The sequence below is a fragment of the Bidens hawaiensis genome, unplaced genomic scaffold (genome assembly GCF_021521415.1).
Source record: "Bidens hawaiensis isolate Kalapana, Puna unplaced genomic scaffold, B.hawaiensis_p1.1 tig00031775_1, whole genome shotgun sequence".
In the NCBI taxonomy this organism is placed as follows: domain Eukaryota; kingdom Viridiplantae; phylum Streptophyta; class Magnoliopsida; order Asterales; family Asteraceae; genus Bidens; species Bidens hawaiensis.
Genome location: NW_027495370.1, coordinates 101,007 through 173,095, shown reverse-complemented (window position 1 = coordinate 173,095; position 72,089 = coordinate 101,007). Strand labels below are relative to the sequence as shown.

General features: G+C 36.6%; 5 protein-coding genes across 5 annotated transcripts; 4 read left to right on the top strand and 1 right to left on the bottom strand.

Moving 5' to 3' along the window:
- Positions 1 to 4,910: 4,910 nt before the first annotated feature.
- On the bottom strand, positions 4,911 to 5,694 carry LOC143582540 (uncharacterized). The gene is made up of 3 exons (XM_077065074.1): positions 5,599 to 5,694; positions 5,330 to 5,523; positions 4,911 to 5,220 (listed from the first exon to the last, which is right to left on the bottom strand). The coding sequence occupies exons 1-3, from the start codon at positions 5,692 to 5,694 to the stop codon at positions 4,911 to 4,913; spliced, it is 600 nt and encodes a 199-aa protein (XP_076921189.1).
- Positions 5,695 to 30,014: 24,320 nt separating this feature from the next.
- On the top strand, positions 30,015 to 31,009 carry LOC143582539 (protein MODIFYING WALL LIGNIN-1-like). Its single transcript, XM_077065073.1, has 3 exons — positions 30,015 to 30,115; positions 30,412 to 30,602; positions 30,694 to 31,009. The coding sequence occupies exons 1-3, from the start codon at positions 30,020 to 30,022 to the stop codon at positions 31,007 to 31,009; spliced, it is 603 nt and encodes a 200-aa protein (XP_076921188.1). The 5' UTR covers positions 30,015 to 30,019.
- Positions 31,010 to 39,423: 8,414 nt separating this feature from the next.
- LOC143582530 (putative sugar phosphate/phosphate translocator At1g12500) lies at positions 39,424 to 40,692 on the top strand. Its single transcript, XM_077065068.1, has 2 exons — positions 39,424 to 39,934; positions 40,043 to 40,692. Exons 1-2 carry the CDS (start codon positions 39,519 to 39,521, stop codon positions 40,683 to 40,685), a joined length of 1,059 nt encoding a protein of 352 aa, XP_076921183.1. The 5' UTR covers positions 39,424 to 39,518; the 3' UTR covers positions 40,686 to 40,692.
- Positions 40,693 to 46,766: 6,074 nt separating this feature from the next.
- Positions 46,767 to 59,380, top strand: LOC143582531 (homeobox protein knotted-1-like 7). Its single transcript, XM_077065069.1, has 5 exons — positions 46,767 to 47,376; positions 47,705 to 47,825; positions 58,413 to 58,588; positions 58,879 to 59,010; positions 59,110 to 59,380. Exons 1-5 carry the CDS (start codon positions 47,074 to 47,076, stop codon positions 59,248 to 59,250), a joined length of 873 nt encoding a protein of 290 aa, XP_076921184.1. The 5' UTR covers positions 46,767 to 47,073; the 3' UTR covers positions 59,251 to 59,380.
- Positions 59,381 to 66,496: 7,116 nt separating this feature from the next.
- Positions 66,497 to 68,782, top strand: LOC143582529 (bifunctional dTDP-4-dehydrorhamnose 3,5-epimerase/dTDP-4-dehydrorhamnose reductase-like). Its single transcript, XM_077065067.1, has 2 exons — positions 66,497 to 67,009; positions 68,001 to 68,782. Exons 1-2 carry the CDS (start codon positions 66,557 to 66,559, stop codon positions 68,454 to 68,456), a joined length of 909 nt encoding a protein of 302 aa, XP_076921182.1. The 5' UTR covers positions 66,497 to 66,556; the 3' UTR covers positions 68,457 to 68,782.
- The last annotated feature ends 3,307 nt before the right edge of the window (positions 68,783 to 72,089 follow it).

Here is a 72,089-nt window from a genome sequence, read left to right as displayed (position 1 = left end):
CAGAGTTCATTAAAACTTTCGCGGAATATGAAAACTTTCATGAAACGTTACAGCAATCCAAAACTTGCCTTAATTAAACATTCTTGTCTTTCAAAATAAACGTCAATTACATTAAAACATCTTGAGTCTTCAGATGCCAGTCTCCTATTCGCCCACCATGTGCCCGCTCAAGCTAGCTGTCTCATTCTACTCACCTGCGTGCATACTAAAAGTCAGCTACGCTGAGTGAGTTCTAGTTAATCAAGCAACTTATCATACAACCACTACATACAATATATACGTATCCGAAGACACATAGTCCACAGTCTAACATGCCACTGCTTAACCACTTAATTATCCCTATAGCTTAGCCTCTTAATTACCCCTACAGCTTAGCCACTTATGCCACTTTATGCCACTTGATGCTACTTTAATAACGAATATCGTTATGCCACTTTGCCACTTTAATAACGAAGTCACGTATAGGCTTACCCTACCACGTACTATCGTCATGCCACTAACACTCTTACTAGACTCTGCCACTTCTATCACAATCTACCCCTACTTGTCTAAAGCACACTTTATATCAATACAATATTTACATAATAAGCAAGTCACATCATAGAATACATACACACTAACAACCACTTGACAATCACTATCCTTGGCGATACGTGCAATATCCGAAGATCGTTCACGTACCGACAAGCATTACATAATAGCTACTTGTATAACATCTATACACTTACCACTTAAGGTAAGTGTATTCACACTTTCACATCTAACCTGCTTACCTTACCACTTAGCCTCTTATTTTCACCTACCACCTTGCCACTTTAATAACGTATAACGTTATGCCACTTTAATAACGTATAACGTTATGCCACTTTGCCACTTTAATAACGTAAAACGTTATGCCACTTTGCCACTTTAATAACGTATAACGTTATGCCACTTTGCCACTTTAATAACGTATAACGTTATGCCACTTTGCCACTTTAATGACGTAGTCACGTATAGGCTTACCCTACCACGTACTATCGTCATGCCACTAACACTCTTACTACACTCTTGCCACTTCTAACACGCTCTACCTCTGCCTGCCTATATCACACTTCATATCATTTACATAATAAGCAAGTCACATCATAGCATTCATACCCACGTAATAACGATGGCACGTACAGGCTTTCCCTATCACGCGCTCACGTTATGCCACTAACACCCTTAGACTCTTGCCACTTCTAACACACTCTTCATATCAGTTCAGTATTTACGTAATGAACAAGTCACATCATAACATTCATACACGCTATCAACCACTTGGAATTTACTATCCTTGGCGATACGTGCAATATCCGAAGATCGTTCACGTACCGACAAGCATTATAAAATATATACCTCGTATAACATCTATAGCATACACTTACCACTTAAGGTAAGTGTATTCACACTTCACATCGAGTATGCACACAGCCCCAAAAACATAACAAGGAAATGGGGCTAGAAACTCACCTGAACTCTGCTTCTTCCTCCGATAGTTGTAAATCCCTTCTTTAACTGAGCTCGGCTGACTGTATAAGTTACACGTATCAATACTCGCCTGATTTAATCGGGTGGCCTAGTATTAGCTTACTTTTACTTATCGTTTTTAATCTATTTTCTAATCGAACTTGACTTTAGGCGAAGTTAAACCTTAGGCGAACTTGGCTTTAGGCGAAGTTGTCATCAGGCGAACTTAGCTTTAGGCGAAGTTGTCATCAGGCGAACTTAGCTTTAGGCGAAGTTGTCATCAGGCGAACTTAGCTTTAGGCGAAGTTGTCATCAGGCGAACTTAGCTTTAGGCGAAGTTGTCATCAGGCGAACTTAGCTTTAGGCGAAGTTATCAGTTAGGCGAACTTGGCCGTATGCGAAGTTATCAATTAGGCGAACTTGGCCTCAGGCGAAGTTACCAGTTAGGCGAACTTGGCCGTAAGCGAAGTTATCAATTAGGCGAACTTGGCCTCAGGCGGAGTTATCGCTTTGAAGGCGAAGTTATCGCTTTGAAGGCGAAGTTGCCCAGTTCGCGGCGAAGTTGCCCAGTCCAGCCGCTGTTTGGTTTCTATCAAGCATTTTGGCGATTTTAACACCCTTGTTATGGTTCAACATCACCCACTACGTTCCCCAACCGTTTTCGGTCGTTTATACACTATAAAGCTTGGATCTTTAAACTTCAAAGATCAAGAATCATACCTTTTTGAGCTTGTTTGGATCTCGTTTAACTCGTTTAATCACAACTAATCGCTCACCCTCTCTCGGATCTTATTCGTTCCTCTCCTCGGCCGCTGGCGGTGTATGTGGTGTGTGTGTTTTGGGTGTGTGTAGAGATATGGATAAATGGATGGAATGGAAAGGATTGGGGTTTAAGGGGGTATTTATACTCCTTCAAGCCCATGGACCGAAGGCCCATATTTCCTTTTGGTCCATATCCAAACCCATCTAATTATCCTACTAAGTCTTCATATTTTGCTATTATTATTATCGTTCCACTAACTCGTTTATTTCACCCGACAAAATAATATATTAAATATTACTTAGAAATTTCGGGATGTTACAATGAAGACGAGTCTGAATTAGTGATGGCACTCACTACGGAAGTTTGGTTGGAGGTCCGATTTACCTAACACATACTAGGCCTGTTTTGGCCTATGTTGTTGGGTTAATCTCAAGGTTCATGCAAAAGCCAACAAAGATTCATTTGGGTGCTGCTAAAAGGGTGTTAAGGTATGTTGCAGGAACGGTTAAGTATGGAATATGGTATGCTTATTCAGATAATCAAAGGAAAGTGGTGCTGCATGGGTACACTGATAGTGATTGGGGAGTTCTAAAAAGCAGCACGTTGTTGCCTTGTCCAGTACAGAGGCAAAATATGTAGCAGCCACAGACGCCACATGTCAAGCTGTGTGGCTAAGGAGAGTCTTAGAAGATTTGGATATGTCTCAAGAAGATGCAACTGTGATCTATTGTGACAACTGCTCAGCAATCTGCTTATCTATGAATCCTACTCTACACAACAAGTCTAAGCACATAGAATTAAAGTTTCATTTCATACGAGATATGGTTGCTAAAGGGCTGGTCAAGTTAGAGTTTTGTCACACTGAAAGTCAGTCAGCAATTGTGTTAACCAAAGCCTTGGGTCATGACAAATTTGTGCAGTTTATGGAGTTTGAGTTATGGAAGGGTGTTGAAAGTGTAACTCAAACATAATGATATAATATCGTTGGAAGATATGCACGTGCAATTTGTTAGTTGAATTTGAAGTTTGAATAATCAACCGTTGCTTGTCAGTCATAGGTTGTCCTGGTTTTGTGCACAAGACTAGGTAGTCAGTTATTATTATTTTATATTTAAGCATGTTTGTGTTTCAGTTGACGTACACACCTTTTTTATTCAATAAACATTCAGTTAAACCCTAATTTCTATTCTCTTATTTCTGCTTACTAAATCAATTTATTTCAATTGTTCTTTTACCTTAATCCATTATCTAGTTTGAAATACCAACAAATGTAACGGAGACCGACCGAACGTCAATTTTTTTTCGGTTCCGGTATTATAACGAACGTGTTGAAAACCGACCAATTCCCGTAGACTCACCGTTTTAACGCCCGAGATCGACAAAGGTTGGGTTTTACCAGCGCTCGAGTTTTACCGACGGACGCCACCCCATTGATCCACCTCAATTTTTATAGTTTTTTTTGTTTTGTATTTGGTTTTAATTCCAGTACAACAACGTACGTCACAAATCGAACTCGCGTCGACTTACCGGCCTGTACTTGGGTTTTACTACCATCGTCTGAGTCTTATCGACCTTCCCGGCGGGTTAAAAACTAGTTCTATACAATAGTGGATTGCATTTCAATTACTGATCAACTTAAACGGTAAGAATTATTTTCACCGGGGCATAAAATGAAGGTACTACTTCAAAAAGGGCATGAAGAATCTGGCTATCTTGGTATTGGTTTTAGTTTCCGATTAGCCTTAATTTAATTTCTTTTTTTAACGACCAACTTTGTAACGCCCACTCCGTACGCGGACCCCATTGTGGGATTCCCCGGATAAAACCCGACCCCACGCTCGCCAAACGGCATGACAGCGAGGAGCCGATAAAACCGGGTGAGATCAGGACTCGAACCCTGGCAAGCCAGGGTCATCCCTCATATCTCCCGTATAAATTGATGATAGTGAGGTTTGAACTCCCTAACTCTCACTAGTCACTAGTAAAATGAGTGCTCTACCATTAATTTGTTAATTTAATTTCTTGTTAATTACATCTTTTATGGGTCTATATAAATCCTTGCAATGTTCTTAATTTGTTTTTCATTAAGTTAATCATATACAAAAAGAGTGGATCAAGCGTTGATCAAAACTAGAACATGTTCTTGGTTTTCATGTGCTTCCAGTTTAACACATATAATATACAAATAAATTTAATACTACCTATATAATGTGACACATTAAATACATAATAATAATATGAATATGAATGTTGATCGATCATTTGAAAGCCAAATGTTCAGAGGCTAACATTAGATATTGTGCATAAGGTTTTATATTAACGTTTTGCCAATGTCTCTATTTATACTAATTTCCATGCATTGAGCAGAAACAATATAAGATATAGTCCTCAGATTTCACAAACCCAAAAACTGTTCATAAAAGTTACATCAAAACCCTCAGGAAACCCGAGTATACAAGCTGTGAGATAATACAATATCAAAACTAGAAATGCAAAACACACCAATAAAAATTTAAAAAACCATCAAAACGTACAACACCCAACTTTCCGATTTCAAGCACTCAGAAACAAGCGTGAAAAATATGTACTCGAATCTTCATTCCGCCTGGTACCGATCAATATATTCATTTGATGACTTGACCAATTAACAATCTTTTTAAGCGTATTGCCGATTAGGGTATTGCTGAGGAAGAAAAGGTACAGGACTCTTTTCGGGATCAGCATTTGCACCAACCGGCAATGCAACTGCAGGGCTTGTGGTGGTCTGTGTAGCTGGTGGAGCTAATGTAACATAAGCAACAATGCCAAAAACTGCACTTAAAAGAGCTAAAACTGCTCCTGCTGCAAAGATGCCAGGCTTCACAACATAACATGTAAAATAACCATATGAATCAACTTGTCCACCTTCGTTATTATTTAGCGCGGCAGCTGCCAACAGTAGAATCACACCTATAACAGTAGCTGCCCTGAATATTTAACACTATATCAGTTCTATATATTAACTAGCATTATAAGATAATATTCATGATAAATATTAATAAACATAGAACATCAAGATTGGCGCACGTCTAGTACCGTGACAGTCCAGAAAAGAGTTTCGAAACTGGGTTCAAATTAGAGTCATTTGTGCAACAATATCTACAACCTCCAATTGTAACGCTTATGTAAATTTGAGTTATAATTGTGAAGACCGCTGATACGATTTCCAGAGCGAGAGCTGGACTACTTGGATAAACACACGAATCGTCTTCAACAGATAAATCAGAAGCCTGCATGCATATATGCAGTTATGTTCAAACATAATATTATTAATATTATAGCTTAATCATACTGATTAAGATTACCTTAACCCTTGTGAACTCCCCTGCAAAACTGGTGGCTGCAGATATTATTCCGAGCACTGCGACAACAGCGCAAAAACCGACTCCTTTGCTCTCCATTTATGAGCTGTGTATGAGAATATGGAGTACGTGTTATATTAAGAAGACTTTGGGTGAAGAAACTTGGGACTGGAAATATAAGTATATATAGATGGATGATACCATAAAATAGCTGGAGAATATTCTTTAAAATATGTAATTGTTTCTGTTGTCAACCTAGGATTTGGAATTGCTATAACAAGATAGTTTATTTTTCTTAATTTTAGATACTTTAATAGGATTTGTGAAGCCAATTCTGGCTTTGGGTTATCTGATTCACATGAAGATGCTTTTAACGTCGGGTTTATTCAGGTCCATATTTATAATTTTTAGTGGATGAGTTAGAATCTTTAAATCCTAGTCTATATATCCATTGATATTATATATAGTTGTAATCTTGTACGGAGTTAATAAAAGAATACCCTGTTTAATTACAACCCGTATACATGTCATTTTGATCAAACCATGTAAAATCTCAAGTCTGGCTTATTGCTTTCGTTTACGTGTATATGATAATAATATTATTTTGTTATTCAAAACTTCAAAACAAGTTTAAGGTTCAAATTAACTAACTTTTATTAGATATATCATAACCAATCGTGCGAGCATGACATATGACATGCTATTTGTTATTATCCACAATTTAAATAAATCAATGTTACCAATGTCATTCGGTAAGGATTCTCATGACTTGCATAACTATAGTTTAATTTATCGAATATACCAAGAGAGAATTTGCTTACGTACACTAATTTTACTCTATATGAAACTTAGTTTCACAGGTTATAAGTTAAACAAGTGGCATTGCCATGCATTGCGGCAGGCATTCAGCTGGTGATAGTTCTGTTTATTACCTTTCATGCACGTTACCAGCACTTGATATAACAACAAAAAGAGATATGATCAAAATTATATCGGCGTGTGTTTTATATTGATCAAATTACACTCCTCCGTCACCATCAACAGCGTCAACAACGAGCATCCAGTAGAATTGTGAGAGGAGGGGGGGGGGGGTGTTAGGTACCTTAGATTCAAGCATAAAGGCCGGAGTTATTTCCAACAGAAGGCGGTTTTTCTGTTCGGATACGTCATTCTGTTCAGAATGGTTTGGGCAAGTGGTTTGACAAATCATTCCCTTGGAATCAAGGAACTATTTCATTGAGGCGTTAGAGAATTCTCCATTATTAGACCATAGGGGTTTGAATATTGGTCTTAAATTGGGCTTGGATCATTTTATAAAACATAATGAACTTATAGGAAACTTCTGATTTGTGTTTCAAAAGATACACCCATGTCATACGAACATAGTCATCTACAAATAATAGGAAACAACAAAAGCCTTGTCCTCCTTTAATTTTGGCTAAGACCCAAAACATCGGAATGAATTAACGAAAAAAGGTAAATCGACCATGGTGTTAGTTGGTTTAAATGTTTTCTATGGCTTTTAGCTAGAATACAAGTTTCACAATATAACATACCGTTGGAAGGGAAGAGTTTAGGGAACAAAAGATGCAAATAACTAGTGGGCGGATGTCCTAGTCTTCTATGCCAAAGCCATGCTTCCCTATAAGTTGTCCTATGAGCAAGCATCACATTACCATGTTGGGAATCGAGAATTTTGAATTGTATTGAATCTTTTTGTTATATTACTTTGAGCAATTGTACCAAATTATATAGACACTAGTTGTGCTTAAACAAGGAAAAAATTTGTTAAAAGAAAGCTCGAGATTTGCTTGTCTTATTCTGTCTTGATTGTGTTTGTACCATCTGTTTATATCATGACAAATACAATAAATAAATAATCAATCAATCAATCATACCCAATGGAGTCCCACCAATAGCAAAGCTATAAGTAGGGTCTGGGGAGGGTGGGATGTAGGCACACCGTACCTCTATCCAACGGGATAGAGAGGTGGCCTTCGGAGAGACCATCAGCTCTTGAGTACATATGTATGCGACAATATACAAGGAAATCAAAGTTCAACTATAGTATAATTGATAGTAGCGCGTGGTAAAAATTATAATACTATATATATATACTATATATAGTAGCATGTAGTAAGAAAATATCATAATGGTGTGTGACCAAAAATAAGGTAAATAGAGGCCCCTATGGTATTCATTTCACCCTAAAAATCCTTAACTTTAATTCTACTTCTCCAAGAATTCCTATCCCTAACCATGTCCTCTGCGAGATTTAGGTCTATCAAATCATGCCTAATCCTCTCATCCCACGTCATCTTAGGTCGTCCTCTACCCCTCATCCCTTCTATAGTAATGTTTTCTACGGATCTAACCGGGTCCGTCGCCTGTCTTCTCTTCACGTGTTCAAACCATCTCAATCTCCACTCTCTTATCTTGTCTGATATGTTAGCTACCCCTAATCTCTCTCGAAACACAAAGTTTCTTATTTGGTCTAACCTTGTGTGCCCACACATCCAGCGTAACATTCTCATCTCTGCTACCTCCATCTTCCACACTTGTGCCTTCTTGATGGCCCAACAATCTGTTCCATATAGCATTGCAAGTCTAACTGCTACCCTATAAAATTTTCCCTTTAGTTTAGTTGGGAAACTCTTGTCGCATAATATGTCTGTGGCTGCTTTCCATCTACTCCATCCTACCTGAACTCGATGGGTCACATCACTGTCTAATTCCCCATCGCTCTGAACAAATGATCCTAGATACTTAAATTTCGCTACCCGCGGAACCGGTTGCCCTTCAATGGTGATCTGGGTGTCCTCATTGTCATTTACTCCACCAAAATCACAGTGTAGGTACTCCGTCTTAGAGCGGCTAATCCGTAAACCTTTTGTCTCTAAGGTTGTTCGCCACTCCTCTAGCCTCCTGTTTAGGTCTTGTTTTGTCTCAGCAAGTAACACAATATCGTCTGCGGACATCATGCACCACGGGAGCATCCCCTGAATCGACTTTGACAACTCATCCAAGACTACTGCAAACAGGAAAGGACTCAACGCAGACCCCTGGTGAAGACCTACCTATACAGGGAAGAAGTCCGTATCCCCCACGGGCGCCCGGAAACTTGTTGCACTCCTGGTATACATATCCATAATTATCTCTATATATTTTCTCGGGACTCCTCTACCCTCCAAGCACTCCCAGAGCACTTGTCGTGGCACGCTGTCGTAGGCCTTTTCTAGGTCAATAAACACCATATGTAGGTCACGCTTCTTCTCCCTATACTTTTCCATCAACCTTCTTAAAAGGTGTATTGCCTCTGTGGAGGAACGCCCCGACATGAATCCAAATTGGTTTACCCTAACCTAAGTTTCTCGTCTAAGTCTAACCTCAATCACTCTTTCCCATAGCTTCATAGTATGGCTTAGTAGTTTGATTCCTCGGTAGTTACCACAACATTGGGTGTCGCCTTTGTTCTTATAGATAGGAACTACAACGCTACTCCTACACTGGTCTGGCATCTTACCATATTTGAGGATAATATTGAACAAAGTAGTTAACCAAATGACTCCTTCCTCTCCCAGACACTTCCACACCTCGATGGGTATGTTTTCTGGGCCAACCACCTTAGCCCTTCCCATCCTCCTAAGTGCAGTCTGCACCTCTTCCCGTGTGATTCGTCGGCAGTAGCAGTTATTCGGTTGTTTTCGTTGGGAGGTTGTGTCGTCATATTCTTCTTGGAAATCTCTCCCATTGTTAAAAAGATTGTGGAAGTAGGTTTGCCATCGTAGCTTGATATCATGCTCTTTGACCAGTACATGCCCATCTGTATCCTTTATGAACTTCACAGGCCCTAAATCTTGGCTTCTACGTCCCTAGCTTTGGCAATCTTAAACATAGCATGTTCCACCTCTTTTGTTTCTAAACGTTCATACATTCGTTTATAGGCCGTGTTTTTTGCTTCCACCACTGCCTTCTTCACCTCTCTCTTTGCCGTTTTGTAGGTCCCCCTCAATTCAACTCGCTTCTCCTCATCCGTGCACCTCATAAGCTCCTTAAAGCATCGTTGTTTGTCCCTTATCTTGACTTGTACGGCCTCATTCCACCACCAAGACTCCTTATGGCCACCTTTATTTCCTGTTGTGACCCCGAGAGTCTCCTTTGCTACTTGAGTGATCTTTGTCGCCATAGCTTCCCATATATGAGTTGAGTCCCCATTTATTCGATCCAACGTCTGCAGTATGAGTTTATCCTTAAACAGTGGGAGATTTTCGTCCTTCAAATTTCCCCATCGAATTCTAGGTGTACATTTCCTCTCTCGAACAGTCAGCTTATTTCTGAAGCCTATATCTGCCACAAGCAGTCGATGTTGGGCTACAACCGTCTCCCCGGGTATGACTTTGTAGTCCTTCCACCAACGTCGGTATCCTTGCCTCATCAAAAGGTAGTCAATTTGCGTGTCGCGTCCGACACTGCTAAAAGTGATCAAATGAGAATCTTTTTCTTAAAAACCGAATTTATAATACCTAGGTCATGTGCTACCGCAAACTCTGGAATATCTGTTCCGTTCTCATTCCTATCCCCAAAACCGAAACCCCCATGTACAGCTTGAAAACTATCGTTAACCCTACCGATGTGTCCATTAAAATCCCCTCCTATACAAATCCTCTCCCCCTAGGTACGCCTCCTACCACTGCGTCTAGGCAATCCCAAAATTCTCTCTTTTCCTACTCCCCTAGACCTACATGAGGCGTGTAGGCACAGACTACTGCCACTACTTCCTCTCCTAGTACTAATCTCAACACCATTATCCTGTCATTATGTCTTATCACCTCCACCACACTAGTGTGCAGTTCCTAAGCCACTAAAAACCCCACTCCATTCCTAGCTCCATCAGACCCCGTGTACCACAAATTATACCCATTACACTCCGCCCCTCTATACCCTTTCCACTTAGTCTCCTGGAGACAAGCTATCTGTACCTTACGTCTTTTAAGCACATCTACCAATTCTAGCAACTTACTATTAAGTGTTCCTAAATTCCAAGAAGCCAAACGCAATATATACTCCCCATCTTTACCCTTACCTACACCCCTCGTTTCAGGACATGGTCTCAAGTAGTAAGCATGGTTCCTACGCTCTATGATTACAACTAATAACACAAAGGCAAATAATAGGGCACCCAATAATAATAATAATAATAATTATTATTATTATTATTATTAATATTATAGTGCTGCTAATAATAATAACTATAATAATACTAGTAATAAAAGGTGGGTAATAGTTGCCGTTTGTGGTGGAAATCACCAAATTCCAATCGGGTCAGAAATTGAAGCAAACCTAGCTAGAGCACAACCCAGATCCAGATGCGAACAACCTTGAAAAGCGTATGAATGTGTGATTGTGTCGATGAGATGTTGAGCTTTGATTAATGTGAAGTCCTCCGCCGCTGATCGGAGATGCTGGATTTTCCGGCCAAGTTCCTTGGTTCCCTGCTTCCGCCTTGTTTTTCAAATGGTGATGGTGACGTGATGGTGGCTTGTGAAGAACCTGCGATGAAGACAAGAAAGGAGTAGAAGAGAGTACTTACCCGGTGCCGAGAACTCTCCAGGAGACACCGCCAGAGACACTTGCGGGTGTGGAACGTTGGAAATGTACGGCGAGAAACGTTGGAAACGTACGGAGAGGTTTCAAATAAATAATGGTGGCAAATATTTCAAATACATTTAAATTCAAATGTTGAAAACCTAGTCAAGGTTATTGTAAAGTCGTATGGAAACTCCTAATTTATCTCATGTAATTGAGTTGTACTTTCCTATATATTATGTATGTAAATCTGAAGATAATTATTCAAAGCTTACATTCAAACCTATTATAGTAATCAGAGCCCTTCCAAACTCTAACGAGTAAACTCACGATCCCATTTATTATTTCTCCTTATCGCCTTTTTTTCTTATCTTTATCCCTACCTTCCCTATGGCAACCCAAAAACTGTAATTCATCTTACAGTCGCAACCCACTTCCCAACTAAGCTTTCAACCATGAACTTCCGGGTATGGCGTACGCTAGTTCAGTCCACTCTCACTGGACTCGAACTCGACTATTTCATTTAGGGGTGTTCATCGGATCGGATAACGGATTATTCGGGTTATTCGGTTCGGGTTATTCGGATTTGTAAGTTTTTGGACCCTATCCGAAATTCGATCCGATCAGAATTAAAAATATTCCTATCCGATCTGAATCTATCCGAATTCAATTCGGATCGGATTTGGATATATCCGAATAATCCGAAATTATCCGAATAATCCGAAATAAACCTAAAAAAATTTCCTATTTTTATTGTTTCTAACATTTAATAGTTTAGAATCACAATAAACATATAAACCGGAAAATACGAATTACTCTTAACACAAATTTTAAGTTTAAACTTCAAATAATAGTCTAAATAAATATACCAAACCGGAAAATAGCACTAAAAACATGTTTTTTATTCGGATTAAACGGATATCCAAATTATCCGAACAATCCGAATTCTTTAAATTTCCATATCCGAATCCGATTCGAATCCGAATTAGTTATTCGGATAATCGGATTGATCAGATCCGAATATCCGAATAAGAATTCAGATCGGTTTATTTGGGATTCGATTTCGGTTCAGATTTCGGTCTTTTTCGGATTTCGGATTTCTTGAACACCCCTAATTTCATCACCGGAAATACTGCCCCACCACCAAAAACCCTAACCAACGAAGATATCACCAAACCAAACCCAGATTATGCAGTCTGGTATCGCCAAGATCAAATCGTGTTTATCACTATTCTTGGTTCTTGCATCGACACCAGTCAGCTCGACATTCGCCGCAAAGGAGGCATGGTACCGTCTCATGTCTAGCAATGCTACTAAGTCCCGATCAAGAATCATTGTAAGGCCCTTTTTGGTAATTAGTCTTTCGTATTTTTTTCATGTTCGTATTTTTTTCATGTGTTACGTTTATGTTTATGTATGTTTGTTAAACAATTTGTTTTGTATGCTTAGGCCCTAGGCCATTGTTCTTGGAGCCCATTGGGTCATTTATATGAAATAGCTAGTGTGCATGAGAACTCACACTATATATTGTGTGAGTCTCTCATACATATTGCAATTTTTGGCAAAACCTATCTACAAACTCTCTGTTTCTCTCCCTTTGTTCACGTCAATAACAACCAACAAACAAGATCCGAGATCTCGGTCCTAACTAGTTGTTTCTGCCAACTAGTGTAGAGGTTGATCCAAGATAACTAGTAATAGTTAGTGTGTTGTTAGATCCGGTCAAGGGACCTACAATTGATATCAGAGCTTTCGGGCTCTACTATTTGTAGATCTTGGGTCACAACCTTGGATTTTGGTCTTGTTTGTATTCAAAGACGGATTTTCAAGAGTTCTTGTGGGTTCGGGTTCATAAAGTTCAAGAAAAGTCTTCAAAAAGTTCAAGAAAAGTGTGTTCAAGATCCAAAATCTTCAAAGTTTGTGTTTAAAGTGCAAGAGTTTTGGGTTAAAGTGGTGTTTAATCTTCATATTTTGGTTTTTTTAAATATGATAATGTTGGGTTGTGTGTAGATCTATAAAAGGTCAACTTGAAAGAAGTGACATTCACCAAAAAGGATCTTCTTGAAAAGGTGACAGGAAAGTACCTTCTGTACTTTCCAAAAGTACACTCTCCATTCGAATCGAATGTTGATTCAAATCATCATTTGATTCGAATCACCATTCTATTCGAATTCAAGATTGTAATCTAAGCGAACCAAGTTTGATCGAAGCGAAACAAGTAAACCATTCGAATCAAGTCCATTCGAATCGAATCTTCATTCGATTCGAACATAAGTTACAATCCAATCAATTCCAAATTATATTCGAATCGAATCTCATTCCAATTGAATACCCATTCGATTCGAATAAGTCCATTCGAATACAATCTTACTTGGTTGAAATCCTTGATTCGAATATCAATTCATTCGAATACATTTTACTTAGAAATTTTTCTGAAACCACTTGTTCAATTCGAATAACCCTGTGTTCAGTTATTTTGCATTCGAATACACATTCGAATACCTGTTCGAATATCCATTTGATAAGTTTGTACTTTCTTTTGAGCAGAATCTGTGTAAGTGTGTTTGATCTTGAAGTTGTTTGAGATATGGCCAATCCAAGTTCAGAATTTGGCAACGAAGTTGTAAGGAATTGTATGATGTTTGAAAATGAAGTCGGGACTACAACTAAGCCACCAAAACTAATGACATGGGAAAGTGACTTTGATGAATTTAAATGGAGATTTCAAAACTACCTTAAGATCATTGACTATAATCTTCTAAGACCATTTGAGCAAGGTCCTCATCATCCCAAAACATCCACTACTGATGGTGATGTTCCAAAATCGCTAGCTGACTATGATGATACTGACAGAAGGTTGCTAAATGAAGACAACAGAGCCTTTGCTGTCCTGAGTGTATGTCTCTCACGTGAAATTGCACTAACCTTGAGAGACTACACACAACCAAGACTCTCTAGGATGCCTTAGTTTGAAGGTTACTTGGAAATGATAAACAACAAGAAAGGGATGTTGAAGGGAGAGCTCAACATGTTTAACTATGTTCAAGGAGAAACTATAGCTAGTCTTATCTCAAGATTTGAAACCTTGATCACTAAAATCAACAGTGCTGGCATTGAATATGATCAAATTGAGATCAATGACAAGCTACTCAACTCCCTTCCTTACTCCTGGAACAATAGTGTGATAACAATCAAGATAACCACTAATCTTCATATTACCACCCTTGCTGACTTGACCTCAATTATCAAGTCATTTGAAATGGATGAAAAGTTAAGGATGAGAAATCACATTAGTTCTCTTTCTAAAGATGGTGGGACTACTAGATTAGGTGTAAGAACGACATTCATAAGTCAAGCTCACCTTGCTGCTCAACATGCTGGAACACCCTTAAAAGACCCCTGCCTTACCTCAATCATCATCAAGCTCTAGCTCCAGTTCATTTCAAAGTGCAGTTGACAAAGCTGTTTCACAAGCCTTAAGAGCTCATGGAATCAAAGCACCTGATAGCAACCAAGTCAAGTCTGTCTCTCAAACCATCTCTGCCCTTGACTCCAATGTGGCATTATTTCATGCCTTTATGGCAAGCAATGAGGAGTTATTGCAAGGAGAGTTACTTCCTCCTTCTTTTGAGCAAGGAGATCTTCCCGAGATCAACAAGAAAGATCTCAAGAAAATGGACATCAAGTACCAGATGGCCATGGCTGTTCACAGAGCTACTAACTTTATGAAGAAGTATGGGAAGAACAGTTTGAAGGATGCTGATGGGAAGAACATTGGGTTTGAGAAAGACAAACTGCATTGTTATAGCTGTGGGGAACCTGGTCACTTTGCTAGAGAATGCACCAATCCATCGATGGTCGTGGGTGATATCAAGATCACGGAGATGTCGGACAATGAAGGTGTCAAGAAACATGACAAGAGGCCTATCCTAAGTTACTCCTCGAAGCAAAGAGTCCCAAGAATTGGTCAAGGAAGCGGATCCAAGGGAAACTTCTAGTCAAGCTCAAAGGCCATGATAACAAGAACTACCGAGTCTTCTCAACCAGATTGGGAGGACGATCAATTTGAGGAATTAAAGAATCCTCTGACCATGCTGGGATGGCCTTCACTGATCAAGCAAGCACCTCGTTAAGCACTGCTGATGGAATTCCAACACCTGCCTCTCTCATTCCCGAGGTACATAAACTTTGCGCACAAGCTTGTATTGATAAGGTCCTACATTACAGAAATCATAATGTTAAAATTTTAGATCAAATTCATAGCATTAAATGTCAAAATGATGAACTTAAAAAGGCTGAGAAGATTTATGCTACTAGGATTAAACTCATGGTAATGATATGGCTAAACTTAGGGAAAAGGTTTTTATTGCTGAAAAATTAGCTGAGTATCATGAAAGACATGTAATTGAGTTAAATGCTAAGATTGTTGAGTTAGAACTAGATTTAGCCCAAAGAAAAATTACCATTGAAAACTTTGAGTTAGCCTCTGAGAAGCTGAATAAAATAATTGGGGCACAGATGGGGTTAAGAATAAAGACATGAATAGGCTATGATAGTAGTGCAGTTCACCCCCTTTTAATGATAACTATACTAGCCTTCCTCACTTTAGTTTTAACTCCTCACCTGAGGATGAAACGTTCTATTGTATTGGTCATGTGCCAAAGCCAAAGACATTTGTTCCTGCTGTTCCCAAGACAATTGACCCAATTGTTCCTTCAGTAAGTCCTAATAGTAGTTCATCTTCTTCAGCAGGTTGTGTAGAAGAATGTGATTGTGTGGAAACAAACAAGGGTCGTGGAGATCAAAAGATTTTAACTTTTTAATTCGCATGTGAATCTAAAAACATCTGTTGTTAACCCGGCCTGTAATAATAATTCTCCTGAAAACATTTTGAACAATCATGTAACTTGTGAGAATGTTGATGTTGGCACCTCTCTTAATGTTGAAAATAAAAATGATGTTTCCACTTCTGATAGTGACTGTGAAACTATTTTTAATAAGATTGTTTTTAATAGAAATGTGCAAGAAAATGTATCTATGAATACAAATCTACCTAGCTGTTCATCAAGTGATTATAAGGTTGAGGAAATTAAAGTTAATAAAAATTGTTTTGAAAAGGAAAAAGAAAGTACATCAAGTAAATATGTTCCACCTCATAGAAATAATTTTTATCAATCAGCAAATCAATCTTATCAACCTCAGCTATACAATCAGTTTGACAATAGTTACTATGTTTATTATCCACAAGATTATATCAACTCTTTCTATTCAAATGTTTTTGATGATCGGGGTTATAGACCTAACAACTTGTTTGTTCCGTTCCAAGCATCACCTTATTCACCACAACCCATGCATTATAATTCTGACAAATCCTATAGTGATGACAAGAGAAGACTTTGTTATGTGTGTGGTAACCCGTCTCACCTTGCAAGACATGTCAAGAACTGGCATAGAATGCAAAGAGAAACGAACAGTCAGTTTAATCAATTCTGTTCTATAGCTAAACCAAGCTCAAGAACAAGAAGTGATCAATCTAATAGTTCTGCCAGTGAAATGGATGCGAGATCCAGATATAAGAAAAACAGTAAACCTCCTTTCTGGACAACCAAAAAGGAGAGAGCAAAAAGGAATTCAAAGACTGAAATTCTTCAAAAAGAAATAAGAAAAGGAACCCAAAGATTGAAAAATCTAAGGATTTTATTTTAAAACAAAGAAGAAGATAGTCTAGAAAATCTTTCAAAAATAGGAAACCTACACGTGCATGGACTACTAAACACTGTTCTTTTGATTCTGGCATGTCCCAAAACTTCAGATGTGAAAAGGAAATTTGACAACCTTGTGGTTGACCCTCCCGAGACAACTAAGTCTCGGGAAACCGTATCTGATTAAGCTGTTAATGTGTGTAGGGTCAGCCAAGACGCCTGTAAATAGTATTTGGTATTTGGATTTTGGATAGTGGTTGTACCCGACACATGACAGGAGACGAATCCTTGTTGTTTGACGTTAAACCTTTCGATGGTGGATACGTTTCTTTTGCTGGAGATATGGGAGGGAACATTACAAAACAGGGAAGAGTATCAAATGGGATCCCGACATTTGACGACGTCAATTTGGTGGAGCAACTCAATCATAATCTACTCAGTGTTTCTCAAATCTGTGACCGATAGTACTCCACACTATTCACTGAAAATGAATGCTTGATTCTCAAACCAGGTTTCAAAGTCCCAGAAGAATGGATCTTGATGCGTATTCTGAGACATAACGATGCTTATATAATAAATATTAATAGCTTTTATTCACGTAAAACTGCTTCATGTTTATTGTTAGGGCATAGAAATTATGCTGAGGATCCTCTATCCTTGAATACTTTATGGATCAATTATCCTTGTGATATGTTCCAGGTTTTAAAGGGTCAAGGATCCTTGGTATTATATGTTTGCTAATAATTGTGTTTGAGTGGTGTTGTGTTTAATAGGTATAACGGCTGGACGACTTGGTCATCCTATTTTTATGCTAGTGGACGACTCCCGCACGTGGTCAAAAGATATGGAACGGCTAGTGGAGAAGATGGCGTAATTATAGGAAAGATAGTTAGTTGTGATTTGTATATAAACGAGGTATGATCAACTAGGTGAACACACACTGATTAGCCTACACTCGCATACATTAGCTCATAATTCTTTGTAACCACACACACTTAGCTTCATTGTATTCGTTGATCATAAACCCTATTTTGACATTAATAAAGTGGTTATAGACGATTTGTCATCACTCGGGGTTTTTTTTCCTTTGATCTAATCAAGATCAAGGGGTTTTTCCTCGCAACAAATCACGGTGTTAATCCTTATTTCGTTCATATAATCATTATTATTATTATCATAGCACTAAACCTCACAATTACGGATTTGGTTACTGAATCCTTAGTTGATTTTGACCAAAACAATTTGGCGCCCACCGTGGGGCAATTGGTGCTATAATCCAGATTACTTCCTATCAGTTTTCAACCTTTCATACCATATCACCATCAATGGCCTCTCAATCAACCTCTGCTTCATCAACCATGCCATATTCGGTTCCTCTCTCATCAAGAACTTTGCCGCCGATGCCTCCTCCAACACGGGAGCACCACGAGCTGCTGCTACTGGAAACAAGACGCAATTACCAGTCTTCCAGATCTCGAAACCACTGCTGCCACTTCGGTGGTTAATACTAACAATGATGTTTCTGCTATGTTTTCACAAGTTAAAGCAAACATGGAGCAACAAAACAAGACTAATTAGAGGATCCTTCGGGAGATAGAAGACCTCAAGAGGACAAAGAGGCCAGCGGAGGATCAGACTCCCTTGGTGCCTAGGATGCTGGATTTCACCACTCTAGGATCCTTGGCTCAGTTCACGCAAGGATCATCTATCCTTCAGCAGGGATCTATGGGTCAACAAACACAAGTATCCTCGATCTTTCACTTAGGGTCGTCCATCATGTCACCCCCCCGTCTAAGGCCTAGGAGCGTGACCCAACAGTTGGTATCGTGATTGTAAATAAATCAGAGTTGCGTTTAATTGCAGAAGACTTATAAACTTTAAGGATCGAAAATGTAATATTTACATATATCAAAAGTCGGGATTAAAACACCCAACGGTTAACAAAATATTTATGTGTTTATAATTTACAAACCACCATATGTTTAAGTTTACAAAAGAAAATCCGAGCCATCGGATTTATATAAGTAGCACTTCGATACTCCAAGCGCTAAACTTGTTCACCTACAAAATGTAAGAAAATACGTCAGCAACGAATGCTGGTGAACACGCTGACGCAAAAATACTTTCTTTTACTTTATTACCCCTCGAGACTACGCCTGCCTCGGCCCAACGTGGCTTAGGAATAACAAAGTCAAATAACACATTATGAACTAGTGCCTCTACACTAGGTCACCTCACAAACACCGCAGCGTTCGACTTCATTAAGTACCCGTAAATATACACATACGGTCGTACTCCCTGCAAGAGAGCGTCCTACGACCAAGGGTGGTGCGATCATGCCCATACATCGCATAGTACCACCTATGTAATGATCCAGACATCAGCCTGAGGGCTAGGTTTATACCCATAGTTATAACGGTTTTAGGAACACATAGTTCCTTGTAAACAATTTCATATAGCAAGTTGACTCTTTTGAAAACAAGTTTAAAAGTTTGGGGGCGTATTCACCTTATCTCTTTAGAATCGGCTTCACTCACCGTCCAAGGGTCTTTCCCTTTCTTTTATCTCGAACCTATAGTTACGAGTATAAATATTTGTTAGTCTGATACACAATCCGGCTTAAGACCTTTAGTCTTATATCTCAATCCTCGATTGAACCTTTAGTTTAATTCTTATTTACTTAAAAACCTCTTGTTTAAAAGTAAATTATAAACCTTTAGTTTATATTCAAAACCCGATGTTTCTTCTTCTCCAAGAAACGTAATCATTTTCTTTTATTATTTACGAATACTCATTATTCAATAAATAATAATTTCATAACAAAGAATATACATATATACTTACACACATATATATGTTTATTTAACATATCATTTCTTTATTCTTTTCTTTGCTATGTTTGCATTTCTTTTCTTTTATCGAGGTATCGAGTATAACCTCGACTTAAGGCCAAAGCCTTGAATATAATATTCAATTATATTGAATTCGATATTACGCCTACCCTTAATGGCGTACCAAAATCCTAGGGACTTGAGCAGCACTCCGACGTCGCTTTTCTTCTCGATCGTCAAATGAGTACACCAAACTTCAATACTCATTGACACGCTTATCGAGATTCATTGCCATTTCAACAACACCTTCTTGGTATGTGAGTGGAGGGTAGCATAAACTCTAAGGAAACGTTGGTACACAAACGATATTTGAGGCACGCTTATCGAGGAATTCGTGGCACGTTTTATGAGGTATTCTAGTGAGAGAGTAGAGAGAGGTGAGAGCTGTGTCCGGATGCAGAAATGGAAAGCCCTTGACCGCTATTTATAGGCCTCAAGTTGGTTCGCATCGCGGTACGCGATGGGTCCCTGGGCTGACCTATCGCGTACCGCGATATAGGTCAGCTGAGTCACCCATATAGGCCTGCCACGTGTTGACACGTGGCAGTCGTCGCTCCACGTGGCGGCAGTGATGCCACGTGGTGACACGTGGTGCCACCGTGTGCCATGTGGCACACGTGTCACAATGTGTCAGGTACCCCATCACGGTACGCGATGGGGTTCTCCTCTGACTCATCGCGTAGCGTGATGGGTCAGGAAATCAGAATTTTCAATTTAGACCCTCGAGTTTGGATTTTGGCAATTTTAGTCCCTAGACTTTGGAAAGTTGATACTTTGAACTCAAAATTTTCACGGTGTTACATCCTCCCCACCTTGAAACAAATCTCGTCATCGAGATTGCTTTACTCGAACAAGTGTGGGTATTTTCTTTTCATTTCCGTTTCGAATTCCCAAGTATATTCGGGCCCTCTACGCAAGTCCCATTTAACTTTCACAATTTTCAATGTTTTCCTTTTAAATTTCTTTGTTTTAGAATCTTCAATTTTAATTGGACGTTCTACGAATTTTAAATTTTCATTTATTTCTACGTCTTCAATGGCATAGCCAAAGATTCATTGGTCAAACACTTACGCAGATTCGAAACATGGAATACATCATGTATTCCTTGCATTTCCTCGGGCAATCGTAAACGGTATGCAACATTGCCGATTCGTTCAAGTACCTCAAAAGGTCCAACGAATCGAGGACTTAACTTTCCTTTCTTACCGAAGCGAACAACGCCTTTCCAAGGCGAGACTTTTAATAACACTTTGTCACCGACTTGAAATTCTAACGGCTTACGACGAACATCGGCGTAGCCCTTTTGGCGATCACGCGCCGTCTTAAGTCGTTCTCGGATTTGGAGAACTTTGTCGGTAGTTTCTTGGACTATCTCGGGTCCAGACAATTGATTATCTCCAGTTTCAGACTAACACACGGGCGTTCTACACTTACGACCATATAATGCCTCAAATGGTGCGGCTTGAATACTTGCATGATAACTATTATTATATGAAAATTCCATTAGGGGTAAGTGGTCGTCCCAACTTCCGCCTAAATCTATCACACAAGCGCGGAGAATATCTTCCAACGTTTGAATCGTCCTTTTGCTTTGCCCATCAGTTTGCGGATGATTGGCAGTGCTAAGATTCAACTTCATACCAAGAGCTTGTTGGAAGCTTTTCCAAAAATGAGACGTAAAACGACTGTCTCGATCAGATATTATAGACAGCGGTACTCCATGCAAAGCGAAAATGGTGTTTACATAGATAAGCGCTAGTCTATCCATAGAGTACGACTCATTGATGGGTATAAAGTGTGAGGATTTTGTCAATCGATCCACAATCACCCAAATACATTGTGTTGACGAGTCGTCTTCGGGAGTTTGGTAATGAATTCCATAGTAATTAACTCCCACTTCCGAACGGGAAGTTCGGGTTGCTAAAGCAATCCCGAAGGCTTTTGGTGTTCAGCCTTGACTTTCAAACACGTCAAACATTTCGCAACATGCAAAGCGACATCCCTTTTCATTCCATTCCACCAATAGTTCGCCTTTAGATTGTGGTACATCTTATCACTTCCGGGATGCATCATGTATTTTGACTTATGAGCTTCGTTCAAAATTTTCTCACGCAATCCTCCAACGATTGGTACCCAAATTCGGTTTCCCATTCTAAGGATACCATCGTCACCTTGACTAACGAGTCAATGGTGCCGTTACGTTTTTCGTCGGAGATTTGGTTTTCATTGATCGCTTGTGTTTGCGCGGATTTGATTCGTTCGAAAAGATCAATTTGAAGTTCTAGCCGAAATGCTCGAACTCTTTTTGGCTTTTCGTGCTCTTTACGATTTAAGGCGTCAACCACAACGTTGTCTTTGCCTCCATGATATACAATCTCGCAATCATAGTCGTTGAGCTTTTCCATCCAGCGCCGTTGGCGCATATTAAGCTCTTTTTGATCAAAGATATGTTTCAAGCTCTTATGATCAGTGTACACGGTAAATATTACTCCATAGAGATAGTGCCTCCATATCTTAAGCGCAAAAATTATGGCACCTAACTCTAGATCGTGAGTCCTATAATTCTTTTCGTGTACTTTGAGTTGACGAGAGGCATAAGCGATTACTTTCTTTCGTTTCATAAGTACGCATCCTAATCCTGAGTGAGATGCGTCACTAAATACCACAAAATCCTCAGTACCTTCTGGCAAAGCCAAGATAGGTGCTTGAGTGAGCTTTTGTTTAAGTATATTGAATGCCTCTTGTTGCTTCGTTCCCCATTCATACTTTATGTTCTTACGAGTCAAAGAAGTTAAGGGAATGGCGATTCGAGAAAAGTTTTCGATGAACCTACGGTAATAGCCGGCCAAACCTAAGAAACTTCGGATTTCAGTTGGCGACTTAGGTACCTCCCACTTAGAGATAGCTTCAATCATAGCGGGGTCCACTTGAATACCGTTAACATTAATGACGTGACAAAGAAATTGCACCTCGTGCAACCAGAACTCGCATTTCGAGAACTTGGCCTACAACTTTTCGGTTCTAAGAATTTCAAGCAATGTTCGGAGGTGAACTTCATGATGAGCCTTTGACTTAGAATAAATAAGTATGTCGCCGATAAAGACGATAACAAATTTATCCAAGTAAGGCTTACAAATACGGTTCATCATGTCCATGAACGCAGCTGGGGCATTAGTGAGTCCAAACGGCATAACCGTGAACTCATAATGTCCATACCTTGTTCGAAATGCGGTTTTCGGAATATCTTCGGTTTGGACTTTGAGTTGGTGATAGCCGGAACAAAGATCGATTTTTAAAAAATAGCTAGCACCTTGAAGTTGGTCGAAAAGATCATCGATACGAGGGAGTGGATAACGATTCTTGATTGTAACTTTGTTCAACGCACGATAATCGATACACATTCGCATAGAACCATCCTTCTTTTTGACAAATAGAATTGGCGCTCCCCAAGGCGACGAACTCGGTCGAATAAAACCTTTCTCTAAAAGCTCATCGAGCTGTTTCTTCAACTCCTTCATTTCAGTCGGCGCTAAACGATACGGAGCTTTGGCGATCGGAGCAGTACCAGGAATAAGATCAATCCTAAACTCTACTTCACGATTGGGAGGGATTCCGGGAAGTTCATCAGGAAAGACGTCAGAAAAGTCAGAAACGATAGGAACGCTTTTGATTTCTTTTGGCTTTGATTCTTCAGTGACGTAGGCCATGAATGCGAGGCATCCTTGATTCAAGCATTTGTTAGCCCTAATCATAGAAATTATGCTAACTTGGCAAGCGTCTTTGTTCCCTTCAATTCGAATCATTCGTTTATCGGGGGCTTGAAGTTCAATAGTTTTGCCATTGCAGATGATACGAGCATGGTTATCCGATAACCAATCCATACCAAGTACAATATCAAAACCAGCCAGGCTCATAGGTAACAAACAAATAGGCAGAATATAACCAGCTAAAAGAATTTTTCCGTTTTCAAAGGCTTCGGAAATTTTAACGATTTCGCCACTAGCAGTCTCGACGCTTAGAGTTTTATCTAATTTAGTTAATGGTTCGTTTAATAGACTACAAAAACTATAATCTATAAAACTCAAATTCGCACCCGAATCAAATAAAACTCTAGCATAGGTGTCGTTGACTAGAAACGTGCCGGTTATGGTTTCCGGCACATCAGCGGCCCTTTTTGTGTCGAGTACAAAGACTCGAGCGTTTCCCTTTTTGTTCTGGCCACTTCCACCTTCACCACCAGCAACAGGCTTGTTCTTTGGGCACTCAAAACTCAGATGGTCCATCTCCTTGCAATTAAAGCAAGTCATCTTCTTCTTCCAACAATTAGCAGCATCATGTCCCGTACGATTACAGGACTCACAGACTTTAGGAGACGGGGCGAAATTTCATTGGCCCTTATGGTATATCCTACAAGTTTTGCACGGCGTAGAGTTGTTTCGGTTTACGCCCTTGCCTCTAAAGTTGGAACTTCCACCAGTCCTTCCTTGAGCAGCCGTTGGTGTCACCTTTTTATCCTCCTCTTTATTGCGGACCATGCCGCTCATCAAATAACCAGCCAACTCCATAGAAGAGTCAGTGGTTTGAGGTAGGTGAGACCTCACCATGTCGCGGATTTCCCTAGGCAATCCCCATATGTATCGAGTGACTTTGCTGGACTCAGGGTTAACCAGCTGGGGAACAAGGCGACAGTACTCAAGGAATTTGGTATTGTATTCTCGGAGGTTTGTCCCTACGACCTTATGGTTAAGGAACTTAGTTTGGATTTGATCAGTTTCGTGCATGGGACAAAACTTTCCCATCACCATGGCCTTAAACTCTTCCCACGTCAGGCCGTACATCACTTCTCTTCCATTGCTCATCAATAGCGCATTCCACCACTCGTGCCCTTCACCCTTGAACATTAGGGCAGAGTACTGAATTTTCTCTTCCTCGGAACACTTGCTTGTGATAACAAGAGTTTCAATCTCCTCGAGCCACCTCACGGTTGTGATGGCTCCCTTCTCACCATGGAACTCCTTCGGTCCATAGTATTTGAAATCTTTGAAAGTATACCCACTAACTTTCAATTTCTTAAACTTTTGCCTAATGCCTTCGTCGGCATTGGACTCATGATCGCTTCCTTCATCATGAGATGGATTTGGACGGGATATCTCAATTTTTCTAGAGGGATGAACGGAAGGATTAACAGATTGGGAATGTCTAGATTGTCGAGATTGAGATCTAAACGCGGATTCTTCCCTAACCGCATCTTTAATCATCATTTGGATTCTATTCATGTATTTCTCGGGAATTTCTTCCTCTTGCTCGTTCTCAGGACCTTTCCCTTTATCTCTCATTTCTCTCTCATTACGAGCATTCTCGTTATTATTGCTTTGTTCATACATTTTCTCTTAATATGTCTTTTAACTGAAATTTAGCAATTTCTCATATTAAACACACATTTTATTTCATATATACATATCACAAAGGATATGTATATTTCATATTACACATAAGTATATATATCGTTCCAACGATATATATAACTGGTCCTATCATTACAAGAGAACGTTTCAAATGTTCTTTATTTATTCGTACTTATATTACACATAACAGACAAGACTATTTTACACACAGTCTTCACATGGCCACCATCTTCAATTCTTCAAGAATTTCTTCACAACCTTCGATATCTTGTTGCACTTTCGAATGATTGTTTCTCCGACTTTCTTCTTTTTCTTCTCCTCTTCGTCTACCTTCTTCCTCCAGTCATCGGTCTCGTGCAATGCGCGATCCAGGTGTTCTTCATATGACTGTGGGATTATGTTGGGGTATTCATACTGCGGAGGTGGGTCACGATAACCCAACGTCACCATATCGTAATGGTTCCTCTGCTCTGGATACGGAACATAATCCATGGTGGATGAAACGTAGAGGTAGGTTTTGGCAGCTTGGTTCTGCTCTCGGATCTCATCAGCTTGTTCTTGAATTGACGGAATCTCACCTTGGAATGGTAGGAAGCTTGATGAAGCTTGATTCCTCACTTTTTCAAGATGCTGGACATATGGATCCACAGAACCATAGCTTGCATTTTGGGAAGTGAGTGATCCATCCATTGGGCTTGACATCTCATTAGGATTCTCTGGATGCTCTTCTTCCGGTTCTTCCTCGGACTCTTCTTCAAGTTCCTCCTCTTCTTCAGGATCCTCTTCTTCGTCGGGGTCCTCTTCTTCTTCGGGTTCATCTTCCTCCATGGGTTGTGTGGATTCATTGATTATTGGGATCATCTGGAAAGTCTCAGTGGGCATCATTACTCTCATCTTTGGTCTACAGGACGGTCCTTCATTATTGGTTGGTTGGGAGTTGTCTTCATTGAAAGTGGAGCTTCCGGCATGTCACTCTTGTTGCTCAGAAAGATATTTCATCCACTCGGAAGATGGTTGAGAGTTCGGTAGGTATCCGGCTGGATAACTTTGTGGTATCTCCGAGGGTTGGTAAGTCGGTATTTCCGAAGATTGATACATCGGTAGGGTTGGTGGATGTTGGTGCATTTTGTGACCGTCGCTATGCAATTCTGACCAGCGGAACGCCACAGGCGAAGTTAGCACAACTTCGCCTTAGGCGAAGTTAGAACAACTTCGCCAACGGCGAAGTTGTAACAACTTCTGCCTTAGGCGAAGTTATCACAACTTCGCCTTAGGCGAAGTTAGCACAACTTCGCCTACTGAAGCCCAGGCCCGTGAATGTTTGTCTATATATATTTGTGTCTTGTTTAGTTTTAGGAATCTAGAAATCAGTGTGTGTTTGAGCAGCTTGCTTATTGAGAGAGAGTAAGAGACTAGAGTCGTGTGAGACGACCCGAGGTAGAGCTCACCTCGGGTCAGTCGTGTTTTCTGTTTTTGTTACGGTATGTAACGTGATTATTTTATATATAAATCTGCAGATTTGTTTATCCCGTTCTAGTATTTGTTTGTGTATTTGATCGTGTACGTGTTTGTGTTATTCGTCTGTACACCATAAACGAGTCTAGGAGGATTCCGCACTCCTAGACCTCGTGCGGATCTCGTATCGATCGGCGACGCCCCGGGGGGACTTACAAGTGGTATCAGAGCCTTAGGCTCTTACGCTATGGTTCGAGATCTGCGTTTTGGTGTTTTTGGCACGTTTCTGTGCGTTTCTGGCCGAACAGTTCTTCAGGCGAAGTTATTGTTCATCAGGCGAAGTTGCCGTCACTGTTCGTAGGGTTTCAGCGAAGATATAAGGTCAGGCGAAGTTATGAACAGGCGAAGTTGACTTTGGGCGAAGTTGACTTCTCGGCGAAGTTATGGCCAGGCGAAGTTATAGCCAGGCGATGTTAACTTTCGGCGAAGTTAATGAGATTAAAAAAAAAAAAAGAGTATTTTGGAATTTTCCGTCTGTATGGCCAGATGTACACGATTATTGTGAGACCGAAGATGTTGTTCCGTCAACGAGTGATCTTGTTATCTTTTGGTTTTACGTGTGAACAAATACGTGTCAACTCTGATTTGGAGTTGAGGTTGTGAATGGGTTATTGTTTGAAACTGGATAGTGACACATATTCGGGTGTTTGTGGGCAATGAAATTGTTGTTGTTCGTGGTGACCAACCGAAGAAAGTCAAATTGAACTGAAGGTTTTTCGTCATTACTGGATTGCGGTCAGAGCATATTATTTATGTTATCTTCAAGGCGTTCGAGAATTGGATCCTGAAACGTGATGCTTATTTATTAGAGTGAAGATTCTGGAACAAGTTGGATTTAACCGGGAATTAAAGTGTTTATGTTCCTGATCGTTATCCCTGGTGATTGAAGATGCTTCAGATTTTTTAATGGTCATGTGTTAGATTCTGTCAAGGTGGTTTTGTGATGAAATTGATCACTTGATGTTGAGTAGTTGAAGATTAAACCTTATCGTATGCCGACGAGTTGGTGAAGTTGTGGAGGAAGCCCAACTTCATGTGTTGGTGAAGTCAGATGGACTCACGTGATTGGTTGAGATGATCTATTGGCACGAGGATGCATGCATTTCAAAGACCTCAATCGTTATAGTCGGAGAAGCTTACACTAAAGGGGAGATCTGATATGGAAGACGCTGGGTGATTGGTAGATTTGTGAAGCTACAGGACAGTTTCAGACACGGCTGGTTGACTGCAAACAGAAGATCATCAGTTAAGAGGGAGTCTGTTGGTGCATGTTTTGTAACAGATGATCTTTCGTGTTTTGTTAGAATTGAGAGCAACGGTCAAAGGGGAGACTGTTGGTGCATTTTGTGACCGTCGCTATGCAATTCTGACCAGCGGAACGCCACAGGCGAAGTTAGCACAACTTCGCCTTAGGCGAAGTTAGAACAACTTCGCCAACGGCGAAGTTGTAACAACTTCTGCCTTAGGCGAAGTTAGCACAACTTCGCCTACTGAAGCCCAGGCCCGTGAATGTTTGTCTATATATATTTGTGTCTTGTTTAGTTTTAGGAATCTAGAAATCAGTGTGTGTTTGAGCAGCTTGTTTATTGAGAGAGAGTAAGAGACTAGAGTCGTGTGAGACGACCCGAGGTAGAGCTCACCTCGGGTCAGTCGTGTTTTCTGTTTTTGTTACGGTATGTAACGTGATTATTTTATATATGAATCTGCAGATTTGTTTATCCCGTTCTAGTATTTGTTTGTGTATTTGATCGTGTACGTGTTTGTGTTATTCGTCTGTACACCATAAACGAGTCTAGGAGGATTCCGCACTCCTAGACCTCGTGCGGATCTCGTATCGATCGGCGACGCCCCGGGGGGACTTACAGTGGATGATAGCTTGAATGTCTTGGTGGCTCAATTCCTTGGTTTGGTGGACTATCGGGAACATCTATTGGGTAGTGTCTACTTCCAGGGTAGTACACAGGTTTGGACAAGTCATGTTCCACATCTTGGTTGAAGTATGCCTCATAATAACCATCGCTCATGTTGTCTTCAGGGTAGGGTTCGGCTATTCCGGCCTCCTTTGCCTTGCGCACAAAGTCTTCGATATGAATTTTGAACATCTAATATTATGGGTGGTTTAGAATGTAGAGTGGGAAAGAAAGGTTACCAGATCCTTAAGTAAATTATGTCGCTAATCCACTAAAAATTGAAGAGCCCCTCATCATATTATGTTTTTTAAACCCTAAATTAATCCTTAAGTAAATTATGTTAAATATTACCCCTAAATTAATCCTTAAGTAAATTATGTCGCTAATCCGCTAAACCTTATATATGAACCTTAACCTTAAAAATTGAAGTACCCCCTGGTTGCTTGTCATACCCCCCCCCCCCCTCCCCTGGAAAAACCAACTTTCATATTATCCCTTTAAATCATATAATTACCAAATTAGCACAAAAATAAGGATTTCATATTATTTTTTTTACAAGTTGCGTTTTTTATGATTTCGAGTTTAGGGTTTAGGGTTTGGGTTTAGGGTTCGAGTTTAGGGTTTAGGTTTCGGGTTTCGGGTTTAGGTTTTGGGGTTTCGGGTTTAGGGTTTAGGGTTTAGCATTTCGGGTTTAGGGTTTAAGGTTCAGGGTTTCGGGTTTAGGGTTTATTTTGTAAAAGATAAAGAGGTAAAATAAGGATATTATAAATATATATACTATTAAAATTAAAAAAAAATATATTATAAATATTTACAATATTAATACTAAAAAAATTAATTAATAGTAATACTTGATAGTTTTTAATTTAATATATGTAGTGGAGATTATTAAGTGAAAAAAATGTTGTAAGGACTAATATGTATATAAAGAATGTTAAGAGGTAATAGTAACTTATCTAATAAGTTAAGGGGGGTGTATATTTAGTAAAAATGGTGTAAGGGGGGATACGTTTAGCAACACCATTAATTAAACATTAAGTCAATGAGAGTTTAAGGTTCATATATAAGGTTTAGCGAACAATTTGACAACTAATCCTGACTATAAAATACACTGATTTAGTGATTTTCAATGTTCGGTAATGTTTTTTAATACGATAATGATGTATCATCAATAAATAAAAAATAAACAGCTAAATTTGTTCCAACATTCTGACCAAGCCCTAGGTTGACATCAGAAAGTAAACTTTGTTTCTTAATTAATATACTAATATCCAATTGTTCGTTTGCATATATAGGAATCTCTCCAGCTGTTTTATGGCATCATCCATCTATATATACTTACAATTCCAGTTGCAAGTTTCTTCATCCACAAGATCTAGAATAATATCTACATATTTTTCATACACAGCTCATAAATGGAGAGCAAAGCGGTAGGCTTCTGTGCAATTGTGGCTGTGCTTGGAATAATATCCGCGGCCACCGGTTTTGGTGGAGAGTTCACAAGGGTTAAGGTAATTATATATCTTATTTCATAAATATATCCATTCCGATTAAAATTTGTGCATAGCAATGTGTCGACTCCAAAGGGGCAGGGGTATGTCTTTAGCAGGTTAGGGTTTGCAATTCAGAAAGGGGTGGCGGCGCAGCTTGTTGCCCGCCTACCTGCTATATTGATGTAATATCTATGTTTCATCAGTAGAAATAAATAAAATTTTATTTTTATCTGGTTCAAAAAAAAAAAAAAAAAAAAAAAAAAAAATATAAGTACATAACATGAGATATGTGTTATGGACATACATGCATGCAGGCTTCTGATGTTACTATTAATGATGATTCGTGTGTTTATCCAAGTAGTCCAGCTCTCGCTCTTGGAATCATATCAGCCGTATTCGCAATTATTACACAAATTTACATAAGCATTACATTTGGCGGTTGTCGATGTTGTAAAAATGACCCTAACTTGTCCCCGATTTCGAAACTCTTTTCTGTTTTGTCATGGTACTAGACTTGATCTTGCTTTTCAATTTGTCATATGATTGTCTTATGTATATATATGAATAAAACTAAACTAGTGTTGAATATTATTCAGGGTAGCTACTGTCATTGGTGTGATTATGCTGCTGACTGCTGCTGGGCTGAATAATAGAGAAGGTGGACAAGTTGATTCATATGGTTACTTTACATGTTATGTTGTGAAGCCTGGAATCTTTGCAGCCGGAGCTGTTTTAGCTCTCTTGAGTGCAGTTTTTGGTATTGCTGCTTATATTACATTAACTCCAGCACCTCAAACCACCACCAACCCTGCAGTTGCATTGCCGGTGGGCATGAATGTTGATCCAGAAAAAAGTCCAATGCCTTTCCTTCCTCAGCAATACCCTCCTCAACAATACCCTCCTCAGCAATAATTAATATTAAAAAAATGTTTAACTTGTCAAATGCATAATGATCTGAACAAGGGTGTTTTGATTGTTTTTATTATTTTATTGGTGTGATTTGCATTTCTAGTTTTTGACATTGTATTATCTCAATTTGTATATTTTGGTTTCTTAAAGGTTTCTATGGAATTTTTGAGTTTTATATATTCACAGTTCTTCAGTTTTTGAGAATGATTGATATATTATTACTATTTAAAATTTTTAGGGGAATGCTTGAATAAAGTCTTGGTTTTATTTCATCCCTTCTATCTTTTCTGCATAAATATAATCAGTAGTTGATTTGGTTTAAGATTGTAAAGAAAATCAGAAAAACACGTTTTTACACGGGAACTTACAAGAAACTGTTTTCATGTGTCAAGTTTCAAACAGATCTTGTGTCGCGGCTGCACTAGCTTGCCAAAATCAACTTCTGGAACTGTGATTATCTTTGTGAAAGTTTCATATGGTGGTCTTCTGAATGTCAAGCTACAGTTTCCCAATCCAGTTGCGAGCCGAATACTGTACTATTGCAAACTGTGACAAAGTTGGAGCCAAAACTTACTTCTTGAACTCGGTATTAGCTCATAGTTTGTCACCATTATCTACTGTGATCATACATCAAGCATATCTACTTGTCAAGAAATACAATACAACACCAACACGTCAAAGCTGAGAAAATTGACATCCATTTTGTTCGTGAGAGAGTTCAGGTTGGTCATGTACGAGTCTTGCACTTTCCTGATGATTATCACTTGATACATCAATATTTTCATAAAGGGTCTACCTAATGAGTTATTTGTACGTTTCAGATCCAGTTTGTGCATTCGTCCTGCTACTATTGCTCAAATTGTGAAGGATTATTAGACATACAAGTGTTGATAAATATTAGATATATAACTTTCGTAAATAGATTGATTAATTTATTTCCCTTGATATCTTGTAAAATTTGCATCCCATGTTATTTAAATGGGTTATTTATCGAATTATCAAAGTTCGCAGACTCCCCGACTACGGATGTTTTAAGGATTCATACGTACTACATAGTGTATATCATATTTATTAGCAAAGAACAAAGACAGTTAAATAACCATCTTATGTACTATAATTACAAGCATAAATGAATAAATGGTCTTTTGAATGTAATTATAAAAGTTATCTTACTAAAGTAATGATATTGATACATTAATATTGATACATAACATCCTTTAAGCACTCTTTCTAATTTACATCAACACATCATTTTTTCCTAAACCATGGAATGGACATCTTTCACATTCTCTTATCCCTCAATTTTGTACGTTATACAACGATGTGAACTATTTGTATATATATATCATTCATATTGATATTGATGTGGTTTCCTCAGCGGCTCAGCAGCAAGCTTATGCTCTCCAGTCGCCACACGCCCACACATGCCGGTTAGGATGATTTTCCCCGATGATTTCAATTGCCAACTCAATCATATCTGCACGTTCCCGCATCCGCACCACCCGCCTCAAAGATCATTAAAAAATAAATACAACTTACTTCTTAATCATTATTAAAATAGTTCATTATCAATAATTACGAGCGAAATTACCTTGTTTTTCATATGCTTTGAGTTGAAATTAACAAAATTAAGCTAACATATTAAAAAATGAAATTTATATTTAAAAAGTTTGTAGAAATAATATTAGACTAGTATAGAAAGTTCGACATGTTATTATTCAGCAATAAATAAAAACTAGATACATACACATAATTCGTATGAAGTTTTGAATAATTGAGTTAATTGAAAAGACCGACTTAGATCCCAGCTGTCTACGCCCCACTTCTCTTTATGGCGTTGATAATAATACATAAATAAGTAAAGATAATATGTAAACAAGTAATAAAAATGTTAAGATTGTACAAACTTAAAATTATTAAAATTTAGTATAGTTAGAAATGCAATTGTTCTTATATTTTTATAACGATTTTTTAAGGTAAGTTTATCGTGTCGTGTGATGAATATTCAATGAACAGATAATCACGTATGACTGTTACCCGCATTACAGCCATGAACCTAATGACGAGTAGCTAGTATTACACATATGAGACCGATTTTAAATTGGATACCAAACAGAGATATTGAAATTCATCACATTTTCATCTCTTAATGATACATATATACAATGAAAGTATATGTGTATAGTATAATTTAATAAAAAACAATAATTCCATGACCAAATTTAATAGAGTTTGTTTTATTATATTAGAATTTTAGAATTATAATTAAATGAAGAGTCATTACTCCATTGTTATATATCTCATATGCTCCAACATGAAACAAGATAGTAGTGTGTTTCATAATGAATAATATGGCAATGGCAGGCTCATCTTCTTCAACAGATGCATCATCCTTACTTGACCAAATATCAAACTATACCGGTGTCATTAGCAACCATGGCAGATTAGGGTTCACATTTATGCAGATGGAGGAGCTCAAACTACAAGCTTTAATCTACAAATACATGGAGGCCGGATTACCGGTTCCTTCTCATCTTATTCTCCCAATTTGGAACTCCGTTCTTGCATCCATTACAGGTATTTCAACTATATATTCAAGTTTCATATAATTCGCCTACACTACCGTTATTTGATTTCAGACTATCAAACCGCTGTCCACATAACATTCAGACGGTTGTTTTGACCAAAAAAGTCAAACTTTGAAAATTATTGGTCAGAACGGCTATTTGAACAATATCTGGACAGCCATTCTGACCATAGGAGGTCAAACTTTGAAAATTATTGGTCAGAACGGTCGTTTGTCCGATATCTAGACGTCATTATGACCATAGACAGTCAAACTCAAGATATGAAGTATGCAAATCAATTGTGTGGAGGTGATCGGAGTTTGTATGAAAACTATAAAAACACCATGGAAGCTGAACCAGGAAGATGCAAGCGAACCGATGGAAAGAAATGGAGGTGTAGCAAACAAGTTGTGACCGGTTATAAGTACTGCGAAAGGCATTTGCACCGCGGCCGGAGCCGTTCAAGAAAGGATGTGGAAGCTGACACTGGGGTTTACACCGCCACCACTGCAACACATAAACATGTATGAATAATGAACTTAAAACCGTATATCGGGATTAAGATCATCTCATCATTGAAAAAGGAAGATTGATCTAGTTTCTATAAATATATGTTATAACAAATTATTGATAAGATGCTACTGATAATCAAGAGTTAAGATTGTGGTGCAAGTAGACGAGTAGTCATAGATAAGATTTATTTATTTATTTATTTATTTATTTATTTTTGTGAGTCAAGATAGATAGAACATTAACGACCGTGGGGCTGGAACTTGCAAGCATGGTCCCAACGTGTTTTCTTTTTTGTTTCTTTGTGGTTTCACAGCAAGACACTTTTTGTTTGGCAAAGGTTGAAAAGGCAAATTTGCGGAGACAGGTAGCACAATAGTGTAACTAGTGTTAACATAATCATAGTGTATGAATATGATTCGAGCATCCTGTTTTTTACATGATACGTCGGTCTCTCTTCACGTACCACATATTTTGTTCAACTTGTAAGGGATCACCACTACAACGTCTTACTAATAAGGTAGTGATCATCTCTTTTGTCTCAACAATCTTAGTAGTAACATCTCCCTAAACTAGGTAGTGATTGCCTCTTAGGACCGGCCTAGACCCAACTCTTGGCTTGGCGACCGTTTAGGGCATGGATTCAGACTTCAGTCCAAGACATACATTTTTGTGAAAAAAAAAGTAACATAGATATCAGTTTTCTTTTTTCTCTATAAACATTAAAATATGAAAGTGAGCCAAAAGAAACATAAACAAGGGTTTAGTTTGATCTGTTTATGTTTAATTGAGTAAAGAAAAACTAAAAATTGGCATAGTAACAAATCAAATTGGGCCAAGATAAATGAAAAAGGACCTAGTTTAGTATATTTATGTTTAATGTGGAAAAAAGGCGAAAGAAAAAGCCTAATAACAAGTAAAACTGGACCAAATTTTTTATATATGTGTTCCATTTTTTGTGCTAGTCTTGGGTATTTAAAATCTCGGAGACGGCGTTGTTGCCTCTTTTATATCTCACTAATCTAAGTGGCGAGCACCTCTCAAACATCTCATTGTTGATCCAGACGGATCAAACAATCAAATTAAACGCACGAACAAAACAAATACGAGACATTGGGGTGACAACCCTCGATTCTTTTCATATAGCCAAACAAACTTCACGAACATACGATGAAAGAGACTTATTTGACACACAAAAAAAAAAAAACCTAGACCGTTATTTATAAATCTACAAAACTTGTCCTCCAAAACAATTACTAAACTTTCTCTCCAAAACAAATTTTCCTAAACCTGTTACAATTCAATTAATTTATATAAACTTTAATAAAACATAACAAACTAAACCCTTCACTTTATTACTAATTTGAGACTAACCTTTATCATTAATCTAGGTAGAGATCATCAAGCATCTTACTAATCTACATTGTGAACATGTCTCAAAATCGAATATCTCACCAATTTAGGTAATGATTACACCTCTGATATACATAAATGTTTACTATTGAACATTACAGTTGTAACACTACTTGAATAAAATATATTTTCTAGTTTTAAGCTTTCAAGAGACTTGAGTCAAAGTGTGGAAGGAAAGGTTATTTAATAGTCAAGAGGAGAGAGAGCACAAGCTCTGTCCCGAAGATGTATAACAGGTCCACGGTCTCCCCACGGGGTGCATGACCATAGTCCTTTAGCCCCATTTTATGCCTTTGGATAATTCACTGCAATTGGTCCAAAAGTGTGTTTAAGCTTTTGAGCAGATGTTAAACCATCTCTTCTTGACTTAATTTAGACTTGAATTAATTCTTATTTAAGAATTCCTTTCATTGATCATAAGTCATAACTCATTTTGTTGCTCTTGAATCTTGAGTTTATTGAAGATTAAACCTCCACAACTCTTGTATTTCATCATATGATATTTTATCATTCTTGAACTTGACTCGCTCAATGATTAAATGCCCAAGTACACCATGACCGATCCACGGTCCGACCATCTCATTAATCGTGGATATTTTGTTGTTTTTTCTACGCTTGGTCAGTTTTTATGTCCCCATGCATTAGATGCTCGATGCACATTTTGTTCATGACATCAAACATGATTCTTCTATCCAATTTCTTGATTGATTTGCTTAGTTAGTTGATCATTTGGACAACCTTTCTTGTAATTGAGGAACAAAGGGTAAAATTTGAATAGTATTGTTTAGCATTTATATCGCATGTACGTCTTTTATTGTCATCAAAACAAGGGTTGCATTTTATACGGGGTGATCACTAGTTATGCACCTACAATCTCCTCTTCTTTTATGACGACAAAAATATGCATCATCTAGTAGAATTGATAAGTGCAATTACACATACTAGCAATGTTGCATACCTACACTTTCACCTATCAATGCAAAAAGGGCTCTCCAATTCTCCATAACACAACTTCTCATTCAAAGTTGTGCTTGTCTCTAAATCAAGCTCCCTCTGATTAGTGATCCTATTTAATTTAAGATCACGTTCACCCATCGATGCAAAAAAGGGCTATCCATAACACATATTATCATTTAAAGTTGTGCTCGTGTCTAAATGAAGCTCCCTTTGATTAATTAGTGATCCTAGTTAATGTATCATTGTCAAATCACCCCCCCCCCCCCGGGCGCACGCGCGCACACACACATACATATAGAAACTTTGCTCTATATAAGAGAAATAAGTTAACAAGACAAAACAGGTCCAAATTAAATATATAATGAAGGGATATTCATATTTTAAGTTTAAAAAGCCTTGGCCTTTCTCAAATTGACATTCACATAGTTCATAGATGCATATAACACGTTTGGGAGCATGGCATTGACAACATTCTCAAAAGCTTATCAAGTATTAGCTAGTAGTTTCAAGTAAGGATAGTTTAGTATAAAAATATGTAAGATAAAGGAGTCAGTAAATTTCATGTAAGATATAGTAGTTATTTTAAATGATTACCCAAGTCAAAAGTGAGAGGAGGGATATATATGGCACAAACTACCCAAGAATAATTCATCACATAGGGTCCTCTCATCACCCTCAATAACAACTCATCCACAATCATTTGGGTGCGAAGGCTTTTCAACAATTTTATTAAACTGAACCCAAACATACTTGAGGAAGATGATATACATTTAGAGTAGATAAGCTGGACCACTTGTACATCTTTTACTATTTTGTACGTGGATCAAGTTACTACTTTTTTTTAAACTTTAATAATTACATGAGCTATATCTCAAACTGATATTTGTTGACGACCTTATTATGTTTATACTTAAAAACTAAAATGTAGAAAACATGCTGCGCGGCAACATACGAGTAATAATACTTAGTTATATATTAGAAGTTATAAAAGAAAAACAAAATATTATATAGAAAATTAAATTGCTGTAAATTGTAATTAATAATTTATGGAATATAAATAAATTAAATCATATTTATATAACCAGTCTGTTACGATTCAAAGATAGTTTTGATTACAATAACATACATCCTCAACAAATGATAATATGCTGTTAAAATTGATGATTTTTATTTCATTATTTTCTATGGTATTTAGTTATTTCTTCAAATACCGACACTTTGTTGACGCAATATAAGCGTACAAGCCTAGATCTAATAATTATTTCGCTTCATCTAACGTCCTCACTATTTCCTATATTCTCTCACAATTTTGTCCCCCTGATCAGATCCAATATATATCTCTAGTAAGTCCCTCATGTATGGGGATCTTTGCGATTAAAACAAAACTACAAGGTTGTAATAAGGCGAATAATACTAACAGTGGAGAAATACCTCAAAACTAAATATAAACGTATTTGAATAAAACGATTAACCTTGAAACGCAATCTCCAATTCCGTTAACCGAGAAAATGACTCAAAACTCAAATACAACCCTTATCATGACTTGATAATTAATATATATAACTTAACATAAACTCGTATATGCTATACCTAGGACTCTAATAAAATAATGAAAATAATTAAGATATTTAATTCAAAGTCGATAATCATCAATAACTCTCTATTTAACATTACTTGCACTCAAAGACTCTTTCATTGTACCGCAACCCACATATAACTAAATGACAGTTCATTAATTTATTCCAAAATATACAAGAACAAAGAATCATAAAAGAAATCGAATATGATGAGAAAACTTAAACACTCAAAACAAACAATGGGGTAGGTTCAGGGTTGCAATTAGTTTGAAAAAAATCTTGGGTTCGGATGGAGTATGGTATCAAAGAACACTCGTTGAATTACCCAACCCTATTTATCCTAACAAACACGAGTATGCTAATATATCATATAAATTCTAATAATCTGTTAAAATTGTTGAAAATTTAAAATTACTTAAAAAGTAATATAAGTGTTACAAGTGTAGTTGAATAACTTATTGGAAACTTAAAATTAATCTAACTATTATACTAAAGCAATACATAGTTTTCACATGACATTTAACTAAACTATTAATATAGAATCACCTAAAAAAATTCCAAAATTATTTACATAATAAGATATTTAATTTTAATACTATTACCATTTATATAATTACTAATAAAGTTACAAATATAACTTTAAATGTTGTATTTGATGAGGTTTTTAGATATTTGTGGATTATAAAATTTTATTTATCATTATTTATATCTTATAAATCCATAAGATATGCTATTATGTCTATTGTTAAATTTAATTTTTTTAACCACCCATGCACGGGCTATGTCCTAGATAAAAATAATATAAGTGTTACAAGTATAGTTGAATAACTTATATTTTAGTGGTTTTTAGGTATATTTATGATTGAGTTAATTTCATTAATTAACATTAGATAAGTACCTTTTAACTATACAAGGCCATAAGTAGTTATACAGCTTGAAACCCTTGAGTATATCAACAAACCTAAGGTAATGTATAGTGGGTACTTGATATATATGCATGAGCACGATAACATACTCACGTTGAGACTAAGATGACTAAAACACCGTCCATTGTCATCCCTTTATAATACCATCCCAAATACTATAATAGCTTATACAATTGTTTTCAAATCCTGAAGCTAGTTGACAAACTTAGATAAAAGGAATATCAGTTGATTGGGATCTATATGAGTCAAATTTGATAGTTTAGTGGCCACCAACCACTTGACCAGTTGGTTATGGTTTAATCTAAACCAAATTATCAAAACCTAATAATACTTTATATTTAATCTTCTTAAAAATATTATTATTTTCTATATATTTTAGTCTTCCCTTCATATAACAAATCTAGATCTTTATATTTTAATTTATCCAGGATACAGATTGCCATAACTCCAAACTTGAGGGACTATCAAAGTCATCTTCACACACACTCACATATTCTGGATCCAATCCAAACCCTGACTCACACTCCACTTTCCCCAAAATTACCATCCTACCCCCCACCCAATGGTTGAATCACAGTCATGGACCACTCGCCGGAGCAGCAACCCTAGGTTCGAAACCTCCGTGGACATCCCGTCCACTCCGACCGGCGAAGTCCGTTACGGCACCAACAACAACATCTTCGCCACCTCATTCGTTTCACCAACCATCCTCACCGCACTCATCATCGCCTCCTGGTACTTGTCCAACATCGGCGTGTTATTACTCAACAAGTACCTCCTCAGCTTCTACGGCTTCAAGTACCCCATCTTCCTCACCATGCTCCACATGTTATCCTGCACCTTCTACAGCTTAATCGCCATCCGCTGGTTCCAAATCGTCCCGTTTCAGCAGATCTCGTCTCGAAAACAGTTTCTTAAGATCTTCGCATTGTCCGCTATCTTCTGCTTCTCAGTCGTCTGCGGCAACACATCACTCAGGTATAGTATTAGAATGTAACACGATTCCATATGATATAGTGTAAGTTTTAATTTGTCATTTAATTAACAAATCATAATGAATCGGATTATGTTCTAATATTATATTAGGTACCTTCCAGTATCCTTCAATCAAGCAATTGGCGCAACCACGCCGTTTTTCACTGCGATTTTTGCGTTTTTGATTACGTGTAAGAAGGAATCTGCTGAGGTATACTTAACTTTGTTACCTGTTGTGTTTGGGATCGTTTTAGCGAGTAATAGCGAGCCGTTGTTTCATTTATTCGGATTTCTTATGTGTGTTGGATCTACTGCGGGCCGTGCGTTGAAATCGGTAGTCCAAGGGTTGTTACTAACTTCGGATTCGGAGAAGCTGCATTCGATGAATTTGTTGTTGTATATGGCGCCAATGGCGGCGATGATACTGTTACCGTTTAGTTTGTATATTGAAGGGAATGTGTTTGCGAAAACGGTGGAGAAGTTCGCATCGGATTCGTTTATGGCGGTGTTGTTGATTGGGAACGCGACGGTGGCGTATCTGGTGAACTTGACGAATTTTTTGGTGACGAAGCATACGAGTGCGTTGACACTGCAGGTGCTTGGGAATGCGAAGGCTGCAGTGGCTGCGGTGGTGTCGGTTTTGATTTTTAGGAATCCGGTGACGGTTATGGGGATTTCGGGGTTCGGTGTGACAATAATGGGAGTGGTCCTTTACAGTGAGGCAAAGAGGAGGTTGAAGGTTACAGCTCATTGACAGGTAAGTAAAAGAGATCACACGGTGCGAATGCAAATGCGAATGCGAATCCGAATCCGAATCCTCTGTTCTTTTGTTGTTCAATTTGTTTCATGATTTATTCAAAGTTGGGTTAAATGTAAAGCAAAGAACATGATTTGATTCTTCTATTGGGTAACAGATAAGATCAATTGGATTGGGAAAAGAGGGTGGGTTCTTTTTGAAATTTATGCTTTATTGCATAGTTTGTAATACTAATTACATGAGAAATTGTTCAAATTATATCATTTTTTGTTGTTATTTGTGTAGAAAGCTCAATTACTAAACATGATTTATAAGTTTCCTAATTGTTTGTTAATTTAGCCAACTGATTTTTGTACTGAATAATCATATTTCTTGATATTGATTTGTGTGTTGTGTTAAATTAGCTGCTTTTGAGTGTGTTCTAATTCAAGTTTACTTGTAATCTTAGATCAGAATATGATACTGGTATTACATTGACTGTTGGGAGAAACAGATTTTTTGCTTAGAAGCTAAGTTTGCAATTAGTCAAGTGTTGTTTACACTAATTGGTTCTTGTTGCCTCAAATTTAAGTTAGAATTTTCCATATATTGGGTTGATGCCATCTCTTTTAGATATATAACTCTGACTATGTCTAGTTTAGTATTCCGACAGTGTAGGATACTAGTATAAGGGTACAATAAGATGGGCCCCACAAAAGTTTAGGATGTCACATTGACATACTAGAAATGTGTATACTATTTCATTGCTACATTTGTACTCTTGTCACTTCTTTAGTTCTTTTCTAAAATACCGTTATACATAAATATCTATGAAAACAAAGCAAGGATCCTTAAAACGTTAATTGCCTAAAATCCCATCACTAATTTCCCTTCAAGAATTACCGTGGTAATTATACAACTATTTGATGTTAATTACAAATTTACAATTGGGGTGTGCATGACTGCTCATATGTTTCTTTCAAGTTGAGCCATTAAACACGAGTCACAACACCAATCAATGCTCATTAATTACAATCTAGCCCGCTTTCGCTACATTATGACATGGGGCTCTATGATTGCTTGTTTGTGATAATGATTTGCGTAATTAGCGTTTACTATTGATTATTCACGATAGGTTTTCTAAATAAATACAAACTTAACTACAAAGGGTTTTGGTAACAATATACACAAGTGAAGGTGTACACAACCGGCTTGACTCAAACAGATTCGGTCTAGAAATCAGTTTAAGAGCATGAAAAATCAAATTGGTCAAAATCAATTTGGTTATGTTTATAACCGGTTTAAAACCAATTTAAACTGGTTTTTTTCTCAAACCGGCCTGGTTTCAAAACCGGTTTGGTAGTTCAGAAGGGAAACCGGTGATAGAATCAGCGGTTTGGGTCAGTTTGGGACCTAGTTTGGTTGAAACTGGTTCTTTTGTCAAACCGGTTTGGGTCGGTTTGCAGTGAACTGGTTCCAAACCATTTTTTTTACATCTCTATACACAAGGTTACACCGTACAATAGGTTGGATGCGCCCTTGTAGCGGGAGAAACATACCTCCGTAATCAGAACTCGTTACAAAATTGAATTAGACTGGGAAAGTTGGATGTATTGTTTTAATCAGCAATGGGTTTTAATTAGGGGTGGCAAATGAGTTGGGTCGGAACGGGTTAGGGTCGGAATGAGTCAATTAAAAAAAGGGTTACTTTGGTTCGGGTCGGAACATGTTAGGTCAATAGGTTCGAGTCAGAACGAGTCCGGATCGGAGTGGGTCCAGATCGGAGTGGGTCCAGATGGGTCAGAACGGGTTCGGGTCGGATTTTTTTTTGTTGAACGAGGACAACGGGAGAAACGTTTTATTTTTTTTGCTTTTTTCGTTTTTGTTTTTTATTTTGAGTTATAATTTTGTTATTAATGTTATATTTTTTTGGAGGGGTTTTTATTAAGATCAAAAACCCCTCAATAAAAATTCAAAAAAAAAATAATAACAAGATCATAACTCAAAATATAAATCAAAAACGAAAAAAGTAAAATAACAAAAATGTTTCCCCGTTATTCTCGTTCAACAAGAAATGACAGATGAACCGAAACCGAAAAGTTGGCGAAAATGAATACCAAAACTGAACCGGATTGATCAAAGCCGAAAAAATCGATCAAACGAAACTAAAACCGAACATAAATGAAAATGAAACCGACCAAAACGAAACAACAAATCGAATACGAATCCAAAATCGACTAAAGAGAAACAAAGAAAACCGAAACCCAACCCGTCCAGTGCGAAAAGTCGAAAACTCGTGCCGACTTGAAACTTGATCCGAGCCAAAACCTAAACCTAAACCGAACTCATTCCAATTCAAAATCCGTTTCAACCCGAACCTGCCACTTTTGCTTAAGACACTAACCCACATCGACCCATTTATTTAAATTTGTCGATCCATTTTGACTCGAAAATAAGGTGGAATTTTAAGTGACTCATTTTGACCTAAGTTAAAATCTATGACCCAAATAAACCCACATAATTTTTAAAACAACCATAATTGACCCATTTGAAATGGTTTTGGTCAAGATTGCACCCCTAGTTTTAATCAATTGTTTTAATGAGAAATATAATTATTACTAAAAAAAAGCCTATGGGTTAAAGTTGAACACATCTTGTAATACGTTAGACGCGCGATGTTTTAACATGATTTAGATACACCATTATAGGTTATACACAATATTGTAACAAACAATGAACATATCATCTAAAAATGTCGTATTTTAATAATAACAAAAGTAAATTACAGAAAACGTTCATCAATCTTATACATGCTTGCATGTTTGATCTTTTATTTTCAATAATAAGTTGGGCATATTTTATGTGACTGTTTTGTAATTATATAGGTCCTTTTTACTAATAGAAGTTAACTTTTTTTTATTAAGTTAATAACAGTTTGTTTTGTAACAATAAAGATCGTCCTTTATACTAATTGAAATTAATTTTTTTATTAAGTCAATAACAATAGGTCTTTTTACCCCCAATTGACTATTTAAATAATTCCAACATAGTTAGTGTAGATAACCTAACTTAATTATATGTTGTATTTATATGAAAGAGAGCACAAAAACGAGAAAGGAAGATGAGAGATACAGATGAAGATCTAGATGTTTATGGTTTTTTCTTCTTTTTTTGTTTTCTAATGATTAAGGGTATTTTTGTCATTTTATCTAGATTCAAAAGAAAGCTTAACGAAAATTAACATTGTATCCCAAAGTTGTTACTTCCTTCCCCCTAGAATGTTATTTTTGGCAAACCGTTGGGGCCATTTATGTAATTAACTTAAAACTTCTTGAATAAATTTAACAAAGAATACCACACTCCCACTAGGCCACTACCCACATGAACCCCAAAGGGCAAGAGTAATGATACATACATGTAATAGTTTAAAGTGAAAATACCATAAAAAATCAACATACTTTCTGTTTTTGCTTGTTAAAGTCCCTCAATAATTTTTTGCACGTTAAAGTCCCTCAACATATTAAATTTGAACAAAAATGTGACATGACTCATAAAAACAATATGAAACTTATTTTTTTTGCTTATGTGTTATTTTTTCTTATGTAATATATATGGCTTTTAAACATCTAACTCATATGCGAAACCCCACCCATCAAAGCCACGTTGTTTTGATTAAATATGATTAAAAAAATTAAAATTATCAAATTCTTTTAGGGTTCCATTTAATACAATATGAAAACCGGAATTGACAAGAACTCTGAACAGTGACATCGAGCATAGCAATTGAGTTCAACATCTCACACAAACTTCATAGCCCATATCCAAACCAATCCAACCCTAATTAATCAAAAAAAATTTATACGGTTTAACTCCATTATGTTTTCTTTCTATTTTTTATTTTACTTTTTTTACGAAACTTGAATTAAGATGATTGGTAAATCATTCTAAATTCCCAATACTATAACCAATACTTTAACATGTTCTAGCTTGCAGCAACGCACCGTAAATAATTCATAGTGCTCCATTTTGATACAATGATACTTGTGATGTAATTGTAATAATATATGTGTTCCACCATCAAAAGAAAAAACTCACACCATGTGATCTTGAGTAAACAATTCCATTGCAAAATTGAGGATTCGTAATAGGTTCTTGAGATGTGTCAGAATTATCAACCAGGAAAAAGAATATTATTTATATACTTAAATGTTTTTATAAGTTATGTCACATTTTTGTTCAAATTTAACATGTTGAGGGACTTTAATATGCAAAAAATTGTTAAGGGACTTTAACGAACAAAAACAGAAAGTATGTTGATTTTTTATGGTATTTTCCCTAATTTAAAACATACCTAACTTTAGAAATGTATTTATGATTTTTATCGGATTAAAGGATTTCTCCTAACCGAACAAAAATGTTATGGTGTCTGATCCCTGTAAACCCGTCGCTCTCCATCATGTACATGTACAAAAAAAAAAGAAGAGATATTGTTGTCATTGGCGACAATCATGCTTCTTTGAAGCTCGTACTATCGGCCCAATAAAACCTCCAAACCACACATCTTACTCTTGCTTTGACATATGTCGGTGTGCCTTTCCGGTGTGTTTCTCCGTGTTCACACTTTTGATCATGCCAAACACATGTACTATAATTCAAAATTTCTACAAAATGAGCTTCCAAATAATTTATTATACTTAATGTTTATAGTAAGATCACTTTGCATATATGATATATTCATATACTACCCATTTTTCTAGAATCAAGAAAGATTTTTTGTCGGTACGTTCATCGATGGGTAAAGTGGACTCTCCACTTAACACTTATGGTTTGTCGAAATTTCATATTTCGTTTCTGGGCTTAAATATTTACGGGCTTAATTCGTACAATTTATGACGTCGTCACACTTTTAGTCCCCTAGGACAGATGTGAGTGTTGATTTTTGTCACACATGGCAACCTAATTAGTCTTACCATCTGTTGGTGCGTTAGTTTATGTTTACATATAGCGGGTCATTGGGGGGCTTTTGATGTATGTGTATGATTACCTTGTAGGTTTAAGTGCCTTATTAGGCTTTACCATGTGCTAGGGGTTATTTTCGTATTACATGTGTACGATTACTTGTACAATTGTAGGCCTTAATGGATCTTACCATTTGTTATTGAGAGTTTATGTTAGGCAAACAAACATTGTGTTACAAATTACAGTCATTTTGGGGCTTATGACACATTTGAATGATAACAATCTTTTGGGGTTTTGTCATACTCATACCAACGACAATAAGGTAACTCAAAATGATATCGACTTTTATCGCATTGGTTTTTGTGGGTAAACATAGGTGATTGTTGATCATTCCAAGACTAAGTGATGGGATCTTAGACGAAACTTTCATCATCATCATCATTATACTCAGTAAATCCTATCAATAGCAAAGCTATTGTAGGGTTTGAGGAGGGTAAGGTGTAGACAACCTTACCACTACCTCATAGGATTAGAGAGGTTGCTTCCGGTGAGAATCCCGACTCAATATTAGTTTCGCATTAAGCCTTGAACATAAGACACATAACACTCAACCAATGAGACATTAGCTGATTGGTGCATGTACCATTGTCTTTCGGCCATCAACGCAAACACATGATGCATGATTAAGCTTCCACCACTTTTAACGTTATTTTCTCAAAATTGGTAAAATAACGTCAAAATTAGTGCAATTTCACTTTTGCCACCCGATGACCCACACATATATATTATATGCGCGCATCACAAGTAGGATGTAATCGATCAGTAGCGGTTTCTGGAGTTCATGAGTAATCAGTAGCGGTTTATGTCTGGCTGTATATTCTAATCAATAACACTCCATATAGTCTAGTAATGTCTGGTACCCTCTAATCAATTTCTTGAAATACAACCTATGCATGGTTTTACGAGATATATTAAAGAAATTTGTAGTGTAGGTTTAACAATTAACACAAAGCTTTACGAATATATCTAAAGAAATTTATAATTAAGACAAATATTAACGGGTGTGTGTGAACTTCTTTATTTTATATGTGTGAAATTTTTAACTAATTAATACAAATATGAGCAAATATTTATACCTGTCCTAAGTAACACAGGAATTAAACTATTTCACAGAAATGAACAAAAAAATTATTTGGTATCTAATCCCAAAAAATCCGTCCTCTCTCTTTCTCACTTTCCCATGTAAAAAATAAAAGAAGAGAGATTGCTTTCCATGGCTGGCAATATGCTTCTTTAAAGCTCAAGTGGTCCTAAAACCCCACATGCATCTTAATTATGCTTTTATAAAACACCCATCTAACTTCACGTCCATTTCTGACATCAAATTTAGGCTTATTGTCTTTTACAAACAACTTTCATTGTTTTTTTTTTCTTCTAACAAAATAATATGCAAGATCAAGCTCTAGGAATGGTGGTAACAAGGGGTGATGACACTGGTGGTTTTGCGGATATGTTGGTAACCCTTTCGGGTGATCAAAACCGACAGATGAAGGCCGAGATTGCCAACCACCATCTCTATCAGCATCTTCTCTCTGCCCATGTAGGGTGTCTACGTGTTGCCACTCCGATTGATCAATTACCGCTTATCGACACTCAACTATCCCAGTCCCACAATCTCCTCCTTCCCTACATGGCCAACCACCACCAGCCAACTGGCCACGAAGAGCGCCACGAGCTTGACAATATTATGGTACGTTTAGTAGTGTCTGTGAATGTTCAAAAGGGGGTTGCGGCGCAGCTTGTTGCCGGTTTGCCTGCCACTTTATTGTAATCGTTTTATAGTAAATTATATAAAACTTCGATTGTGATTCTTATTTAGTTCTTTTGTTAACTTTTTTTGTAAACCGCAAATCTAACTGTACTCCTAAACTACAACACCAATTTGTTTTACAATGACGGGACGCAAATCCTTAAAACTTGAAAAGACAAAGTCTTATCTAGAATTTTGATACCGCTAGACAAAGATGTTTTGGTGTCTTTTGTTGAGTATTTACAAATGTTTCTTTTACATGGAACAGACACAGTATTTGATGGTTTTAAGTGCGTTTAAAGATCGCTTGCAAAAACATGTGAGAGTTGATGCTGTCGAGGCTGTCATGGCTTGCCGTGAAATTGAGCACAACTTACAAGCTATGACCGGTAACACCTTCTCTTCATATTCATATTCACATACACATGAATATACTATTGTGTCTTAATGCTTATATAATATAGCTAGTCATGTTTCAAAACCTGTTTGAAAATGAATGTACTGTAGATATTTTTTGTTAGTCATAATTTGGTTTGGTCCGGTCCATCGAGCCTATGGTGGATCGGTATCTTGGAGACCAAGTCGAGCACATGATTTGGGCTACAAGTTATTTATTAATATTTATGTAGATTTGTTTTTACCAATTAGTATTTGAATATGATTATGGTATTTGTATTCTAGTCTAGTTGGGTTTTGAAATCTAAATTAGTATATATACCCGAGCTTGTGGGTTATATCAATAAGTATTGTAATTTTCGAGCTAATGAGAATTACAAAGATCGAGCTTATGATCTAAAAAACTTCGTTATTGTGTTTATCGATCCTGGTCACCAAACTTCAATTGGTATCAGAGCTTCGTTTAAACACGAGTTCTTTAATCTGTCAAGATCGAACAACTTCAAACCTACGAGGAGGGTTAATTTTGTTCAACAATAATTAATTGTTTTTGTGAACAATTAATTCAATCTTGATACACCTGGGAAGGAGTGCAAACAAGTGGGGAGCCAATATTCCATCAGTTTGGTTCCATTATTCCACGAATTAATTCAAGGTGGAACTATTTGCCATCATTCAGTTTTGTTTCAATCGCAAACAAGATTAAGATTATTGTTCTGTTCAAGACGTGAATTCTCCTCCGTTGTCGGTTTGAAAAATTCCAATTTTATACCCACTTTCACCTTCCACCAAACTTTTATATTTTTTGAAATAATCAAACGCTTCGTCTTTTGATTTTAACAAAAATCCCCACATGAACCTCGTGTGATCATCAACAATAAGAAAAATAAATTTCTTACTAGACGGTGTACTTGGTGAAATTGGACCACATAAATCGCCATGAATCAAATCAAGTGGTTTCTTGGCTCGAAAACGTGTTTGATCGGGAAACGGTTTTCTGGTTTGCTTACCTACTAAACAACTGTCACACGGATTAATATAAGCAATAAACGAAGGAACACCACGTACCATATCCTTGGTTGTTAGAAGTTTCATTGACTCGAAATTCGAATGGCCTAAACGCGCGTGCCATAACCAACCCGGATCATCAATGTTTGATAATAAACATACCGGTGTTCTAACCCGAAGACGCACCTTATACAACCGATTCCTTGATCTAACCGACTTCATTATTACCTTTCTCGATTTATCAAGCACTAAAAGTTGGCCATCTTCCATAATCACCTTGCACCCGTTTTCGATTGCTTGTCCCAAGCTTAAAATATTGCTCGTTAAACTTGGGATAAAATAAACGTTAGTGATTACCGTTCTCAAAATTTTGCACAAGTGAAGGAATCACACGACATTATTCCGCCCCATACACACCCCAACAAAATGGTGTGGTGGAGCGGAGAAATCGAACCGTGATTGACACAATTAGAAGCATGCTCCATGTCACAAAAGTTCCAAAATGGTTTTGGGGAGAAGCGGCGTGACATGCTATTTATATCCTAAACCGAGTACCGACGAAATTACTACCGGAAAAGACTCCCTATGAAGCTTATAAAGGTGTAAAACCGAATCTTGATCATTTACGGGTTTTCGGGTGTGTCGGTTATGTGAAAACACCTCCAACTACTTCGGTTAAAAAGCTTGACGACCGAAGTACCCCTATGGTTTATCTCGGTATCGAACCCGGGACAAAGGCATACCGGATGTACGATCCGGTTAGACATCAAATTCATGTTTCTCGAGATGTTATTTTTAATGAGAAACAAGGTTGGGATTGGTCTAAAAGTGGTGAAAACTCGGCTGAAAATTTGGTAGTTAATCTGGAACAAGTTGGTAACGTTATAAACTTGTTTGACCAAAATACCCCTAGCGAAAACAGCTTAAACAGCAGCCAAAACAGCCCGAACAGCGCTAATTTCAGCCCAAACAGCACTCAAAACACCCAAAACAGCCCAAACAACACTGATTTCAGCCCAAACAGCACTGAAATAAGCCCGAACAGCCCAAACAACACTGATTTCAGCCCAAACAGCACTGAAATAAGCCCGAACAGCAGCGATATCAGCCCAATCAGCCCATCAGGTCAGTTTCAGCAGCCCGGTTTAGCAAACAGCGCGCATCAGCAGCCCGGTTCAGCAAACAGCGCGCATCAGCAGCCCGGTTCGTCTAGTTTACATGTTGTCCCAGGTCCTTCTACCCCAAGACGGTCAAACCAAACCTCAATTTTACCTAAAAAGTTGAATGATTATGTGTTAAATGTTGAGTTTCCACACGAGGAAGAATGGGATGAAGGGTTTGAAGATGAAGAATTATTTTTGACTCAAGATGGTGAACCGACGAGTTATGCCGAGGCATCCGGAGTAAAAGAATGGGATAATGCAATGAACGAGGAGATTGCATCTATTGAACGAAACAAGACGTGGGTACTTGTTGACAAGCCAAATGGGTTTAAAGCGATCAGGTTGAAGTGGGTTTATAAAATTAAAAAGGATGCTATGGGTAGAATAGTAAAATACAAAGCACGGCTTGTGGCGAAGGGTTATGTTCAGAAATTCGGTGTGGATTTTAATGAAGTTTTTGCTCCTGTTGCTCGAATTGAAACGGTTAGATTATTACTCGCCTTAGCCGCCCGAGAGGGGTGGGAAGTAGATCACTTGGATGTGAAGTCGGCGTTCTTACATGGTGAGCTTGACGAGACCGTGTATGTTAGTCAACCGGAAGGTTTCGAGAAGAAAGGAAGTGAAAATAAAGTTTATTTATTAAAGATGGCCCTTTACGGGTTAAAGCAAGCACCGCGGGCTTGGAATGTGAAGCTCGACAAAGTGTTGCAATCACTTGGTTTTTACCAATGTCAACGAGAAACAGCGGTGTATCAAAAATATATAGAGAATGACATATTAATAATATGTGTGTATGTTGACGATTTACTTGTCACAGGTTCAAGTACGGATAAAATTCTTAAGTTCAAGAAACAAATGGAGGAACAATTCGAGCAATTTGGGTTTATTGTCATTCTATCTCGGAATAATAGTCTCACAATCCGAAACCGGGATCGAGATAAAGCAAGAAGCCTACGCCAAGAAGATCTTGAAAGAAACAAATATGGAGATTTGTAATCCTACCAAGTGTCCACTTGAACCGAGCACAAGGCTTTCAAAAGACGAGAAGGGGAAACATGTTGATGCTACCGTCTATCGAAGAATAATCGGGTGTTTGAGGTATTTGTTACATACGAGACCGGATTTGAGTTTTTCTGTTGGAATAGCGAGTCGGTATATGCAAGAGCCAAAGGAATCTCACATGAATGCGATTAAGCATATTCTTCGGTATGTTAAAAGAACCGTGTCTTACGGTTTAAAATATTCGATTTGTGGAAGTCGTCACATTTACGGGTATTCCGATAGTAGCCATGGAGTTGATGACGATGATGGCAAAAGTACTACCGGGTATGTCTTTTACTTTGATGATGCCCCGGTTACTTGGTGTACTCAAAAACAGCCAACGGTAGCTTTATCTTCGTGCGAGGCGGAGTTTATGGCAGCAACCGCGGCTGCGGGTCAAGCCGTTTGGCTCCAAGAATTACTTAGTGAAGTAACGGGATGGCCGATGGAAACCGTAGTATTATATGTTGATAATACATCTTCCATTGCACTTATGAAGAACCCGGTGTGGCATGGTCGAAGTAAACATATAAAAACAAAGTATCACTTCATACGAGAATGTATCAAGAACAGGGATGTTAGAGTGGAACATATTCCCGGAAGCGAACAACGAGCTGACACGTTGACAAAGGCTCTAGCTCGTATAAAGTTTGCGGAGATGCAAAAGCTACTTGGAGTGGAGGATCTCTCGAAGGCCAAACCGAAATTAGAGGGGTGATTGTTAGCCACAATTTGGTTTGGTCCGGTCCATCGAGCCTATGGTGGATCGGTATCTTGGAGACCAAGTCGAGCACATGATTTGGGCTACAAGTTATTTATTAATAACTAGGCTATTAACCCGTGTATGACACGGGTGGAAATATAGAAATGGTCTATAACAAACATATATAATTTTAATTGACAAGATAATTTGTCGTATATATTTGGGGACGACAACATGATATTTATAATGTACGTAACTTAAATACACAGATAAATGTAATGTAAAATCATAGAAACATGAAAAAAACCTATAGAACATATATATATATATATATATTTCACAAATAAATATTGCAATAAATACTTCAAACACATAATATAGAACTCAAGGACTCAACATAAGAAATTATATTGTCAAAAAGATAACTGAAACCTATCATATCGGTCGTCCTTACGAAACATCATGCCGAAAAATACGTACACATTGTAAAAAATTATAATGTAATTGGATTTAGGCGAATTGGCTAAGTATTTATAATGAACCAAAAAGTGTTGCCGATTGTACTGAAGAAAGTAAACTAATACGGTGTTAATATCTATAAAAACTAATATATTTCTAAAAATTCATAACTTCAATAGTAATATCTAAGCAATATACTTTAAAATTTTAATAATAGTTAATATTCATCACATTCACTTAAAATAAACATAATAATTTAATTGGATTTAGGTCGATGGCATTATTACATCTTATGTTACTCTTTTATTTATTACATGCTAACAAAAACAACCAAAGTTAAATTTCAGCATTAAGTGTTAAAATGTATTAAAAATTTGTTGTTAATCAACATTGAAAATGATGGTTACATCATATTTCTTATAATAGTTTACTTATTTTTTTGACTAATTATGTATGTTACATTTTTTATAATTGATAGTACATAAAAAATCAATTGCTATTTGACGATACATTATATGTATATATATATATATATTAAAAAAATTCTTTTATTATTTCCTATACTCACACATTTACTATTCATCAATGTCCAAATCTTCCTACATGATGTACAATTAACCGTTGCACGAGTATTATATATGCATTTAAAAGGTAAAAACCAAAGTTTACTTTTCTTATAATTTATCACAATGATTTCAAATAATTACCCTTTTAGCCTCTCAACTTTTATCACAAACTTTGGTTTATTAGACTTTTGGCATAAAGGTTTTTACACTTATATTTTTTTTACCCCTCAAATTTAGTTTCACATATATACTATTTGGCCCAACTTTGGTAATGAAACTTTTGTCACAAAACTTTTACCATAACGAATTGAACCGATATCAACCAAGTTCTCGTCGCGTGCTCGTCGCAAAAAACGATAGATTGAACATGTAACGCATTTAACCCACTATGCCGCAACGCGCGGGGTAGAAATATATGTTCACGTTTTTAGTATATTGTTTACTTTGATGTAAGCTTTAACTTGAAGCTAATAACATAACTGAATAAATTTAAATATACGTTACTGTATTAAAGCGTTATAAATAAATTACAATTGTTCGAAATGCTACTCAGTGGTTCTTTTGGCATTGACACTGCACTTTTAGAAAAAAAAATCATTGTTATATAACATTTGAAGGGTAAATAAAGATTATTAAAATGACTACCCGTTTGGATTACTCCTCTTATTGGAAGAAGTTGATTAACAAAATTACGTTTCTTTTATTTTAAAGACATCTATAATATAATATAATATAATAAGGTTATCTTATGAAATGAGGAACAACATAAATGTTGACAAAAAAAACGTATATAGTGTGCTGTTTAATTTTGTTGATTTAACGAAAGATTTTAGTATACAAAACGTAACAATTAGAAAAACGAGACAGCATGAGTATTAAATTTAGTCACAATTGTGGCTTATTTCTATTGAATGTTCATAATGTAATTGTAAAACATGATAATTATAAACATTACCTGGAAAACATAAATAACATACCTTAGTCTACTGGATATGAAGAATAATGGTTAACTTCAAACGACATAGAGGATTATAAAATCGTTAATGTAAAAGTGTCTAAGACACCAACATTGTGTGTTGAATGTATATAAACAAAATGTATAAAGTTAAATAGTATTCAACTTTCCATAAGTAAATTAAGAAACCGGAATATTGTTTGTAAGAATTGATCTATAAAAAGTATTCAATTAATCTAAAGAATTCAATAAACCGGCCTATTATAATGGAGGGAAGCTTGAATTTGGTAACAACGTATATTGAAGTTTCCATAGTTAAATTTAGAATACCTGAAGATTTCTTTTAGGAATTAATTTATACAAAGAATTCTACCATTATAAATTTATAATCGACATATTATAATGGAGGGTTGTTTGAATTTGTCAGCAAAGTTCCATACATATTTTATGTGTTATTTTTTTATAGACAATGGCTAGTTGACTAAGGAATGCAGAAGCTGCATCGGTTAATTGGTTAATGTATGAATATTTTAGGTGGTTTGATGTTTTTTAAATAAATACATTTGTTAGTAGAAGACTATACTGTTTTTGTGTCATAATTTTTGTTTATGATATACAATACATAAGTTAGTAGGACAAAACAACTGCATTGAGTAATTATTTAAATATCTAACTCATTAACATTAATACATGAAATATACAAACACAACTAATTATTTACGACAACAATTACTTAAAGTGTCTAACCCACCAATATTGTTTATTGAATAAGATTATTATCTCATGAATTTGAATGAATAAAAAGTGTGTTGCTAAATAGTATCAACCTCTTAATAGTCAAATTAGGAAACATTGAAATTAGTTTCTTAGAATCGGTTTTTATATGGACTTTACTAAATCTTGATATTATAACGGAAGGTGGTTTATATTAATGAGTCTATTAGTATAAATGGATACATATTTTGTGCCTTATTTTTATATAGACAATAAGGTTGATTTTATGAAAAATGATTTTTTGAAGTATTTTAATATTTAAGGTTGTTTGAATTTTTTAATAACAGAAACAGGTTTCGTTCTCTAATTCCATACAATGTTTTTGTCTTCATTTTTTATACACAATAATCAATGTGATTGACTAATGACTTCATTAGTTTGAAGTTACTATTTTATTGAATATCATTGTAACACCTTGCCCGTGCTAGGGCCAACGTCACTTTATAGTATGTCAGATTTTAATGCTACATTTTCATTAATGATAAAACATCACATTTTTACAATAAATACAAATATGAGTACAAAGACGTCGTGTATTTCATTTTATAAAACTCTCAATCTTTAATATTTTCCCAAGCTTTCGATCGATTCTTCACAGATAATCTTGAATACCTAACATGCAAGAAAATAACAATACAAAAGCATGACTGAGCGAACGCTCAGTGGGAGGATAACGAAATCATAGACATTAAAAATTATAGGCTTTCAACTTATAATATATTTTATCAAGTTGTACTTGAAGCATATCAATTCGTAACTTTGATCAATCTCATAAACAATAATTCCATATCAAATTTCTCAACCATTGAATAAAAATATAAAATCTATAATGGGGTCATAAGGTTTCGTGAGGACATGGTTAAGACGATATTTTATCCCATAGGATTGATACACACGTCTCTAATAATACAGTAATTCAATAATTCAGTAATTCTTATGACCAATCCGTAAACATTCAGTAGTGAAACGATGTATTTTTCCCATGATCGATCTAAACGTCTAAACTCACTCACGTTTCTCATGAGAAAAATAACGAAAACGATAAACGCAAACGTGTCAAAACACGTTATGAAATCCAATATCAAAATAATTATTTGTAGGTGAGTCCAAAAACGTATCATAACAATTCGATTAAAATCAAAATGAAATTCGTAATCAATGGTTCATATCAAACGACTCGTAATCAATGGTTCTCATAAATCAATAAATAACTCATGCTATAAATCAATAACATAGTAACATGAAAGTAGGCTAAACAATCAAAATGTGTCAAAAACACATGATGGAATCCAATATCAAAACAATTCTTCGCATCAAGGTCCAAAAACGTATCTTAACAATTCAAAAGAAATCAAAATCAAATTCGAAATCAGTAATTCATTTCAATAAATAAACGATTCGTAATCAATAATTCATATCAGTCAATAAACGATCCATATAAATTAACGAAACAATAAGAAAAATAACATTAATAGGCTATTCGTACCTTAATCGTTATACCACACTTGAGGATAACTCTAATAATAAGAACTTGATCGAAAAATTAGACAAGATCATGTAGTTTTGTTCATAAAGAGGATAAAGTGGAAAGAAGATGGTTTTGTTTTGAGAGACGAGCACCCATGCATATTCGGTATTGAAAAAAAAAACTTGGATTTTATTCTACGATATAATTATAAGTAAGGAAAATGGAAAATAAGGAAATAAATATGTTGACAAAAGAAACGTAATTAACATTGACTTCTTCCGTTTTAAATTTTAATATTAAAGTCATTTAAAATCTTTAATGATTTTCCTTAATTGTAACACTTATTGTAAATTTAATAGTATAAAAGTTACATAAATTTTCAATAACTAAAATGAATGCATAACCTCTAAATAAACAGATTTGACCACCATTAAAATGTATTTTATTTAGAATTTATTTTGTTTTAGAATTATTTTATTATTAAAAAATAGAAAAGTGGTTGATAAAAATGAAAAGATTAGTATTAGACCAATAGGAAGAGAATATGTGGATACAAACTCAATTGATTTAATAGTGTAGGTAGATATATTAATTATCTAAATTATATATTATATAAAAACCATTAAACCTGCTGAGAAGAAACAAAGAGTGTGAATAAAATCAATCATCAATAAAAAATAATAACATAAAATTAGTTTCAAAACATATTTATACTTATAGTATACATAATAAATAAATCGTAATTAATTATTAATTATAATTATTAAGTAGAAGCATAATTAAAAAAGATTCAAAATTTAAATTCAAAATTAAACATTAAATAAAAGATGAAAAAGAATACTTTAAAGAATTGATTAATCTTATGTTAATTAATTATTGATTTATTTAATTAAGATGAAAAATGAAGAAGCTATTGATATACATGGAAACTCTAGTGAACAACCAATAGGAATGAGAGATTTTGACATAAAGCATATTGCTTTAGTAGTATATTTAGATTATTTAGATTTGTTTTTACCAATTAGTATTTGAATATGATTATGGTATTTGTATTCTAGTCTAGTTGGGTTTTGAAATCTAAATTAGTATATATACCCGAGCTTGTGGGTTATATCAATAAGTATTGTAATTTTCGAGCTAATGAGAATTACAAAGATCGAGCTTATGATATAAAAAACTTCGTTATTGTGTTTATCGATCCTGGTCACCAAACTTCATTTTTAACTCAAAATAAACCTTGTTAGTTTATCCAATATATATTACGTTATCCAAACAATAAACTAGTTATTTAACAATGAAAGTCGTGTCGCGTTTTGAACTATATCATAGTTATCATCACCTCGGGTCCGGGTTTGTTTTAATCTTCAATGACAACTCATACATCATAAATGTGGGTGTAATGTAGGACCACGACTTAATTTCTATTTATGGTTTACTACTTTACTTTATTGTATTTTTAATGAATAGTTTGGAGACGAAAGAAGGTGGGAGTTAGTTGAGTTGGTGGAGTGAACGAACATTTACATCACCACCTAATAAATTTTTTATCATGATTTTTAATTTATGGATTATATATATGCTACAATACCAACTTATTTATGTCATGTTCTTGTTAGCTTTTAGTCTACATTATGTATTTTGCAAGATATATTTATTTAACATCACAAGATAACATTATTAATTAAACAAACTCAAAAGATATGAAATTTATGGAAGCGCATAACAAGACATATCATATATGTTGACGTTACAGAAATGAAAATGGTGCTAATTTGGTTAACATGCTAAGAAGTATTTGTACAATAACATGTCTATGTGTATACAATATACAAAGAAAGATCATGAATAGAAAACTTTTTGTCTACTTCTTTCTACTTGCCTTCGTATTATATGATTTTTATGTTCCTGTTAGTTTATGTTATTAGTAGTTTAGTACACTGTGCTTCTAATATTCTTTTCTCTCCATATATATGGTTTTGGTTGGGGTTCTACCTGTAAATATGGTCTCTCTATCTTTTGAGATATATAGTGATTTCGTTTGCCTATATCTCATCCTTCTAAGACCATACCTATAGTCTGGCTATAGACGGGATTATTGTGTGTATGGTTGTTTTTGCTCTTGTACATTCATGATCCATGTTTTTCACCCTGATGGGGTTGATTTATATCCAACCAAGCACTATTTATTCATGCTAGTGAAGCTGTGTTTTTATTTTTAATGTTGTTATTTTCCTTATCTACTATGACCAGCTGTAGTCATTTTTATCTATTTTAATCGACTTGTTTTTTACATCGTTGAGGAATCGTGCATTTGGCACTATTGGATTGACAATTTCCTAGTAACTTAGTCCATTGCAATGTGAAACCGAAGTTTTCATATGTTGTAAACACATCTTTATACAAATAATATTTTTATCTAATGTTAACTAGCTAATAATTTCAGGAGTAACACTTGGAGAAGGTACAGGAGCAACAATGTCAGATGATGATGAAGATGAGATGGCATTGGATTTTTCATCAGATCAGTCTGGTGAAATGTTAGGCTTTGGTCCTCTTCTCGAATCTGAACGTACTTTAATAGACAGAGTTCGTCAAGAACTGAAAATCGAACTCAAACAGGTGCCCACTTTATTGCGCCTGGTTTACGTCTATATTCTATTTTTTCTTATTATTCACATATTTGTTACTGATGTTTATATTTTAATTATCATCAACTACTTCGTATGATTTTTGCTACCGTTTCAACTGAAAATAAGATTTGAGACCGGATTTGGGTCGGTCACCCATTTTGAAACCTTTTCTTCAGCTGAAAAATTATAAATGACTAGTTTTCTAGTGGTGTAATCTTGCAACTCACATATCATTAGTTTTATCACTAAGTATATAACATTTAAAATGCTTGTATTTAGGGATTTAGATTGAAAATAGAGGATGTAAGAGAGGAAATATTGAGAAAGAGGAGAGCAAGAAAATTACCCGGAGATACTACTTCTGTGCTCAAAGATTGGTGGCAACAACATTCCAAATGGCCGTATCCAACGGTAAGCGATAAATATTTTGAAAAATAGAAACAGAGTTAAACTCCAAGTATTATGTAAGCAACATATGGTAACAAGTTATGCTGTGACTTTTTTTAACAGGAAGATGAGAAGGCTAAACTGGTGGAAAAAACGGGGCTACGACTGAAGCAAATTAACAACTGGTTTATTAATCAAAGGAAAAGAAATTGGCAGAGCAGTTCGAACTTTGTAACCACTCTAAAGCCCAAGCGCAAAAGATAGAAGAGGAAACCAGTATTGTTGCATTTGTCACGAATGATCAAAATTATGGTGGGGGGGATGGTAACTTAGTTTTTAAGGAAAGACCTAATTATTAATCTAGTTGTAAAATGTATGCTAACCATTGCATGTATATGACTGGCTTAGTTCTAACACATTTCAGTATTTCACTTAGCATCGTGTTCACATGATTCCTCAAGTTTCTCGTTTTTATTCTCTTGATTCTAAATACTTGTGACTCCGAGTCTTGACCTTAGATAGTAGAACTGTTCGTGCCCCAAAGCTTTCGTAAATATATTTACACTTTTCTTGTGTGTAGGAAGACCTTACCTTAAGATGTTGCAATCCTGATTCACTCGAATCAAACCTTCCGGACTCTTCATGATCTGTAGTGGACTCGGTCTGTTTGGATGTATTATGTGAATTGTATGAATTGGACCATGGCTTGGACTTGATGAATTATGCATCAGTGTCTCGTTCTCGTTCTGAAGATTTATTGAACACAGAAAACACCGTTTCTAAAGTATTAATGTGCTCGATCAAACTAACTAAAGATGGCCGGGCCTTCTTATGACTCCCTTTAAATGACCAAAAGTGTGACAAGTGACCAAAAAGAAGAAAATATTTATATGCTTTATAAAATAGGATAAAAATTAAAAACTTTTAACTTAACCTTGTAACTTAGCAAAACTATAAATAAGTCTCTCAAACCCACCCATTTGTAACATCTTTGGAGTATTTACGGTAAAAAGATTTATGTTTATGTTGTTCAAACCGCTTGACGCTCGTTTGAAAAATGTTTGGAAAATCATCATCATTATCATCTTATTCAGTATATCCCACCAATAACAAAACTATGTGTTAGCTAAAAATTGAGATAAGAGAATCAAGAGAGAAGAAAAAACCACAATCAATAGCTACCCTTCATTTACAGATCAATTCAGTAGTTATACAACGAACTCAACGAACTAACAACTCACCCAACTATTACAACTATTTACAATTTCAGTCCTTTAACTATTGAACAATGACCAAATGAACCTGGAACTTCTACTTTTATACTAACAAAGCTCCCCTGGTGAAAACATTCTTGTCCTCAAGAATGTAAAAAAAAAAAAAGGAAATCTCAATTGAAATTCATCTTCAAACTCCCAAGTGGAATCAGCAAGAGGAACACCATGCCAATGAACTAATACTTGTGAAACCAATTTAGTACCTCTACGAGCCAATCTTTTATCAATAATTGCACGAGGTTGGAACAAGAATCTGGGGCCTGCAGGTAATGGAATGGTAGGTGAATGTTGACAATGAGCTTTCTTTAATAAGGACACATGAAAAACAGGATGCATATGAGACTCCTGAGGTAAGTCCAGCTTATAGGCTACAACTCCAATCTTTTCCAGAATCATGAAAGGTCCATAAAACTTAGGGCCAATCTTGGACTATTTATGAGTTTTTAAAGAAGTTTGGACAAAAGGTCTTAACTTCAGATAGACCCAATCTCCAATGGTAAAACATCTTTCACTTCTATGTGGATCAGCATATTGTTTCATCCTATTACGAGCATCATTCAGAGTTTGTTTCAGACAAGTAATCATAGCCTCCCTATCTCTATGCAATACCTCTACAGCTTCAACCTTAGTGTCATTAGGAATGTATGGAATATGCAAAGGAGGAAGATGCCCATATAATGCTTCAAAAGGAGTAGTTTGAATAGAAGAGTGATAGGTGGTATTATACCACCATTCAGCCAAGCTTAACCATTTCAACCACTGCTGAGGAGTCTGCATACACATACATCTTAGATAGGTTTCCAAGCATCTGTTTAGAACCTCTGTCTGACCATCACTCTGGGGGTGATATGCAGTGGAATATGCTAACTTAATGCCCTGTAGTTTCATGAATTCTTTCCAAAACTGACTTACAAAAATTGGATCATGGTCAGACACAATGGTAAGAGGATTACCATGTAGTTTAAAGATGGTATCAAGAAAAATTTGGGCTATTTGAGGTGCAGTAAAAGGATGAGCTAGAGGGGTAAAATGGGCATATTTGGTTAGTCTGTCAACAATAACCAAAATAGTGTCTTTACCCTGAATTTTTGGTAATCCGGAAATAAAGTCCATTGAAATGTCAGTGAATATATGAGTAGGGATTGGCAGAGGTTGCAATAAACTAGGAGTATCAACGGGTTCATATTTAGCCTGTTGACACTGGTGACAATCTTTAACAAACTGATACACATCTTTAGAACATCCTTTCCAATAACAGAAATTTTGTACCTTTTTCAAAGTTGGGACATAACCTGAATGACCTCCCACCGCCGAAGAATGAAATAATTCCAAAATATCTTTCTTTAACTGGTTGTCATTGCCAATCCACAACTTATTCTTTCTTCTTAGCAGACTATCAGTCCAGGTAACATGGAGCATTGATTGTCCCTGTACCAATTTCTTAATAATGGCTTGAAGGTGTGCATCATGTTCCCAAGAAGTTTTAATCCTCTGTAACAACATAGGATCAATAGTACTCATACCCAATTCAAATAAGGCCAACCCCTGCATTCTTGATAAGCCATCAGCCACTAAATTTTCGGTTCCTTTTTTATACACTATATCATAAGTGTAACCCATTAATTTGGCCAACCAAGACTGTTGAAGTGGAGTAGTAATTTTCTGGGTTAATAAGAACTTTAAGCTTTTATGACCGATTTTAATTAAGAACCTTTTCGCAATCAGGTAATGATGCCACTGCTTAACAGCCATCATAATTGCTAAGAGTTCTTTCTCATAAACTGAAAGAGGAAGCTGTCTTACAGAGAATGCCTTGCTAATAAAGGCAATGGGATGACCTTCCTGCATAAGAACCGCACCCATACCCTTGGAGGACGCATCGGTTTCAATCACAAATGTCTTTGTGAAGTCAGGAAGAGCTAGAACTGGTGCAGAAGTTAAGGCAAGTTTTAACTAATATTAGTCCATACAAAAGATTCATCCTTTTTCAATAATTCAGTCAAAGGTCTTGCACAAATGCCAAAACTTTTGATAAACCTTCTATAATAGCCGGCTAGTCCCAAAAAACCTCTTAATTGTTTAAGATTTTGAGGAACAGGCCATTCCTTAATGGCTAAAATTTCCTTGGGATCAGTTTGTACACCTTGGCCAGAAATTATGTGACCCAAATACTCCACTGTAACCCCCCCCCCCCCCCCCCCAAATGAACACTTGGACTACTTGGCCATTAATGAATGTTTTCTCATAAGGCTTAGAACTTGTTCAAGATCGATTACATGTTGAGACATAGTGGGACCGTACACCAATATGTCATCAAAGTAAACCAGCGTGGTTTTCCTTAATAAGGGCTTGAAGATTTCATTCATTAAAGACTGAAATGTTGCAGGAGCGTTGGTCAACCCAAACGGCATTACCATAAAGGCTATTTTATGGATGTCCCTCTCGTCCATTCTTATTTGATGGTAGCCAGCCCTTAAGTCTAACTTAGAGAACACGGTAGCGCCCCCTAATTCATCCAATAATTCTTCAATTAATGGAATAGGGAACCTGTTTTTAACAGTAGCTTCATTAAGTTGCCTGTAATCAACACAAAATCGCCAGCTGCCATCTTTCTTTTTTACTAAGACCACTGGTGAGGCAAATGTACTATGACTGTTCCTAATTGTACCAGCATCTAATAACTCTTGAGTCAATTTTTCTAGCACATATTTTTGACCAGCAGGATATCTATAAGCTCTTTGATTTATTGTGATGTTTTCATCTTTTAACAATAATCTATGATCACAGTTTCTTTTAGGTGGTAATGTAGTTGGTACCTCAAACATATCTTGAAACCGTTTCAATAAAGTGTCCAACTGAATGTCAGGGGTAATTTGGGAAATGGTGGTGTCATGTTGAAAAGAATCACCACCCACAGTTTGCAAGCTATATAATTGTGCAGAAGCCACCCCTTGTGCCAATAAACTTTCTAATTTCTCAGAAGAACAAAGTTGCATACCATTAAAATCTATGCCTTTTAACTCAAACATCTGATCAGCCACCTTAAATTTCATAGTCAACTCTTTGAAATTCCACATAATGTCATTGAGAGTTTGTAGCCATTGTACTCCCAAGACCATGTCATAGTTGCTCAGTGAAATCAGCATGACATCAGTGGTGAACCAGTTACCTTGAATACACCATTTAAAATTTTCACATAAATGAGTGCAGGGTAATTTGTTGCCATCAACTATGGTGATGCTCAGTTCTTTAATAGATTTGACAGGGCATTTCATCTTAGTAGCCATGCCACTCTCTAAGAAATTATGTGTAGACCCTGAATCTATAAGGATTTGTAAGGGTTTTGTGCCAATTGACCCTTTTACTCTCATGGTAGAAAAAGAATTCATTCCCAAGATAGCATTTAAAGAAATACAAGGATCTTGTAATTCTTGTCTTAAGATTTCCACAGGGTCATTATACTCCGCCTCTTCCATTTCCACTATTTCGATAGAGAACAACTGTTTATTTTTACAAATGTGAGTTGGAGTGTACTTTTCTGTACATCCAAAACACTCACCCTTAGCTCTTTTTTCTTCAATTTCTTTATGGCTTAACTTCCTAGCATTAGGGAGTTTAGACTTCAAAGATGGAGCAGGTAACAAAGGTAAATTCACACCACCACCGCTTCTATTGCCATAATCTGTGGTTCTATAATTTGGTAAAGAACTGGATGGCTTAAAAGATCTAATGGGCTGCACTAGAGACATATTATTATCATTTTGAACCCTTGCCAACATGTAAGCCTCTGGTAAAGTTCTTGGCCTAATCAACTTCACTGGATTTCCAATCTCTGGCTTAATGGCTCTTAAGAACATGCTCACAGCATATTCATCACAAATATCAACCCTAGTCAAAGCTAGATCAAACTCTTTACAAAATTCTTCAAGAGATTGATTAGTTTGTTTCAAATCTGCTAAAGAACCCATAGCATACTGATTTAAGCCTAAACCAAATATGGAAACAATAAATCCTTTGTATTCATACCACAACATTCCTTCAATACTACCACCTCTAGATCTAACAAATGATTGATGCCAAAGTAAAGTTGCATCCTCTAAATGAACTACAGCATAACGAACCTTGAGGTTTTCAGGAGTGGCATCGATTTCAAAGAAGTGTGGGGCTCTGCACAGCCACCCTTCTATGTTTTCACCATTGAACTTTGGAAAATCTATCTTGGTCAGGCGATTATGGCTGTTATGGAAAGCATGTAGATGTGAATTGTCAGGTTGTTGATTCACACCAGCTCCATGGTTATGATGATTGTTGTTTTGATTATTGTTTAACGCCTGGATACTTTGGATGAGCTCGTTCATTTGATTTTCCATTTGTGTCTTCATTGAAGCAATATTCTCGGCGTTCTTCGTGATAGCCGATTCCATGCGATTCAAGACTAAATCATGTTCTTGTACTCGTTGATCCATTGACATATTACGAGTGCTCATGGCTAATTGAAACAGAGTCGAATTTAGGGCAAAATTGATTGAAATTGGGGAAATTTGAATTGATCGAACAATTGATCAATTCTTGAAGAATTGAAACGAAACTGAACAGATTTTGAATGTAATGAAGATTGAAATTAATCAAGCAATGATCAATTTCAAAGACTTGAAACAGAAAGAAAGAACAGATTGAAGGATTGATGATGAAATCAAACGTATTCCAAGGAAGAACAACTTTGATACCAATTTGTTAGCTAAAAATTAAGATAAGAGAATCAAGAGAGAAGAAGAAACCACAATCAATGGCTACCCTTCATTTACAGATCAATTTAGTAGCTATACAACGAACTCAACGAACTAACAACTCACCCAACTATTACAACTATTTACAATCTATTGAACAATGACCTAATGAACCTGGAACTTCTACTTTTATACTAACACAGCCTTACCTCTACCCCATACCATAGGGATAGCGAGGCTGCTTCCGGTGAGACTCCCGGCTCGATAGTAGTTTTGCATCAAGCCTTGGACATAAGGCACATAGCACTTAATCATCGGGACACCGGCTGATTGGTGCATGTACCCTTGTCTTTCGGCTATCAATGCCACCACATGATGCCTAATTAACCTTCCGTCACTATTAACTTTATTTTCACGAGATTAGTAAAATAACGTCAAAATGTTTGGAAAATGATCGTACTATTTTGCTTCGGTTTGTAAACAAGTTGATCGGCTCGGTTCGGTTTGTAAATGAGCCATGCATGAGCAAAGGTTCACTCGAGTAAGGTTCGGTTCGATTGGCTCGAATTAATTATGTACACACAGATACATACAATTATTTAAACATTTTTAAATTTCTCTCACTTGTTAATTTTATAGATTCATTTCCTCACTTCAAGTTGTTAGGCTATTAGAAGTTTATTACAAATATATTAAATCCAACTGTAAACTTCTTTTTTATAGAGATTTTGCAAGCTACAAGTTTGACTAAAAGTTACTAATTCGTTTTGAAGTACATTATTTTCAACTTCAAAACTTTTTTTTTCATTTAATTTGTTTTAAAGAAATTAGTAACACTCGAAACTTGCTCATAAAATGCTCGTTCAATTTTGACTCGGTTTGTAAAATTAGTTGGTCGACAATGTTTGATTCATAAACGAGCCAACATGAGCAAACCCTCACTCGGTTCTTTCAGCTCATCAACAACCCTGTTCATGTTTACTCAATAAGAGCACACGAAGTGATTTGAATCCACGGAGGTTGTGCTCAAGCCCGACTCCGGGTTTCCCCGATCGCTCCTGACTAGATGTACACAATTCCCAAAACCCGATTCGGTTTGGTCATCAAAGTCAAAACCGGTTTATGATCGGTTTTGATTCGAGTTGAAACCGGTTTCTTGACCATGTTACGATCGGTTTCCGTTCGGGTTTTTATCGGTGTTAGTTCGGGTTTTGGCCGATTTTGGTTAAGTTAACTGATTTGGAACTGGTTTCTATGGAGAAAATTACAAACCGCTTCTAAGCCTACGGTTTCAAACCGGTTTTCACTCGATTTCGATTTGATTTTCGAGTAAGTTCGTAGTCCGGAATTTCAGTGTGCTGTAAAGTCTAAAACAGTAGAAAACACAAATTTGAAAAAACATGTCAAAACTGAAAATATCCAATCTTTCACCCACACAAAATCACCATTTTACAGACACCATCAACAAATATCCCAATCTTTTTTACCGCCACATTTCTCGCACCGCCCACAAATCCATTAATAATAATAATAATATCTCAAACCCCACCACCGTCCCAGTACCCCATCATGGCTTCCCAATCAAACGGACCGTCCAAAACGACGCCGTTAAACTTCCTGATCTACGGCAAAACCGGTTGGATCGGAGGCTTGTTGGGCAAGCTCTGCCAATCCCAATCCATCAATTACTCATACGCCTCCGGCCGTCTCGAGTCACGTGACTCATTGATCGCCGACATTAACGCCGTCAAACCCACCCATGTCTTCAACGCCGCCGGCCTTACCGGACGACCTAACGTTGACTGGTGCGAGTCGCATAAGGTGGAGACCATTCGTGCTAATGTTGTCGGAACCTTGACGCTTGCTGACGTGTGCCGTGAGAATGGGTTGGTTTTGGTTAATTTTGCCACCGGGTGTATATTTGAGTATGATTCGGGTCATCCCATCGGGTCGGGTGTCGGGTTTAAGGAAGAGGATACTCCGAATTTCGTCGGGTCGTTTTATTCCAAGACCAAAGCCATGGTAATGTTGTTATTTGAAATCAAGTTTTAATCTTTGTTATGAAATTTTGATGTTTATATGTAAAATTTTTAAGAAAAGGTTTGATGGTTTATGGGTAGGGTTGTAAACGAGCTAAGTTGAGCTTGACGTGGCTCGACCCCAGCTCATTTTGATATTCAAGAGCTCGAGCTCCATTTCAAGCTCTTTTTTTAAAGCTGGAACTCGGCTCTTGAGTCTTTTTTTTAAGCTCGGACTTGACTCGGTTATTATAGTTAACGTATATACGATTTAAATTAATTGAGAAAAACCTTTAATGAGCCTAAGCTCGGCTGGTAGCTCATGTAGTACCTTAAGTGCGTCAAAGCTTGGCCCGAGCTCCGTTGTGCAGCGTGAAATTAATACATACAAGTCCAAAAGAGGTAAAACTTAAGTATACCCATGGCTCGACGAGCCTAAACGAGCTTCCCATGCAAGGCTCGAGGTCGGGCTCGATACCTAAACAAGCCTTAATTGAGGCTCGGGCTCGAGCTTTTTATCGATCCAATTTCGAGTAGCTCGTGAGCGGCTCAACTCGATTGCATTCCTTACATTCCTATTTTTGAGAAATGATCTTCGAGATCCGATTACTTTTTATAGTCAAATTGAAGACCATTATCTTGAAATTTGAATTTCATATGAATGTTTTATGGATTTTGTATCAAGTTTAATATTATGATATCTAGTTTGTTTTATAATGTTCATTGTTGACTAATTCACTCTCATATTTTAGAACCCATTTAAATTTTGACTTTAAGAAGTCAAAAGTAAAGACTTTTGAGTTTAGAATTGATATCAAGATTCTTACAAATTTTGCATCAACTGTACTTTGTGACTTGTAGTATCTTAGAAAAAGTCCAATATGATTAAGTTTTCCATCTTCATGATTCAATAATTGTGATTCAATTATGAAGGTCAAATGTAATATCTTTGAGCACAAGATATAAATTATAATCTAACTTCGTATCATGTTTAGGTGGAAGATTTGCTTAAGAACTATGAAAACGTATGCACATTGCGCGTTCGTATGCCCATATCATCAGACTTAACAAACCCGCGAAACTTTATCACCAAGATCACTCGTTATGAGAAAGTGGTCGATATCCCAAACTCCATGACGGTTCTTGACGAGCTTCTTCCGATATCAATAGAAATGGCAAAAAGAAACCTAACCGGGATATACAACTTTACAAACCCCGGGTGCATTAGCCACAATCAAATATTGGAAATGTATCGCGATTACATCGACCCAAAGTTTACTTGGAAGAATTTTAACCTTGAGGAGCAGGCTAAAGTGATTATTGCTCCAAGAAGTAATAATGAGCTTGACACAACTAAGCTGAAAACCGAGTTTCCCGAGCTTTTGTCAATTAAAGATTCGCTTATAAAGTATGTGTTTGAGCCAAATCGTAAGACACCGAAGACTGCTTAGAGGTTTGGCTTCTTTTTGAACCGTCTTATGTTCGCGGTTATTGTTGTTATGGTGAGTATGGTTCTTTTGTTTTTCACATGATATGCATTGTATTTTTAGTGTTGTATCATTTGAATTGATTTGATTGGTAATAAAATATGTTGCAACGGTTTTCTATAGAAGCCATGTACATGTTGCCAACTTGCTTGTTGATTAAAGTTCCCGGTTCGACCTTTTTTTTTATCGTAATATGGTTTTGCGGTTTGTTGGGATGCCTGTGACATTGATCAGTAAATGATTTTAACCCAGACTTTCAAGTAACAGAGAATTAAGTAGCGCACGAGGGTGATAATTCCTGAAACGAATTGTGTTTGTGTATACAGTGAATGAACAACAAAGTAACAAGAACAACAAATGATAATTGATTACTTGGTGAATGTTTACAATGGAGAATACATACATGAATACTTGATTTGGCGGTTATCGCCCTTGCAACGGTTTGATAATAGGTCGTTAAGAAACCGCCGTATCATGAGATAATGTCTTAAGCGTTACGTATTACATAATTCGAACAACAACAACAATAATAAATAATAATAATAATAATAATAATAATAATAATAATAATAATAATAATAATAATAATAATAATAAAAGTCCAATGCTAAGTTTAAAAGTCTTTCTTAACATCATCCCCAAAATTTAACAGCTTCAACGACGGGATTGAAATCAAAGCGTCTTCTTTCGTTAAACTTCCTTGCTCCTTCCTTATTATGCCCTATGTGCAAAGCGAAATATTGGGCTCGGTTTGATTATATATGCCTTTTAAACTTCGTGAACCCGTTGGTTAAGTGCTTGTTCTAACTTCATCTTGTCTAGTCGCCTTCAAAGTGTTAGCCATCTGCAATTTGTAATTCCAAACAAAAACATCTAGATATTTTACTTACAAGTAAAAACTCCAAAATTTAACATATACTTACAAGTAAAAACTCTGAAAAAGGCGCACAACTATATAGAATTAATATCGTCTACTTTACTTGCAGAGCACATTATGCTAAGAGAACAATCGATAGATTTATTCTATATAAACTTACAAGATCAGACTTATCAAGATCTTCAATCATACATTGGATTCTGCAAGATATATAACGCATAAACTTGACACGAACATATATTCTTGATTGTAAGCAAAGTTGTCACAGGGCAACTCTCCTTTGACGGTTATAGTTTGTTGGATAAAAAAGTATTCATGTCTTGGTTCAAGATCAAGACGGGTCTTTCTTTAACACATCCTATATGACTGCCAAGGGAGAGAAACCCTATAACTAGTTTGCTTATTAGATTGTAAATCGAACATTAGTGCTTGTGCACGATCAATTATGTTTTGAAAGTTCTCATACTTGGAGCTTATATATGTGTTTGTTTCGACGTATAAACCATTGAAGAATTTGGATATACCAGAGGTTTATGCTTTGGATATTATTATCCTCATTGAGAGGAAGATCTATTCTTTGAAAGCTTAAGTTTCTTCATCTCAATAAAAAGTTTTAGATTCTGTTTGAAGCATAATATTAACACATGAATGTGTGAAGATTGATAGGGTATTTAGGGAATGATATCTAAAGGAGATGGAAGAGATGCCGGTGTTAAGCTCAAAATATTTTATGGGGACAATTTGAAGATCAAACTAGAAGAATTCGCCAAAAGCCTTTCGTCTAGTGGCTACTACAAGACTTTGTCTTTCTAAATGATGAAGGTTCAAATCTTATAAGTGAAAAATTCATTTTAAAATAAGCCGTTAAAACAATGAAGTGATTGAATCATCGGGCTGTTTGTTTACATCTGAATGGAACCATTCAGATGTAAACATCTGATTCATTCAGACTTCAGACTGTTTGAGTGCAAACAGAAAAACATCTGAATTAGTTAAAATTATGTCTGAATTATTCAAACTTATTGTTGTTGCTGAATGGAACAGATGTTCATTCAAATCTGACTCATTTAGATCTGAATTAACCAAACAGCCCAGTCTTAGTGATTCTCATCCCTTCAACCCATCTTTTTTTGACTTTCTAGGATCTTTTCCGCATGTTATTTAACAAATAGGCCGTATGTTATTTAACAAATAGGTCGTAAATATACTATTGGAAAATTGGATAATGTGAATGGAGATTTATTAAATTATTAATATTAAATTCTTTATGTCACTTGTTTGATTTATTAGAATTTATATTAATATTGAATTCTTCATATGGTGAAATGTAAGGCCCGTTCCCGGTAGCCCTACTTTAGCGTCGGATTTACTCATAAACACAGTTCTACAAATCAGAGTTAATCAAATTTTCGCGGAATATAAAAACTTTAACCGTTTATTACAAAACATTAATTCTTTTCTTTGATACCATAACACAAAACATTATATTTAAAACATCTTTTCTTCTTTCTTCAGATGCCAGCCGTTCAATCCATGCCATGTGTCATCCTCATGTAACTCTACAATCAGCTCACCTGCGTGCGTACTAAAAATCAGCTACGCTGAGTGAGTTCTAGTTAATCAAGCAACTTATCATACAAGCACTACAGCATCATATACGTATCCGAAGACACGTAGCCCACTATCTGACCTGCTCACCTTACCACTTAACCTCTTATTTACCCCTACCACTTAACCACTTTAATAACGAATGACGTTATGCCACTTTGCCACTTTAATAACGTATACGTTATGCCACTTTGCCATTTTAATAACGAAGTCACGTATAGGCTTACCCTACCACATACTATCGTCATGCCACTAACACTCTTACTAGACTCTTGCCACTTCTAACACTCCCTACCTCTACTTGTCTACAACACACTTCATATCATTACATCATTTACATAATAAGCAAGTCACATCATAGCATTCGTACACACTAACAACCACTTGGCAATCACTATCCTTGGCGATACGTGCAATATCCGAAGATCGTTCACGCATCGACAAACATTATATAATAGCTACCTCGTATGACTTCTATAGCATACACTTACCACTTAAGGTAAGTGTATTCACACTTCACATCGAGTATGCACACAGCCCCGAAAACATAACAAGGAATTGGGGCTAGAAACTCACCTGAACTCGGTTACGATTACACATATCAATTAACTATTTCTATCCATATTGAATTTTCTAGTTCAACTACAACCCACAATGAAAGGGGGGTCCGGGGGCAGCGCCCCTGGCAGCGGGGTCTAGGGGCGGCAGCCCCTAGCAGGGTCCAAGGGGCAGAGCCCCTGGCTGGGGTCGAGCTGCTTCGCTGCCTAATTCGCTAGCTTAATTCGTTAGCTGGTTCTAGTTCGTCATCCTCCTTAACGAATTGGAGCTTCTTCGTTACTTATCCTTAACGAATGACGTAACGAACTGCTTCTAGTTCGTTACTTCCTCTTAACGAAATGGATTAACGAATTGCCTTCTATTTCGTCAAGTTACCGCTAACGAACTAGGGTTAGGTCAGAATGTCAGAGAACATTCCCTGACATCCTTACCTTGTACACCCAACTCCGGCGCCGCATTCGCCGGAAAACCGGGATATCACCGGAAAAACGATATCTCAGCCGTTTCGCCACCGTTTTCACCGTTTTTCGTCCCGTTCGATCCAGATCTGAGCT

Coding starts and splice junctions, on each gene's coding strand:
- LOC143582529 (XM_077065067.1), top strand. CDS start 66,557: ATGGCTTCCCAATCAAACGGACCGTCCAAAACGACGCCGTTAAACTTC. Junction 67,010..68,000: donor ATTCCAAGACCAAAGCCATG/GTAATGTTGTTA, acceptor TATCATGTTTAG/GTGGAAGATTTGCTTAAGAA.
- LOC143582539 (XM_077065073.1), top strand. CDS start 30,020: ATGGAGAGCAAAGCGGTAGGCTTCTGTGCAATTGTGGCTGTGCTTGGA. Junction 30,116..30,411: donor GAGAGTTCACAAGGGTTAAG/GTAATTATATAT, acceptor ACATGCATGCAG/GCTTCTGATGTTACTATTAA. Junction 30,603..30,693: donor CTCTTTTCTGTTTTGTCATG/GTACTAGACTTG, acceptor AATATTATTCAG/GGTAGCTACTGTCATTGGTG.
- LOC143582540 (XM_077065074.1), bottom strand. CDS start 5,694: ATGGAGAGCAAAGGAGTCGGTTTTTGCGCTGTTGTCGCAGTGCTCGGA. Junction 5,524..5,598: donor GGGAGTTCACAAGGGTTAAG/GTAATCTTAATC, acceptor ATATGCATGCAG/GCTTCTGATTTATCTGTTGA. Junction 5,221..5,329: donor CTCTTTTCTGGACTGTCACG/GTACTAGACGTG, acceptor TTAAATATTCAG/GGCAGCTACTGTTATAGGTG.
- LOC143582531 (XM_077065069.1), top strand. CDS start 47,074: ATGCAAGATCAAGCTCTAGGAATGGTGGTAACAAGGGGTGATGACACT. Junction 47,377..47,704: donor ACGAGCTTGACAATATTATG/GTACGTTTAGTA, acceptor TACATGGAACAG/ACACAGTATTTGATGGTTTT. Junction 59,011..59,109: donor CCAAATGGCCGTATCCAACG/GTAAGCGATAAA, acceptor TTTTTTTAACAG/GAAGATGAGAAGGCTAAACT.
- LOC143582530 (XM_077065068.1), top strand. CDS start 39,519: ATGGTTGAATCACAGTCATGGACCACTCGCCGGAGCAGCAACCCTAGG. Junction 39,935..40,042: donor TGCGGCAACACATCACTCAG/GTATAGTATTAG, acceptor ATATTATATTAG/GTACCTTCCAGTATCCTTCA.